At 41.0% G+C, this 72,089-nt stretch overlaps 3 protein-coding genes and 1 long non-coding RNA gene across 4 annotated transcripts; 3 read left to right on the top strand and 1 right to left on the bottom strand.

The window, feature by feature from the left end:
* The first annotated feature begins 19,959 nt into the window (after positions 1 to 19,959).
* On the top strand, positions 19,960 to 31,558 carry spp2 (secreted phosphoprotein 2). The gene is made up of 6 exons (XM_043693092.1): positions 19,960 to 20,516; positions 20,715 to 20,818; positions 24,786 to 24,914; positions 27,617 to 27,898; positions 30,086 to 30,130; positions 30,261 to 31,558. The coding sequence occupies exons 1-6, from the start codon at positions 20,465 to 20,467 to the stop codon at positions 30,288 to 30,290; spliced, it is 642 nt and encodes a 213-aa protein (XP_043549027.1). The 5' UTR covers positions 19,960 to 20,464; the 3' UTR covers positions 30,291 to 31,558.
* LOC122551348 lies at positions 31,202 to 33,416 on the bottom strand. The gene is made up of 2 exons (XR_006312078.1): positions 32,260 to 33,416; positions 31,202 to 32,111 (listed from the first exon to the last, which is right to left on the bottom strand). It is a non-coding gene; the product is annotated as an uncharacterized LOC122551348 (long non-coding RNA).
* An 11,472-nt stretch (positions 33,417 to 44,888) lies between these two features.
* Positions 44,889 to 47,879, top strand: LOC122551985 (secreted phosphoprotein 24-like). Its single transcript, XM_043694548.1, has 7 exons — positions 44,889 to 45,028; positions 45,174 to 45,277; positions 45,462 to 45,590; positions 45,929 to 46,060; positions 46,565 to 46,604; positions 47,459 to 47,503; positions 47,626 to 47,879. The coding sequence occupies exons 1-7, from the start codon at positions 44,977 to 44,979 to the stop codon at positions 47,637 to 47,639; spliced, it is 516 nt and encodes a 171-aa protein (XP_043550483.1). The 5' UTR covers positions 44,889 to 44,976; the 3' UTR covers positions 47,640 to 47,879.
* Positions 47,880 to 60,352: 12,473 nt separating this feature from the next.
* Positions 60,353 to 65,353, top strand: LOC122551984 (secreted phosphoprotein 24-like). Its single transcript, XM_043694547.1, has 11 exons — positions 60,353 to 60,473; positions 60,620 to 60,723; positions 61,159 to 61,287; positions 61,394 to 61,525; positions 61,638 to 61,682; positions 62,485 to 62,529; positions 62,897 to 62,941; positions 63,626 to 63,670; positions 64,615 to 64,659; positions 64,934 to 64,978; positions 65,101 to 65,353. The coding sequence occupies exons 1-11, from the start codon at positions 60,422 to 60,424 to the stop codon at positions 65,125 to 65,127; spliced, it is 714 nt and encodes a 237-aa protein (XP_043550482.1). The 5' UTR covers positions 60,353 to 60,421; the 3' UTR covers positions 65,128 to 65,353.
* The last annotated feature ends 6,736 nt before the right edge of the window (positions 65,354 to 72,089 follow it).

Genomic DNA, 72,089 nt, shown 5'->3' with positions numbered 1-72,089 from the left:
AGACAACCCTTGTGAAACAAGCCGACAACATTGCTGTGGTTTCCAAAATCTGACCACATTTGGTCTGAATGGAAAACAGAATGAATAGTATTGCAACAGAATTACAATTGCCACTTCCACCAGTACCTGCAATTAGGTTTCACAGGCTGCATTGTCCACATGAGCTCATAGGAAAGCCCAAACCAACAATGTGGAGCTCCAATCAACTTCAGATTCAAATAAACAATAAATGTACAAGTAATGATTGGATCAATGTCTGTGGAAAATGATGACTGAACATTACAGAAATCAAAATGATGTATTGATTTGTTCTTCAGGATATGCAGTCAAAGGAATTTAACATTCCTTTCTGATGGATTAACCGTGACCTTATCGCTAACTCTCACCACTGAGACACTATGTTGTGAGTTTACATCCTGGCGCAATGCAGGAAACCCTGGGAAGAACCTAACCATTTTGTGGCTAAGTGTAAGTCAAGCAACATTTGGTGAAGTGATTCTCACCACAACGCCGAGCAAGTTTTTTCATTGTATTTTACCAAAGTTGCCACTTTAATTGCCGTTTGAGCCTTTACGGCGAGGGCCACGCCCTATTTCAGCCCCATCTTGATATCACACCGTTCCTGGAGCACCTCGCCATTCACTGGGGATTATGGCACCCGGAGCCATGTTGAAAAGGCCATTGACGAGCACTGACAGACTGGAGCTTCTTTGCACAGATCCTGACATTTGTCCCAGGAATGGCAGACAGGAACAATTCCTCAGCAGGGTCCTGGAGGTCCTGCTGGTGCGAAGGTGGGATTTTTCCCCTCCCCCAGGCCCAGCAGTGGAGGCAATGACACCAGACCAGGTCCTGTCCAGATCTGGTCCTGGGCCGCTGCCCATGTTAAAGCAGTTTCCACCATCTGAAGGAATGCCCAGCACTGCAGGAAGAAAGTTGGTGCCCTTCTCCACCCTCCAGGGTAAGTGCCATCACTGCTCACTGATACCTCAATTTCACTTCATCTCTGCTCGTGCACCCACCTTCCACAAAGGCACATGCTCTGCCACTCTCACTAATGCATGTGACATCTTCCACGTTGGCTGCCACCCTTTCCAAATTGTAACACCGCTAATCTTACACACCCTCTGAACTAACTGCTCACTCACATGGAAAACTTTCCCACCCACACCAACAGCAATAGCTGTGCCACCCACTCTCATCTTCCTCCTCTGCATCTCTCTAACTCTAGGTGCAAAATAGCCCACGGTAGAGTAGAAAGTGTCAAGATAGGTTGTGTGTTGTCTGCCATTTGGTTCCTTACTTGTCTAAAGCAGGGGATCCTGCCTCTGACCACACTGAGCAAAGACTGCATTGGACTGAGGCCTGCTGCCAACAAGGGTGGGCTGCCTGACTATGTGCCTGTGCTAAATGGCATGGCAAGACAGTATTGATAGGAGATAGTGAGGACTGCAGATACTGGAGAAGTCAGAGTCCATGAAGTGTGGTGCTGGAAAAAGCACAGTGGGTCAGACAACATTTGAGGAGCTAGAGAGTGGATGTTTTGGGCTTAACTCTTCATCAGGACTCTTGATACAAGCCTGGTTACTCTAATTGTAGGTGTTAAACTATAAAAATGTAAGGCAATACAAGGCAGGGATGTTTCAAACATTCAAGCGGGCCATTGATGACACTGTCATATGTGGCATCTTGCTGTATACAAATGTTGTGCTTCTTTCTTTACATCACTCGGGACACTTCTCAAAGCATCTCCTGGCTACAAAGCACTTTAAGAAATCCTGAATGCCTAAAAGGTGCAAAATAAATATTTTATTGCTTTAATGTTGATCAACAGCCAGTGCTGAGAAACAACATCTAAGGTAAACATGGATAAGACTGAAATGCTGACAATGTAGCAGGATGATACACCAACTAGTTTATCAGTGGACTGACATAACTCCTTTAACAGAGCTCACTGTTGTAGGAGAAAGTGAGGACCGCAGAGACTGGAGATCAGAGTTGACGGTAAGGTGCTGGAAAAACACAGCAGGTCAGGCAGCATCTGAGGAGCAGGAGAGTCAACATTTCAGGCATAAGCCCTTCAGCAGGAATCTGATGTTGCCTGACCTGCTATCCGTTTCCAGCACTACACACTAGAATTTATTGTTGTGTCCTGTTTCACAAGAAATCACATATTTGACAAAACTCTGCAGGTGAAATTCACCAAGGCCTCTTGTAAACCCACAAACATCACCAGCTAGGAAGATAGGGGCACTATCTTGCATGGGAACACCATCACTTGCAAGTTCTTCTCCAGGTCACTGTGAAGATTGACACAAAGTATTTATTAAGTTCTTCACCTATTTCCTTATCTCCCAACATGAGCCTTCCTACATCAATTTGGAGCGACCCAATTTCTACTTTGCCTCTCATTTGTTTCTTATATATTGAAAGAAACTTTTACTATCATTTCTAATAGGTGGCACGGTGGCACAGTGGTTAGCACTGCTGCCTCACAACGCCAGAGACCTAGGTTCAATTCCTGCCTCAGGTGACTGACTGTGTGGAGTTTGCACATTCTCCCCGTGTCTGCGTGGGTTTCCTCCAGGTGCTCCGGTTTCCTCCCACAGTCCAAAGATGTGCAGGTCAGGTGAATTGGCCATGCTAATTTGCCCATAGTGTTAGGTGAAGGGGTAAATTTAGGGGGGTGGACTTGTTGGGCTGAAGGGCCTGTTTCCACACTGTAAGTAATCTAATCTAATATTACTGGCTGGTTTCCTCCCACAGTCCAAAGATGTGCAGGTCAGGTGAATTGGCCATGCTAATTTGCCCATAGTGTTAGGTGAAGGGGTAAATGAAGGGGGGTGGACTTGTTGGGCTGAAGGGCCTGTTTCCACACTGTAAGTAATCTAATCTAATAGTACTGGCTAGCTTACCTTCATATTTGATCCTTATTTCTCTCTTTGTTATCCTGTTTGTTTTTGTAGTCTTCCCAATCTTCTGATTTTCCAGTGCTCTGGGCCACTTTATAGGTTCTCTCTTTTTCTTTGATACATTTCCTGACTTCCTTTATCAGCCATGGCTGTCTACTCCCCCTGGATAATCTTTCCTTTCTTTGGGATGAACCTCTGTACTGTGTCCTCAATTACACCCAGAAACTCCTGCCATGATTGCTCTACAGTCTTCCCACGAGGCTCTGCTTCCAGTCAGTTTTCGTCAGTTCCTCTCTCATGCCCTTGTAATTACATTTATTTAACTGTAACACCATTACATCCATTTTGCCTTCTCTCTTTCAAACTGCAGTCTGAACTCTACCATATTATGAACACTACCTCCAAAGTGTTCTCTTACTTTAAGATCTTTTATAAAGTCTGGCTCATTACATGGCACTAAGTCCAGAATAGCCTGCTGCCTTGTGGGCTCCATCACAAGCTGTTCCCAAAAGCCATCCTGAATTCCCTTTCTTTGGATCCACCGGCAACATTATTCACCCAATCCATTGAAGTCCCCCATGATCACTGTGACTTTGCCTTTCTGACATGCCCTATTTATTTCCTGGTACATCTTGTGCCCCTGGTCCTGACCATTGCTGGGAGGTCTGTATATAACTCACATTATGGTTTTTTTGCCTTTGTGGTTCCTCAACTCCATCCATACAGACTCCACATCATCTGACCCTATATCATTCAGTGCCATAGATTTAATTTCATTTTTTAATTTCGTTAAGGTTAACTTTCTGCCAGATTACCGAACCTGGAAACTCACCTAGACTTGGGCTTTCACTCTGAGCTCCCTCTGAACATTTTGTTTTCATTTCCCAGGGATGGTGTTTGGGCCTTTCAGAGGAACTCCAAGCCTCTTCGAGACTGTTCATTGCTGGCCATAGAGCTTACAACCCCCACCATGAGAAAGGTGGCAGGTTTGGTATCCGGTGAGTTTGAAATACAGTTCCCATTTCTTGTTTTTAATTCCCCTCCATCCCACCTCGCAAGAAATGGGAGTCTATATTAAGGTTGAAATGAAAATGATTCTAGGATTCAAAACAGCTATTATTGTGAGAAATAGCGCCTGACATTGCATTAATTTTAGAATTGTGCAGTACAGAAGGTCCTATCGAATCTGTACTCCAAAGCTCCATGTACCAACAGTTGGCCCATGGCCATGAATGTCATGATATTTTAAGTGTTCATTCAAGCATTTTTTACAGGTTGGGAGGTTACGCTCCTTATCTACCCTTCCAGGCAGTGCTTTCCAGATTCCTTACACCCTCTGGGTGAGAAAGTCTTTCTTCACACCCCTCTCCCTGACTTAGGTGGCTCACTCTACCTCAGTACCATAGCCAGTTTACCTTTCATCTCTCTATCTCTCTCTTTTCCTTTTGTGAATCCTGTTGTTAAAGCTGCGAGCTTATTTCAATTTATGCAGATCCTTGACAAGTAACAATTGTACAATATCAGTTTCAGTGTCTGTAGCTCAGCTAAAATGACACCATCATCCCTGCCCTCTGGTATTTTTAAAATAAGTTGTCACTGACTGCATTCCAGTATTTTTAATTCATCTCAGTCCAAACCGCACAGCCGCATCCCATGAGCAGCAGTTCCCTCGAAACTAGTTAAACAACATCTGTAATAACAAAAAGAATTTCTAACCATCCATGGTCCTGCAAACATCCAATCATGCACAAAATTAGATATTTATTCAGGGGACCTTCTTGATAAATGTTAATTGTCAGAATATTGTTGGAAGACTCAATCCCACTACAAGATGGGGTTGGAATAACATCTATTCTTTGCACTGCCCTATTGACATTGTGCTGCCTGTTTGGCTACCACAGGAAGGAGCCTGGTTCCATCAATGCAGGTGGTGTGTGGCTCCTGGAATTACACCAGGGATGTACGTTTGAATTTGCAGCCATGACTCATTTATCCTTCCCAGCTGAAGGCACTTATTAGCTTGCAATGAGGTGAGGACATCCTCCGCAGAAGTCTATATCAATGTGCCCTGTGTATTGGGTCTACTTTGTGCCTCTCTCATTCTCCAGCTGCAGGTTTTAACTCCAAAAAAGAAGCAGCAGGGTGGAGCAGGGGAGACGGGTGCACAGAGGAGGGACACAGGAGAGGGCTTAAGGGAGGATACAGGAAAGGAACACAAGAGAAGAGGACAAGAAAGGGTGGCAGAGAAGGAACAGATATGAGGGGTGCAGGGACAGTGGCACAGAGGGCACAATGGAGGTGAGGGGAAAGGTACAATGGAGGGGCTTCAGGAGAGGTTACAAAGGAGGGGCAGAGTGGAGAGGTACACTTCATAAAATGCCTATACTTGTTGCGCTGAATGTTTGCCTGAACAACACTTGGAGAATTAAAACAATTGTCGACAAAATATATAGCCTTTGAAGTGAGAGGCACAGTGTGCAAGAACATGCTTGACAAAACTACAACTCCTCATTTCGCTTCGGACAGTGTTTTTGATAAAATGGCCCAACTCCACATTCTACCCTGAGCTCACAATGCCCCTCATTTTATGTCCATTCACTCTGAATTGGCCAATGCTCCCATTGCAGGCAATGGATTTGGAACAAGCAGGCACCACTTGGTGACTTCAAAGGTGACACAATCACGTTTCAATTTTCAGACTGACAATGCTGAGTTAAGACACAAGTACAGTTTCTCGCCATTTTAATCTTTCATTTAAGGAACTCTTGGATATGATTATGTCACTGAAGGTTATAAAATCTTGCTTTTATAACCGAGCCTTATAACTATTATTGGAACAATTAGTGGACAAGTGATGAGTGTGTTACTGTCTTATTATCTGTTGCTATTTTCAAACTGACCCTTTCGAAAAGAATGATGCTCCAATGATGCTGTCAGAAAATTCCAGTATTTGACCATGAGGCATTGGAGTAACTCTGGTAGATATCCAGGTCAGATAGTATTTGACTGTCAGAGGAACTTCGGAGGTTTCTTCAGAACAATGCTTTTGCTTCTTGGTGCCAGAATTTGGATGAGATGGTGACAGTAGGCACTACAACAACAATGGGTTAATGAGAGAGGATGGTAGTGTTAATATCTGTGTAATCACATTGTTAACCTTGTTAATATCTTTGTTTATGTTAAGAAGAACCAGATGGTACTATTAATTGTCTGAGCCCAAAAAAGATGGAGAGAGACCAAGAAAGAGAGAGCATTGGAAATACTTAGGAGTAGAACATGCTGTAAGACTGAGTCGTCAATAAACTCTATCCCCAAAGGAATATGCTTCTTTGGTTTTTGTGTTTCACTGACTGGCTTGGATTTATATTGGCTGGTAGGAAAGATGCCAATCAAGTGCTATTTTATAACTTTTTTGGAAGGATATATATTTGCCTATGTTGCTCCATTTGTTGGACAACAGGTAATCCAGCGCACTAATGAAGTATTTGAATTGGTGAACAAAGAATTTTAGAACGATAAATTGGAAATAACAACTGATTTTGCTGGAAATTCTCTTCAGGTCTGGCAGCATCTGTGGAGACAGAAACAGAGTTACCATTTTGAGTCAATTAACTTCTTTTAAGATTAGATTAGATTAGATTAGATTACTTAGAATTGAACCTAGGTCTCTGGCACTGTGAGGCAGCAGTGCTAACCACTGTGCCACCGTGCCGTTCCAAAAAGTTTAAGTTAAATGTAAGTTCAAAAATTGAGAAAGGATTTGGTTTTCCCTTGATGTGAAATGGTCACTGTCACTCTATTTTGATAAGTTCAGTTTTACACTCTTGTTAACTTAACCAGGTTTGGCACAAATGTACTGTTGTCAATTTTCAATCTGTACACAGAACAAATGTTCAGAGAATTCAATGTACCTCCAACTGTAAGAATTCTAGTCAGAAACAGAACAAACTTGCAGAGATAACACAGCACTACTGGTAGTATCCGAAAAGGCCCACAGAATTATTGTAGGTCAAGTAAAATCATCACATTTAGAATATCGATTTGAGCATAAACACCAAAGGGGCAAAACAACTATAGTTAGAAAGAATACATTAGGAAAAAACTAAGTGAAGTTAGAAGTGGATGGTGTGCACCTGCAACTGGTAGGTAAGTTTTTCAGTTATGAAAAACGTTAACAGAAGATGCCATATGTGATCCAGAAGTTAGAAGGTTAGAGATGGGCAGGAGTAATTTTGTGAAGATGAAAGATGTAATAATAACAAGAAAACACCAGCTTGTAACAAGGAAATGCTCATGAGGGACTACATTCTATCCACTTCCCTGCAACCCTTACTCACATGCTCAAGAAGTAAATATGAATAAAGGTGTTGCAATGTGGGTGCTAAGCGGCATGCCAAACATTGCACACACAGACCATAAAGTACTATAAATTCTGAGAGCAAAAAGAACTCTTAAAAAGTGACATCTAGAAAAGAAAATGTCAATCTTTCAGCCATTTGATCAGAGCTCAAAAGACACAGAGATAATAGAAGGTAAAGTGAAGGACATCAGAAAGAGGGGTTCACTTTGGCACAGATGGATAATGGATGTCTGAGTGCAGTTACAGATAAGCTTCAGTAAGTATGTGAATATGGCAGATGAACTGTGACAACACAGCAGGCACGAGTAGATGGAAGCAGCAGCAGCTAAACAAATGCAAATTTAACTATTGCACCTGTTGCTCCACAAACATATTTTGAAGGCAAGGTTAACATTTGGTTTGATGTGGACTGCAATGGAAAAAATGCCAGCTTTTCAATAGGTTTCCAGGAAAGGATTCATCATCCCCTGTTACATTTTTTTTCAATGAATTACTTTCAGTGGAAATTTGCTGTAGGCGTCATCCAAAATAACACTATTTTCCATTCAAACTAGCAACCTGCACAGCCAATGGTAAGTCACAAGCAACTTACAGAAAGCTATATTTAAATAAAACGTTCTTGTGGTTTGTGCCTACTGTATCTGAATAAACCTGCTAGGAAATGAAAACATGATGGGCAAACCATTGGTAGTCTCCTCCTTAGTAAGTGTGCAGATGTTATTAGTGCACATCTCTGCAAATTAGTATCTATAGTAAAGCCACAATGGCTTGGTGCTGTTGATACTTGTTGAGCCTGTATTAACCATGTTTAGACTATTTCCATTAATGAGAGGTACCTCATCACCCGTGCTGCAGTTTCACAGAGAACAGTCCCAAATGGAGTGAGAAAATTCACTTCTTTTTAAACTTTATGCATTTTAACATGCCTAAAAATTGAACAGAGAATGGAATCTAAGGAGTTCCATGGTTTCCTGCCAAAATTTCTCACTGAGATTTCAAAGTATCCATGTTTGTACAAAGGTGTTTAATTCAGTGCAAGTGGACTGGCTGTTCAAATCCAACATGTCAGCCGCCACATGGAGGTGAATTCACTTGGATTTGATTGAACAGACTATATCAGTCAGATCTTGTGTTGATAAAATTGAACCGCATGTATATATTTCCACATTGACTTTGCTTTACTCAGGATTTATTTTGGTCTTTCAAGATTAGGTGAAATATTTACAGTGAACACTGACAATTGGACAAATGCAAGTTTTGTCTTCCTTGGTTCTGGAAGTAGACTCACTGTGACCTGAAATGGGTCTTTGTGAACATATCTAAATCTGGGTGTAGGCATTACAGTAAACTTCACAGCACGTAAACTGCTCAGACATGTTAAAATAATAACTTAGAAAGGAGAAGAGAATTTTATCTGTAGGTTTAGAATTGTTTTCATTGGAAAGAGAACCATGAGAGGTCTGGGCGGATTAGATAAGGAAAAAGTTATGACAGGATCAAGATCAAGAAAACAACAGATTTCTGGTCATTGGCAAAAGGAACAGTGACAACACGAGGAAAAACTTCATTCCCCGGAGCGTGGTTAGGATCTTGAATGCACTGCCAGAGAATGCGGGAGAAGCAGGTTCAATTGAGGCATTCAAAAGGGAATTAAACAGTTTTCTGAAAAGGAAGGATGTATACAGTCATAGGGAAATGTTAAGGAGTGGCACCAGATCAATTGCTCATTTGTGAGCCTGTGGCAGTATGATGGGCAGAATGACCTCTTTTGAACTCTATCAATTCTGTGATGCTGAGATCTTTGGCTTCAAAGTAATATTTTCATCTGTGTCTATTTAATTCATAAACCATGGTTGGCAAAACACCTTTCACCGGGACCCAACTAGCTGACATTTATTGATTTAGCAGAGCAGTAAAACAGCTAAAAGAACAGAAAATATCAAATTGCACAAAAACCTCCAGTTTTCAATTACTGAACTGACATAGTGTTTGGAAACAAAACAAATTAGAATGAGTTCAGGGCTTTAGCTGATTTTTTAAAAAATTGAGAACATCTCAACAACAGTGGAAGAAATTCGTAACATCGAAGTGGATAGTAACCTAATGGGGAAGGCCCAACTGCACATTATTTGCTTTGCCCGGAGTTTGCCGTCTTAAAATCAATGACATTGGAGAAAGAACATCTACGACACTTGTCACTTCTCCAAATCTTGTAAACATCTTTCAGCTAATTAAATACATTTGAAGTGTAGCTACTGTTATCTTGCTAGGACCTCACCAGCACCTGAAACCTACCCTCCGTGCCACTCAGTCTCCCGACTTGGAAGTGTATTATCATTCCTTCACTGTTACTGGGTCAAATTCCTGGAACTTCTTCATTGATACCATTGTGTGTGTGACCAGCTGTATCGACTGCGGTGGTCCAAGAAGGCAGCTCATCACCACCTTCTCAAGAGCAATCAGGGAGGGGAAATAAATGAAGGGCCTCGCCAGTGATGCCCAGATCTTGTGAATCAATAAAATCAACTACATACAGCAAGATCCCACAAACAGAATTATGGGCATCTGTTATTTGTGGTATTGATAGACTTTGACTTGGCACAGGGATTACCACACGTGCTCCTCTCCAAAATGGAGACAGTGAGATGCTTCATATTCAGGTGGGAGGGCAAAATTGAGTGAAACACTCCCTTGGAATGTAAGTCTGAATAATGATTAGGTGAAATTTATAAGAGGTGTGGAACCCAGTCCAGCAGGTTACCGCCCAGGTGTTGGAAATGGAAGTTGCCACCACCACTTTCTGTAAGAAAATCTCGATCCAAAATGTCACCAATCTCAACCTTGGGCATGGATAATACCAGAGATCCTAAGTGGGTTCTCTCAATCTCCCGATATATGTGTAATAGGATTCAGAGGCACCACCAGCAGTGTGGCATAAGTAACCCTTTTTGAATAAAGTAATTGTAGGGAATCTTTGTTTACAATTTTTCCTGTTTAATTTTTATGGGCTGTACATTATCTCAGACATCTCATAGCTTGCACAGACAGTTAATGAAATGGACATGTGTATTACCAAGTATCACGAGTGGCACAAACTTCATTCCCAGCACAGACCCTCCCTGGACTGGAGTACAATCAGATCAGATTTAGAATAGCCCCATATAGATGGGGGTTTTGTGAAAAGATGTCTGAAATAGAATCAATCAAAAGGAACAGATGGGAGCAACACCATTTTGTTTTTTTTAATCATAGGGTGAATTAATGAGGAAGCTATGCGACAGTACATGAAATACATATGACAGACTCAGATCATTCAGGGTAGCCAATCCATGCTGGTGTTTACTCTCCATTCAAGCCTACTCCTATCTTTCCTCATCTATATCATTATACCCTCTGTTAATTCTCCCTCAGGCTTGCCTAGTTTCCCCTTAAATTGTCCTATACTGCGTGCCCCAAAATTTCCCTGTGGTAGCAATGTCATATTCTCTTCGGTAAAGAGGTATTTTCTGTAATCCCAAATGGATTTCATGGTGATTATTTATATTGATGGTCTCCAATTATGCTTTTCCACACAGGAAGAAATATTCTCTGCCTATCCACCCTGTATACACCTTTGATAATTTTAAAGACTTCTATTAGGTCTCCCACTCAGCCCTTCATTTTTATCAAAAGAGAAAAGACCCGCCCTGTTCATCCTCCCCAGATGATAAATAGAAATATAGAAAATAGGAGCAGGAATTGGTCATTCAGTCTTTCAAGGCAAAAGTTAGGACTGCAGATGCTGGAGATTAGAGTCGAGAGTGTAGTACAACAGGTTAGACAACATCCGAGGAGCAGGACAGTCAATGTTTCGGGCAAAAGCCCTTCATCAGGAATCATTCAGTCCTTCAAACCATTTAATATGATAGTCCAACTTAATGTCCTGCTCCTGCTTTTTCCCCATACCCTCTGATACCATTAGCTCTAAGAACTAAATCTAATTTCTTCGTAGATTTTTAAAAATTAACCAGGAGAAATCAAAGGCCTCAAAGCTCAAAACCCACAGCCATATCCAGCTTATGTATTTCCTTAAAAAGGTTTTTTCAAATTCACTTCCAAATATTCCAAAGATCAGCAAGCACATTTTGAAAAGCAATATTGCCAATAATCTACACACAGTTGGTTCACATATTGCAATTCAATGAACAGTCCATCAATTGTAGGCACGGTGGCTCAGTGGTTAGCACTGCTGCCTCACAGCACCAGGTCCCAGATTCAATTCTAGCCTTGGGTGACTGTCTGTGTGGAGTTTGCATATTCTCCCCGTGTCTGCGTGGGTTTCCTCCGGGTGCTCCGGTTTCCTCCCACAATTCAAAGATGTGCAGATCAGGTAAACTGGCCATGCTAAATTGTCCACTAGTGTTAGTGTGAGGAGGGAAATGGTTCTGGGTGGGATACTCTTCGGAGGGTCGGTGTGGACTGGTTGGGCTGAAGGGCCTGTTTCCACACTGTAAGGAATCTAATCTAAAAAATAATTTGAATGCTGTTGGTTGAGGGATGAAAGTTAGCTGGGTGCTGGGGGTTTTCTAATTATGCCCTTTTCAAAAAAAGAAATTACTAAATTATTATGTATTGGCAAAGACTGGTGCAGAGGGCAAAGAGTCAATGGAAGCATTAGAAAGGTAACATAACTGAAGCTTATGGCCTAAGGGCAATTAATTGAAGAATTTTGGGGGAAATTAATTGAGGAATGTGTTTTGGGATAATTAATCGAGAAGACTTTTTTTGTATAATCAATCAAAGAAAGTGAGTTCAGAATATTTAATTGAAGTGTTTGCAGTAATTAATTGAGGAATGTGGGTTTAGAATAATTAATTAGAAGTATGTTTTGGGATAGTTAATTGAGGAAACTGACTTTTAGGGCAGCTAAATTTAGTGAGTTTTATGGTGATTGATCTAGAAGTGTGTTTTGAGGCAATTAATCGAGGAGAGTGTGTATGGGGTAAGTAATCAAGGCAAGTGCATTTAGGATTTATATAGATTTGGTGGTACCAGGATTACGCAGTTTGTAGTTTGTGAAATATTCTTAGGCTGTCCAGCCAACAGAGTAGAGTATCTACGAGATGGAGAGAAACCAGGCTACATGGGTAACAGAGGAAATTGAAGGTGGGGTCTTGGAACACCGCCCACATTATTCATTTGAAAAGTGGAAAGTTCTCTAAGCTGTCAACCTTGTGCAGTACTGAAGGAATGCTTTTTGTTTTGGAAATTCAGTATTGAGGGGCGTGCTGTGGATGGGTTAGTTCTAAGGTAGCACAATACTGCGAGAGGGCCAGTGCTAAGGAAGAGCTGCAATGCAGAAGGGTTAGTACTGAGGGAATGCTGCAGTGTCAGATGGTAAGTACTGAGGCTGTACAGTGGAAAGGGTCAGTACTAATTGAGTTGTACTATGAGACAGCAGTACTGATCGAGCACTGTATTGTAGGAGGGTCATTAATAAAGTGAAAGCTGCACTGTCAGAGGGTCAGTACTGAGGAATGTACATAGTTGGTGGATCAGTACTGAAGGAGCACTGTTCAGTCAGAGGGTCATTACTGAGGGAGTGCTGCACTGCAGAAAGATCAGTTCTGATTTGGCCCTATTAGGGGACCACTACTAAGAAGGTGATTAACTGTTGGAGCATCAGTACTCAGGCAGCCCTGCACTATTGGAGGGCGGGTATTGAAGGGTGTGAGTAAATACTGAGGGAGTACTGCACTATAGAAGGGCCAGTACTAATGGACCACTGCACTGTCAATGGTCAATGCTAATGGAGCCTGCACTGTCAGATGGTAAGAACTGAGGAATGTTGCATAGTGGTAGATCAGATTTGAGGGAGCACTGCACTGAGAGGAGAGGGGTTCAGTACAAAGGCAGTGCTATCAAAGGGTCAGTAATGTTGGAGCATAGCACTGTCAAAGCGTCTTTACTAGGGAAATAATATACTGTGGGACAGTCAGTTCTAAGTAAGATCTGAACTGATATAGGTTCATTAGTGAGGAATGTGTAATGAGGGAGTGCCGTACTTTGGAGGGTTGGTACTCTGGTAATGCTGTCACAAAGTAAATACTGAGAGCGTGATGCCCTTTTGGAGAGTCATTAAGCAAGGGAGCACTGCACTGTTACAGGGTCAGTACCGAGGGAACATTTTACTGTCAGCCGTCAGAACCAAGAGAATGCATTATGGTGGGGGTGTCAGGTTTAAGGGAGGATGCATTGTCAGAATCTCAGTAGTGCGCAATGCTGTGAGGTTGGAGGGAATGTACTGAGGATGTGTTTACTGTTGGAGGGTTAATATTACAGACGGTCAGTACTAAGGCAGTGCTACACTGTCAGAGGTGAATTACTGAGGGAGCACTGTGCTGTCAGAGGATCAGTACTGAGGCAGTGCTTCACTGTAGACAGGTCAGTACTCAGGAGTTGCTGAATTTTCAGGGTGTCAGTACTGATGGTGTGCTGCACACTTGGAGGGCAGGTACTGAGGAAATGTGAGTGCCTGCCAAGTGGGTAGATCCCAAGGTACCAGTTAAATATGGGGTCAGCTGCGTGTGATGGCAGTGTTCCAAGTTGTTAAGTTACTGGATGCCATGTAAATATGATTGTGGCTCAGCACTGAGAGAGTGTCACGCTGCTGGAGGGTCACTACTTGTGGAGAACTATGTCACTGGGGTTGCATACTACAAATCAAGCCCCACTATTCTCAACACAGTCACAAAAGTTGAAGGCTTTTAAACGTACACAAAATTTCTCAATTTACCTGTCCTTTAGTTGACAGAAAGCATGGTGAGAGCATGGTGAGAGCATGGTGAAAGCATGGTGAGAGCATGGTGAAAGCATGGTGAAAGCATGGTGAAAGCATGGTGAGAGCATGGCTACACTAAGCAAAAATTACTATTTTTTACAAGCAAATAGCTTCTAAATACAGATGAACAATTATGAACTGTTGACTTGTATCCCCTGCTAGTTAAAACTTTAAACTGCTTATAAAACCTGTGGAGACAAAAATGCAGACAGCAAGGCATTAAAAAAGGGTGTAACAGGTAGAAGGAAAGGGTTTGTTGAAGTAATCCTTTTGCTGATCAGAATGTTGCTTCTCCATCTCCCTTCCCCAGATACTTTCAATTGTTTGCAAGATGCACAGGGTGACTGCTCCACATTTATAAAGGTCTTAACTTATTCATTAAAAGTCACAGCTTGTAAAAATTGATGGGCTGAAATAATTGGCTGTCTTCAGATGCTTTCCACGTAGAGATGGCGCCCAGAGAGAGTGAAAGAGAGACAAAAAAGGAATAGGAAAACAGAGATTTCTGATGAGAAACAGAAAGAGGGAGATAATACCTAGAGTGTTCACATTCTGAAATTAAGTTCCAGACAGCACTTTAGTGTTCGCCAAAGCAGTTACCCAGTTTGTGTTTAGTCTCAGAGTCGAGGAGACCGCATTGCGAGCAGGGAATACAGTAGACTAGAATGAGTGGAGTGTAGCTAATCATAAAAATGACCTTGAGTTTCCAGTTTCCTGCCAGTAAGATACACCATCGTGTTTCAGTGGCAACATTTCTGTGTCAGGCCTGCAGTAGTGCTCCAGCAAGATTCAACGCAAGCTGAAGGAATGCCATCTCATCTTAGAACAGAGAACCTGACAGCGCAGTACAGGCCCTTCGGCCCATCTAACCTACACTATTCCATTTCTTCTGCCTGTTCATCTTACATCCTTGGGGTCTCAACATTGAAACTGTACAATGTTAGAAAATGAATATCCTCTCCATTTTTTTTTAATTCTCACACTCTTGGAGCACCGTCTCTATTCTCTTAATCCCCGAACCGACCTCATGATCAGCATAAATTGCACTCTTCCCGGTCTTCAGTTCTGACGAAGAATCGCCGCATTTGAGGCGCTAACACCGTTTCCTCCCTCCGGATGCTGCCGGACCTGCTGTGTTTTTCATGCGCGCTCTCTCTCTCTCTCTCTCCAATTTCCAGCATCTGCAGTTCTTCGTGGTTATTTCAATCCGCGATTGTGGAATCTTGCTGTGCATAATTTGGCTGTTGCATTGTCTCCATTTCAGAATCACTTCCAGAGGGCTGGAAGGCGCTTTGGAAAGTCCTGTGGTGGTGAAAATGTGCAAACAGAAATCCCAAACTCCCCTCTTTCTCGTGCCAGTTATAACAATTTTAATTTCACCTCCACTTGGATGCCGATCAGCAGCTTTTAACGGACGGAGTTTCTCTGGCAGGTGCCTTACCCTTAGACCCTCAAAGCTGCAGGTTTCTCGTCCCCTAGTGGCTGAGAGGGGAGCAGTGAGCTGAAGGAAATCGCTTGGAACCAAATTAGTGCCTGAAATGTGGTTTATATTTTAATTCTGTTATGTTCTGGTAAAATTTATTGCCCCTTCATTTTTTTTTGTCCTTTTTCTCAGCCAGCTCGGGTTCCAGTTAAATAAGGAGGGATATGTGCACGCCTGCATTAAAACCAGAAGTGAGCAGCTTTGTATTTTGCAATCTCTAACATTTTAGCATCCCACCAGCCAAAACCTACCAGATTTTAGGAGTTAAGTGTCCCCTTTCTGTATCCAGAATGGATCTTTCATTTGTTGTCCCATTAACATGTACCTTCCCACAGGGATTAGTCCGTTTCTCCGAGTAAAAAACAGCAGATCAAACCGCGCTTGTGATATTAAGGCCAGAAATCAACACAGAATCCCCAGTGGTGCAGGAGAGTGGGGGAATCTCATACCGTGGCCCCTTGAGGGGCTGTGTACTGAGATTGATATAACCAGAAGCCAACTGAACAGAGTTCAGTTAAATAGTTACATAGGAGTACGTCTTCAAATTTGCCACTATCAATTGATTTTTCTGAGTATTACAGATAAGGGAAACCTTCAATTTCCCTGGCAAATCCATTACAGCCTGCTGTGATGGGGAATTCCATACCCTCCCAATACACTGTTTCAGTGAGTGTCGCTGCAACAGGGATTATCTGGCTATCAAATGTTTCAACAGTTAGGAGATAAGCTCCCAGTCTGATGCCTCTCTGTTATCTATGCAGTGCAATCAAATGCTGCCCGGAAGGTTATGTTCCTGTGAAATGGGAGGGTGGAAAACTGTCTCCTGTCCCATTTACCAACCACTTACACAATGTGAGGAGAGATAAACATTCTAACAATATTTCCTTAGCTTTTCATTTTTGCATTACTCAGTATGAGTCTATTTCAGAAGATTAGAGAAATGGCCCAGAGCCAGTGCATACCTTATAGTGTGTGTGTTTTCTTTTAGGATGGCTCTATAATAAACAGACACTAGGTACAGTGCTGGAGTGCGAATCAATAGAGAAACTGTACTTTTGCTGGAGCTAATGACAGATAGAAGTCATTATGTCTCAAACTGACTGGATTTTCTTTCTCATGTCCCTTTGTCTCTCTGCATTTTAATTAAATTACATTGGGTCTCCTCCCAATCCCTAAACTGTCACCATTTCAATCCCCAAACTCCCAGCACTCCTGCTTTCCACCAACTACATTGAAAACTGCTAGGCTTTTCTATGCTTAAGCCTCCAGCACCAAGGGTTGGGATTGTCCCATCCTCTGCATGATGTGGGCCATGACAACAAAGTTGGGGAATAGCATGAAATGTCCACCAAGAGCTTCTCAATGTCAAGAGCGATATATCCCCACCTATAGCTGAATAGAAACATGGGATTCCCTCAAAGTGAGAGATGAGGATTTTATTTGTGTACATTAGCATGCATTCCCATCTCATATTTACCTAATCTCACCTCATGAAGATTCAATTTCCTATTCTCACGCCCGCTGGATAGAGACTAAAGAGTGGCAATTTCCAATAAGAAAATCAGAGGAATTACCTGGTGAGTCCCACTCCTGCTTGCTCCTCTGACCTTCATCATGGACCCCAGGCAGCGATATGGCAGGCAATCTTCATGGACAGTGACTGCACAGGACCCCATCCCCATTCCATGAAGCTTGGCATCTGACAAATACCAGTCTCACGACACTATCATGCCACATCTCTAACCCATTTGTGGTATAGTTCTGCATTTTAATTCTCCACTTTGGAGTGCACTGGAACCTTTCATTGCACTGTTGCCCTAAGGACACTTACACACAGGTCAGGCACCCAGTTCATGGATAAGATGAGGATGCACTTCAGGGCTGCTCTCTCACTGTCTTAGCGCTCACTCTCTCTCTCACAACCTCAGTGTATCCCAAAGCACTTTATGGCCAGGAAAGCCTTTTAAAGTGCAGTCACTGTTGTATGAAGTGTGGCAATATGTTTGTGTGCAGTAAGATTACAGGGACAATGTGATAATGGCCAAATAATCTGATTTATTGATGTTGACTGAGTAATGAATATTAGTCAAGATACCAACAAGAACTCTCCAAGAACTCTTCAAAATAACACAATAGACTATTCTTCGTCCACCAAAAAGAACAAAACTGGGCCACAATTTAACATTTTATTCAAAATACAGAAATTATGGGACTGGGGTGTACAGAGTTAAAAATCACACAACACCAGGTTATAGTCCAACAGGTTTATTTAGAAGGACTCCATAACCACCTGATGAAGGAGCAGCATTTCAAAAGCGAGTACTCACACCAATAGAATTGCTTCTCCAATGGTACAATTTTCACTCAGTGCCATCCATCCGATAATGCAGCACTCTTTTCAGTATTGATAGTGCAGCACTCTTCGGTACAGAAATTCTAACAGTGCAGCACTCCCTCAGTATTAAACCTCCAATGTAGCATTGTATCAGTTCTTACTCTCCAATACTATAGCTCTCTCTTAGTATTGATCATAAAATAGTGTAGCATTCCTCGGTACTGACCATCCAACAATGCAGTACTCACTCAGTGCTGACTGACCAACAGTGTAGCCATTGCCTCAGTAGTGACCTACTGACAATGCAGAGCTCCCTTAGTACTGACACTCTGAAAATGCAGTGCTCCCTCAGTATTGACCTTACAATAGTGCTGGTCTCCCTCAGTGCCAGCTATCCAAGGTGCAATGCTCCCTCTGCACTCATGATTTGGAGATGCCAGTGTTGGACTGGGATGTACAAAGTTAAAAGTCACACAACTCCAGGTTATAATCCAAAAGGTTTAATTAGAAGCACTAGCTTTCGGAGCATTGCTCCTTCATTGTTTTGTTTCTTGTTTGATATCTTTGATATCTTGTTGCTAAATGTCCAAAAGTAAATGTTGGAAAATTAAAAGTCCAGTGGGAGAAGGGAACAAAATAGGAGTGGTGAACAGACTGAAAGCTTGACTTCTGTACTCTTGGATACTATGATTCAAGTTACATCTGCTTCTAGGATTGTTCTTGTAGTCAAGCATTGTTAATTACATATACTTTGTAACCATTCCCCATTTGCCCACTTGCCAATGTTTGTAATGTTTTTTTTTCATAGTATAATTATTCCTTTGTTGACTAACGTTCTTTGGCCTGGAGGTATGTGACCTCAAACTTCGTATGAGATTTCTATCATGCATGATCCTTGGCTGACTTTTCTCAGAGTTCTGAATGGCTATCACAATTACCCACAAGATTGTAACAGTAAGTTACATTCTATCTTTGGCACAGTTCCCTACAGGACTCCTCAGAAAGGGGAATTAGAAAGCAAGTCGACACAGGAGAATTAGAGGGGCTGCCCAACAAAGATGTTTTTAAGGTGTGTAGAATACATGTTACATGATGGAATCAGGGGAGAGTCCAGGAAATCAATGTCCCAGTTGCATTTCTCCATATTTTCCACAGCTCAGTGGTCTAAGTTCAGGTTAATGTTAGGATGCTGACTCCCCCTGCAGTTAGATTCATTTACAATCAATCCAGAATCTGGTACGGATAACACTGAAGGAGGGGATTCAGCCCATCAAGTCCATTCCCCATATCCCTGAATGTGTTTCTCCTTCAAGTCTTTATCTCATTCCGTATTGAAGATGACAAATGAATCTGTGTCCATTGCCCTGTGAGGCATGCATTCCAATTTCTAACAATTCATTGGATTAAAATTAATTTTTCTTCATGTTGCTCGTCATTCTTTGGCTGATAACTTTCAACTGATATCTCTGGATAATGAACTTCCAGCCAATGGAAGCAATTTGTTTGCATATCCTTTTCACAAATCCTCCATCATTTTAAACACCTTGATCAAATCACCTTTCAGGCTTCTTTCCTCTCCGGAAAGCAAGGCCAGATTCTCCAGTCTGTCCACATAACCATAATTTCCCTGTTACCTTTCCAGTAAACATCTGGCTTTACACTTTAAGTGTTCACTTGGGTTCATCCAGGCCACTGAATAAGAGATCTAAATTAGTTTAATCTGGAATTGGTAGATACATGAATGCAGCAGCAATTTAACCATGCTGCCCTCTTGAAGATAGCCTTGTATCTGGCGAGAGACTGGTCAGCAGATGGAGTTGCTCTGCATCACAGCCCTGTTTTTTAGTGGAATAACAGCCATTTCACCTAAAATCTAGACAACACGAAGTCATAGGCATTCCTATTATCCTCACAAGCCAAGAGTGGAAATTGGGAAATGGAGACACAACGTAAAAGGATCTTGGGATGATTCATAACAGAAATAATGCGTTTCTTCCAAAACCAGCTGGATTATTTAAAAGGTCTGAGCTCCTGCCCAAAACCTTTCCACTATTCACATCACTCACTAAATGAGATCATGTGGCAGGCGAGAGCAGTAGAGTTGGAGGAAAGTATTTAACTCCAGGAGATATTGTGACTGGGAAGCGAAAATCAAATGCAAAGAGTCCCCTTTTTTTTTCCAACTGAAAAGGCAACTTGAACGAAGAAACTAAAATCATTTAAAGCCTGAATTAGAACGAAACGTGATTGAAGTTCATACTCCTGTTACTCCCACGTTTGGCGAGGCAATTCTCTGGACTGAAAGTTTAGCAACTGAATGTTCCATTCTTAGAACTGCACATCTGGCTATAATGGAAGAAACCTTAATCATATTACAGCCACTTGTCAGCAGCTTCCCCTGCCCAGGACCAAACTGAGTAAATATGAGTCAGTGTTTGATTGTGGTGGAGGCACAGGATATAAAGACTGAACGCAGCAGGGAAAGGGCAGAGCAAGAGAGAGAAGCAGCTCCTTTACTCTGAGAAAGCAGCCAGCTGATCACACAAGAGGCAGAATGAAAGCCTTCCTCCTCACCATTGCTGCAGTGCAGATTCTCCACTGCTCAGGTAGGTCCCAGAGAGAGAGTGGCTCCTCATCAAGCAACGAGTTATTGCCAATGAGGTTCACTCCCTCAGATATCACCGAGGTTGGAAAATAATTCGCTGAAGAGTTCAAAACGTGGCACTTCAGCTATTAATGACTTGCTTAGTCGAAAACTGAGCAGCAACAGGATATTTTACACAATTTTCTTTTCTCCTTCACAGGAGTACCAAACCCTGAGGACGCTCTGCGGGCAGCTGTTATGAAGCTGAATGAAATAAGTGAAATCAGTCATCTTTGCCGTAGCATCAGCAGCACAGTGACAGATGTAAGTGTGTGCTGGTCTCAGTCTGTTCCACTCTGTAAACTCGACAGGAATATTACTGAGTGCAGTTCCATCCGGATTATTAAACAAATGCAGACTGTTACATGACACTTAGACTGATGGCGATCGCAGTTCGGGGGTTTATATCGTAATTCAAAATTCAATTTTGAAATCGAAGTCGGGAAATGAGATTAACCCTTGCGAGTGAGACTGAAATTGCTCGCAAGCTGTATGTTTGAGAGATCATCACTGGTTTCTAGCTTTTACTTTTTAACATTCTGCAAATAAATAGGGATTAGAGGTTGGAGTTTTAAATCCCTCTGATTGATGGATCCCTGAAATCTAGTTGATCACACCCGGATCCCACACTGTTACTCTACTTCCTGAGGCTCGTGCTCGAAGCTGAGGGAAGCTCCTCAGGTAGGAGGTTCATTAATGCAAAGTTTCTCGAACGAATGGACTCCCTGGGCAGATTATAACACCCCGCTGCTATTCAAGTCATCTTTCCCTGGGCATTTCAGAGTCTCCATTGGAATATTGTGGCACACTGTCCTCAGCAGGCCACCGCCTCCTGAGAAGAGCACACACACATATATCCCAACTCAAAGACAACAATGTCCATTCCATTACACCCAATCCCTGCCCTATCACATCCAACCCTCTTCCATCACACTCAACCTACACCCCCATTATACCCAGTCCCCACTCCGTCACCGTCCACTCATACAACCAACCAACTACAACTGCCGAACACACACACCCCTCACCAATTGCAACCTCTTAATTACAATCTGCATTATCACTATTCACTGCATCCCTATTAATCTCTTCGTGACCATGGAGCAAACTGTTTTCTGACTGAGGTGACCTTTGGAAGGTCTAATGCAGGTGAGGTGGGGGCAGAGTATTCAGTTTGAAGATGGAATGGGTACCCCAACCAGAGGAGTCCATTGGTCACTCCTCCTAACCAGCAATGTGATGCAGCAAGCAGCTGAGGTACCACAAAGAGCCTGTTCAGCCCTAAGATTATGATATGATATTTAGATATGTTGAGATATTTAGGACAGATAATTAAATCTTTGGTCACAATGGCATATTTTAAGACAGCACCTTAAACATAAAAACAATGGCGTATAGGGGCAGGAATTGGCCATTTAACCCTTCGAGCCTGCTTCACCATTCAATATAATTATAGTTGACCACCCAAATCAGTACCCTGTTCCCTTTTGCTCTCCAAACATATTGAGCTCTTTATCACTAAGGACTGCATCGATTTTCTTCTTAATGCATTCAATAATTTGGCCTCAACCACTTGACAGAGAAAGGCTCACCATTCACCAATGAAGATATTTCTCATCCTTGCAGTCCCAAATGACCTATTAATATCCTTAGACTGTGACCCCTGGTTCTGGACACCCTGGTCATCATGTGCATCCTTTCTGTGTTTGTCTGTCTCGTCCTGTCAGAATTGCACAGGTTTTTATGAGATTCCCTCTCATGCTTCTGAAGTATAGTTCATATAGGCCTAACCAATCCCAGTCTCTCTTCATACATTCCATCCCAAGAATCAGTCTGGTAAATTTTTGTTGCACTTCTTCTATAGCCAGGACATCCTCCTTCAGATAAAGAGATCAAAACTGCATACAACGTTCCAGATGTAGTCTCACAAGGCCCTGCGCAATTGCAGCAAATCATCCTTGCCTCTGTACTTAAATCCTCTGTGTATGAAAGTCAACTTTGCCTTCTCCATCGCCTGCTGCACCCACATGCTTCTTTCAGCAACAAGTTCACAAGGACACCCAGATCTCACTGTATGTCCCCCTTTCCAAATCGTCCTAAGAAAGGGAAGAGAGATAAAGAGGTAGAGAGGATTAAGAGAATTCCAGAATTTAGGACTCAGGAAGCTTAAGGGGCTGCTGCAAATGTTGAAGATTTATAATTGTGGGAGTTGATGAAAACAGAATTAGATATCACGGAGGGTTACAGGGTTGGAAGAGATTGCAGAGATAGGGACCTGGAGGGATTTGTAAACAAGGATGACAATTAAAAACTTACTTCACTAATGTAGGTCAGTAAGCACAGAATGATGGGTGAATGCACCAGAGGTGGTAGAATTTGAGATGAACGCAAAGTTTATAGTGTGCGGCTGCTAGGACACAGCATTAGAAATAGCCAAGCCTAGAGATAACAAAGGCATGAATGAAGACTCAGCATGGCAAACATGACATGCACATATTGTAATATTATTAAGACCCCAATGAGAATTCAAGCAGAAGGATACTGTTCTGCATTGTACACCACCTCCCAACATTCATAAGGACATAATAAACTGAAGCAGAAGTGGGCTATTCAGTCTGTCAAGCCTGCTGCACAATTCTAGATCATGGCTGATCAACTTCAACACTATTTTCATGCACTACCCACATAGTCTTTGATATTTTTACTTTGTTGAAATTTATTGGTCTAGGCCTCGAGCATATTGAACAGCTGAGGTGCCACAATCCTCTTGGGCAGAGAATTCTGGAAATTCACCACTCTCTGGATGCAAAAATTCTTCCTCATGATCAGCTAATTTGTCACAGTTCAGTTCTCAGTATGTATAGCTTTAACAGATTTTTAATAATGTACACTATGTGTCAGTCATATTGTACTTCAGTGACCCAAGGGCAGTAGAGCTGGGAATCTGTCCAAATGACTCCTGGCCAGAGAGATGAGCTGGGTGAGGATCCTCTGTTGTTGCCTGCCATGATAGTTTTTTGAGGGCACCAACACTCACCATGAATCACCTGAAGGAAATCCATCAACAAGGCCCTGACGTAACCATTCATCTGATGGAGAGCCGGGTATTCAGGGAGCAGGAAACCTCCTGTGTTGCAGGAATGACATAGGAGGCTAGGAGCTGGAGTAGGCCGTTCAGCCCCTTGAGTCTGCTTCCCCAGTCTGAATCATGGCTGATCATCTACTTCACACACATACTTTTGCACGATCCTTGGAGCCCTTGTTACCCAAAAATTATTCTAAATTCTAGAGAATTCAGGCCCTGTCTCTTCAATCTATCCTCAAAGGAGAATCCACCATACCAGGCATCAGTCTGCAGATCATCCACTGCACTGCCTCAATGGTAAGAGTCTAGATTAGAGTGGTGCTGGAAAAGCACAGCACAGCAGTTCAGGCGCATCCGAGGAGCAGTAAAATCATGGTGAGAGTGTACTTCCTTGGTTAAGGGGCCCAGAATTGTACACAATACTGCTGGTTCAGTCTTACCAGTCTTCTGTACAACTGAAGCAATTGCAATAAAGGCTAACACACTGCATGCTCTCTCAACTGCTTGCTGCACATGCATGTCAGCTTTCAGTGACTTACGAACAAGTCACCTTAGCACATCAACATTGCCCAATTTCTCACCATTTAAGAAATACGCTGAGTCTCCCTCCCACCTATAAAAGTGGATAGCCTCACACTCATCCACATTACATTCCATCTGCTATATATTCCAACTCAGTCTGCTTGAAGCCTCTTTGAATCCTCCATAAATCTCACATTCCCATACCCTGTAATAATCTGCAAACTTGGAAATAGTACAATTGGTTCCCACATCTAAATCATTGATACAAATTGATGAAAAGTTGATAGGATCTGAGCACTGATCCTTGTGGCATCTTATTTGTCACAGCCTGCCAACCTGAGGATAATCCATTTATCCTTGCTGTCTGCCTGTTAACCAATCCTCAGTCCGTGCTGTTATATTGCCCCATTCCATGCATTTTGATTTTGTTTATTAATCTCATGTGTGTGACTTTTTCCAAAGTCTTCCAGAAATTTAATTATGCCAGATCCACTTGTTCCCTTTATTGACATTATCAGTATTTATCTGTATAAGTATATATTTATACCATTAACTGATCAATCTCAGAGCATAATCAATTACATTTCTTGAGGGCATGTAACTAACATCTATTCCTTCATCTAGCTTTCTCCCACAGGAAAGTTCTCCTACAATGTGGACTTAGCATTTTCCGTGAAAGAAACCGTCTGCTCCAAAAATTCTGGGCTGGAGTTTGATGATTCTAGCTGCAGTTTCCGGCCCACAAAGATTGCTGTAAGTACTGAGCTCATGACAGACAAACATTTCTGCCTTCATTTCTTCACTGCCCCTGTTAACGTGAGTGGATTGCTGTGAAATATACACCAAACGATGACAAACACTTTGTTTGTGAGTGCAAGCCTCATTTACCAGACGTTTATTTTTTAAACCAGGGGGTCATATGGGTTCACTTTCCAAGATCAGCAGCATATTTTCTTCATTATAGAGTGAATAAATGGTCTCATTCAGTAGAGCCTTGTCACACCAAAGTCAGGGCTGTTATATAGTGTTCAGCTCCGTGTGAAGTTGCGTTGGCTGTTCTGAGCACTGTGACCAAGATGTATTCAAAGTTTGAAATGGTTATCTGTTGCCTCCTACAGAGGACTTCTATTTCTCTAAAGTGTGTGGGTTACAGTGAATGAGGGGAGGCAACTGCAAACAAACTTATCCTCATTGGGTGTGCTGGCGAGGCAGAAGAATGTTCCTTTCAGAAATAACGCCATTTACTGTTGATGGTGTATTTCAATGCTCAGAGTTAACAGGAGTTGTACTTTGTGAATTCTTTGAGTTGTTAAGCATGTGGGACAATTCTTATGAATTTGAATCTATTCTAGTTCTCATATTTGGGCTTTGTCTGCACATTACTGGAAATTATGGCTCATTATTCTATTTCACGACAAGGTTAAACATCCATGCAATTATTGCAGTTTCAACACCAAGAGGCCACATTAGGTAGCATCATGGGTGCCATGAATCTATGTTTTGTGCTCACTGATGTAGTTTTCATGGGAAAATCTCCAATTTTGTTCTAATGTCAATATTTTTACTCCTTTTTCTGGCACTGTAAAAATAGAACGCATCACTGAAGAGCACTGGAGGACTGATCCAGTTAACTCTTTCCTGGCTCTCATTTATGTCAGTGATGTTGTTGGGGCTTAGACCCACTCTGGGACTCTTGATAATTGCTGACACCAATGAACCAATAGCCAGAAGACAGCAGAGAAGCCAACAGAGCTCTGCAAGACCAGGAGAGAATGACAGTTCATGTTGAGGAGTCAAATGTTATGTATGGAATGTCAGAGCACCCTCACCCTCACACCTCTATGTGTACACTGGAAGGCACCAATTTTCAATTTTTATTCCAACAATTTCTGAGTGGAACTGAAATGAGTGGAGGAACAACACAAGGCAGGGAACCTCCCTGTCCTCCTTTCCCAGTATCTCCTCTCCAAGTTATTCATCTACTGATGTCCATCATTTGCTAATGATCACTGGAAGCAAGGGAAATATTTTTAAGGGCAAATTGTCAATTGAGGCCCTGGCGTGTTAGAGACAAACTTTGAGGAACAGCAAAGCAGCAGCAGAATCACACTGCGCAACAAATCTCCAAAGTCTGGTGTTGCAGGTTTGGTAATCCTGATCTCTCCCCTCCCAAAAGACAGTCTGGTCAATGCACAGCAGGATGATATCAGTAGCTTGGAGGCCAGATATTTGCCCAGGGTCAGGGGATACATCTTTGTGCTAACAGGGAGTCTCAGGTCAGCATGAAAACAGAGAGTGGAATTAAATGCTATGGAAGCATGGGGGTGGGGAGGGGATTGTGGGGTGGGATGGGGTGTGGTGGGGCAGTATGATGATAAAGTGGTCAGCACTGCTGCCTCACAGCACCAGGAAGCCAGCTTCAATTCCACCATTGGGTGACTGCGTGGAGTTTGCATATTTTTCCCTTGTTCTGTCCGAGTTTCCTCTGAGTGCTCCGGCCCAAAGACGTGCAGGTTAGGTGAATTGGCCATGTTAAATTGCCCCACAGTGTCCAGAGGTGTGCTGGTTGATGGGTTGTCTATGGAAAATGTTGGGATAAGGGGAGAAGGTGGGATGCTGTCTGGATGGTCAGTTTCAAATTCTCTCTGTACCATTGGGGTTCTATGATTTGAGGCTGAGGGATGGGTGGCATCATTTAATCATGTACAAATGTGCGCAGTGGAAAGCCTGTCAACTTCCCAACTTTCCCCAGGAAGATTCGGAATAGTCAACTGAAACCTCATGAGAGGCATCCCCTTGCAGGTATGGCAAAATGTTGTGGGCAGGCCACCCTGGTAGACCTGCCCTCCAGCTAGAGTCAGAGACTATCTTCAGCTCAGGCACCCTGTGATCTATGGTGGCAAGTACCAACTCCATAGGAGGACTCCCCACTGCCCTCCAAACTTAGCACCCCACTGTGGCACATCTGACCAACTCAAGTTCTCCAGCCAGTGGACAGGCTTAACACTGTGACTAATGAATCTAACCCAAACATGCTGAGAGCAACGGGAGAAGAGAAGACCCATTCTGTCAATCCTAATCGTGAAGCTTCACAAAGTGCTAGATAGCAATTCCCTGACACAGCCTGAAAATTATGCTAACTGGAAAAGGTATGAACTGGAGTAAAACTCAGGGCACTTAAGAAGAGGGAAATCTCAAACATCATTTTTTGTACCTTCCCATTGGCTTTCTCCACCGAGGTTTGCTCCTGACACCTGCAATTTGATTTCACAACAATGTCTCAGAAATCCAAGAGAAAGTCACTGTCATTTTGCAAAGTACCGGTCCAAATAAAGGACCATTGGCTCAGAATCTGTTTCTCAAGGTCGTATCGGTGCAGCAGCAGATATGAAGTTTCAGGAATTGGAAACCACACACAGCAGTGCTCACCCCTAATGTGGCTTTTGTTTCTGCAGGAGACAGCTACATGCAGGAGTCGTGTTAAATACTTAGCTGATGAGGTACTCGATGTTGATGTTGAATGTCATGGGTTCAAAAGGGCCAGGGGTAACAGAGACTCACCGGAGAGGCTGAGGAGTGAAAGTGATATATACAGAGGTAACAGAGAGCATAGTGACATTTCTCAAGGAGGGAAACCTCACAGCAAACCCACGAAAGGCAGAAAAGGCCACAGAAAACCATCAGCAAGAGTCAGTCATAATGGAGGATCATCGGAATTAACTAACAGCAGTGAAGAGGTAAGCTGTCAATCTTCAGAAGTTTTTTTATTTAATCACGTGATCTTGGTCTGTTGTTCTCCCACCACCATAAGTACAACAAAAATGAAGGGCATTACATTGCAGAACAAATAAAAGTGGTGCCCAGATCCAAAATGTAATCCTCCCACCCCTCCATTCCATAATATTTTCTGATATTGTGTTCTGTGAAGCTTTATCAAAGACTTTCCCAAAATCTGTACATACTCCATAGTCCAATTCCCCCATCTAACACACATGTTAGATTTTCAAAGAATTCTATGCAGTTAACCAAGCACAGCTGATACTATTGATATCCCTGTTTACTATTCCTAACTCTTTCCCTTTGTTTAAGCAGATGATAATTTCATGATGAGTGCAAAGTGTTTTTTTAAATTTAAATGTTGGCGTGATTTGGTGCATTTGCTGTGTGGTCTATTTTCCAGTTCCTGTGCAATTGTTAAATGGAACTCACAATTGCTACGTGTTAGTTTACAGTGTGAGCAATGGATTGAATTGGGGAGAAATTACGCTCAGAAACCTGTAGTGGTGAGCAGACTGCCTGCCCCTAACAGCTGATATTCATGGGGAAGCCTCAGTGTCCCAGTCATGAGCCGAAATATAACATGCATTTCAGACACCTCCGTCCCTTTTTTCATTTGCCACTGCAATTTAGAAATACCAACAGATTATATCGTTCTTTCACATTCTGCATGTATTGGTAATAGGCTCAGATTAATCAATCAGAGGATCTTAAAGATTTGCTGCAGACATACTGGCAACATGATAAAATCACCATATGATGATTTCTGCCAGACTAGGATGAACATAAATTATCTTCCTGGCCAAAAAATGCTGCGTACCAACTATTCATAAGGCAAAACCTCCTCCCCTGAATTTCCTCTTCTTCCCTTTCAGTCTGATCTTACAGCTCAGCTGCATAGAGGATCATCTATTTCACCCTCATTCCTCCCCACCCACCCCCATAACTCTCAAGCCCTTAGCTGGTGCTGCCTAGGTGCTGGCTCAGTATCCAAAGTTGTCTATTCTCTACAGATATGGCACAACTCTCAAAATGACATGGGCCTCACAGCAAGGATTACAGTTTAGTCTGCACCACCTTTTATCTGTCCACTCGAAATACAAGTTGGTCCCAATATGTTTGTTGCTCAACGCTAAAGCAAAAGCAACCATAGTAGGAGGCTAAAGCAAATGAACCCATATAACAACAGCCTATATCGAAGCAGGGAAGATAGAAGGAGCATTTTTAGAAAAGGAGTTCCAGAACATATGACCTTCACAGATGAAGGAACTGCTGAAACTAAGTAGTGACCAAAATAAGGAAAATGTAAGAAGTCAAAATTGGAGAACAGATATCTCAGAGAGTTGTGAAGATGGTAGAGTTTATAGAGGAAGGGAGGGAGGGGTTGACGCCATCATCATTAAGAATTTGCACAATGTTCCACCACCACAAATTCAAAGTCAATGTTTCAGGGGAGCAAAGCTAAACTGGAAGATTCCCCGATAGAAATGACTTGCTACATCATTCTGAATAGATGACTATTACAAATACGGTGTTCCCACTGTCATCTCTAGGACTTGTGACAGTTAAAAAACATGCTTGCAGAGAACTGGCCTTTTGAAACACTAAGCCATCGCAGGCCATATCATTCCAGTTCATTGATCTGGCAAATACACTATATGCTAGCGTTCTAATCATGTTGTAATCACCTCAAGCGCTACAAACCTCCAAGATATCTGTTGTGCATTCCCAGTTTTAATCACTTGAGCATTTGCAGCTGTCCTTTCAGTTGCCTTGGCCTTAAGCTTTTGAATTCCTTCCCTAACCCTCTCGATTTGTTGACCTAATTTTTATCCTTTAATCCTTAAAATGTACCTCTTTAACCCAACTTCTGGTCACTTACCTTACTATTTCCTAAGGTATCTTGGTGTCATACTTTGTTGTACCGTGAATGAACTTTGGGACTTTCATTACATTAGTGTAGTAGAAATACAACTGTTGTGTTCTATACAACCATTCACCTAGACACTGAGTTACAATCACATATCTGTAACAGAGGAAATTTACTCTCATTCTACGTTAAGTTATTTGTATCTTTTGTTTGGAAATCATTTTAAAGTTTGAGAAAAGTGATTCCCTGTGCTAAATATCTTAATATTTCAATGCAGCTGAAAATGTCATCAAGGGAATCATGGATGGAGGAATCTCTAAATGTGAGTATAAGCTCAGACTTTGGATCAGAGAATTATCTCTCAATAATGACTATCAACAACAATAAAACTTTAACTTGGACCGAACTCAGTCCATCTGAAAATGAACATTTCTTCATTCTGTTAATTCCAGGAATATGACGATTCAAGATCTCGACACTAATCCAAGATGAATCGATTGAAATGCTTGGTGTGAACACAAGACAACCTCATTCCGATTAAAGAAGATGTTATCATATATTGTTCATATATAAGGAAAAACATGTTATGACAACAAAAGTTTTCTGTACTTTGTGTATGTCCTCATCTATGTATTGTCTTTCATGTTAATGCTCATATGATGAGCAGCAAGGTAAATGTTCCCTGGCAGTCTTCAAACTGATGTTACTTTTAACTTCACTACTAAAATAGGAATTCTAGTGCAAAGAGTGAGCAACCTGCCTGCCACACTTAATGCCTGATTCCCTCAGTCTAGGACTTTAGCTACAAAAGAACAGGAGTGGGGAGAAAGACAGTTGAAATGGAAACTTCAAACTTTATTTCCCCAGTATGGAAATTTGAAAATCCCTGCTCTTTTACCAATGTCTTGGTGGAAGTGAATTGTGAGATTAGGGCCCTTGTACCATGGGTGGAAGTTGAACAAGGATTTTGGTTGTACCTTGTCTTATTGGAAGCATTCCTCCTGAAATTGGTATTACGTGCCAGTCAAGCCTGCTGTGCAAATTGTCTCAGTCTCCAGATTTATAGAAAGGGAATGTATCAGAACAGAAAATACATAGAAGGTCTGGAAATGCATGAAAAGTGAAAAGGCAATAGTTTTCTGCCTAAGTGGTCATTAGGAGTTTCTATAGGCAAGCAGCTCAGAAAAGAACATACAAAAGAACAAGAACCCTCTTTTTCAATGAGTATCATTTGAGAGCTAATGTGGCATTACCAAAAAGTTCACAAAATGGTCCTTGCTGTGGAAAGTCCAGTCACTGTAGCCTCAACACAGCAGCCATTGGAAGCAAAGGTTCAGTGAAAAAATGTGGAAGGAATGGGTGGTGATCGTTGTTCTATGCCCTGTTATTTGTATATGCTGCTCTTCGGTTGTCTTCTTCAGATGCTTATTTAGGATTGGACCCCTCTATTCTATCCCCACAGGAGGTGAGACTTCAGATGATTTGCTTCTCCACATCAGCTGTGCACACTGTCCCACTATCAACTGGCCCAGTGCAGTGTGAGTGTGTGACCGAGAGTTAGCCAATTACTACCACCCATCATTTAGGGAAAAATAATGCATTGAGACTCGTTAAATAACTGCTAAGGAGAGTTCTTCCCGTTTGGCACTTATTGAATTGTTCTGATCACATCTATGTTTTTTTTGTAAGCAATTCTACACTGTTTAATTGAAAGTTGATCAATAAATTGATGACTTTATTGCTCACCTAATACACGGCCCAGTTTCTGTTAATGAATGTCATCTCAGATCACATCAGTGACATTAGTTTTTCTGTAGCCATTTTCTCTTATTGTGAACCAGAATCATATAATCAATCACTATTGGCATTTATTAATTTTGCTTTAACCATGTCCTTGTTCATTGCTCAATATGACTAGCTGGACTGAATCCATGTGACCAAGCCTCTGAGTCATTAATTAGTGGTATCAAGTATTCCCTCAATTACTTCTGGGATACACCAAGGACCTAAATGAACCTGTGAGTAATTCCAAAGATATCAAGCACTTAAACCAACATCTCCAAACCTCACCTTCCCAATCCAGATGCAAAATCCCATACCTCGATGCCTTCTGGTGATGGATAGTGGCATGGGATGGAATAGAGGGTAAGGTTGAGGGATGTGTGGGATGGTTTCATGGCATTGGCATGGCATTGTAAACAGCAGCAGGCCAAGGAAAGACTCCTGACAGAAATTATTGTCCTAGTTAAAGTGATTCCAAGATGAGGAATAAGAGCCTCTTATCTAGTCCAAGGGATGGTGGCCTGTTGGGAGGAAAATTTGATAAGTGATAATATGGACAGATAGGTTTGTAAAGAATAACTTTGATAATTTGAATCTTTCTGACATCAATATTAAAAGAAGTCTGCCAGGTTTAGATTTGAAAGAATGTTTAAATTTGGAATTCCTCACCTTGATTGAATTCTTGGCACCAGGGGTTGATACGGAATCTTAGCTTACCTTCATTGAATTTGCAATACCCTCATTTATTTTTGAGTTTTTTTCAATGTGGCACCTTTCGTCTTGAACAAAGGGAGAGGAATTTGGCAATGTGTGGGCCATATACCTCCAACGGCCGTGAGCTGCCTATGGAATGATAAATGTGATGATATGATAAAAAGATCTATTGTACTATAGCTTAACAAACAGCAAGGATTCCCTGACCTCTTAGTTGATTTTCTCAATTCCAAATATTTTTAGCCAATATTACCAGCAACTCTTATTTTCGTGCGTCACAGCGATTGCATAACTGTGTTCATGACATGAGATACTGTACCAGGTTGTTTAAGCAGAATCTATGCTTTTGTGGGGTTTTCAATCACAGCTATCGTGTTCCAACAGGCTGATAATAGCAAGCCATACCTATCCATCATTTACATTCATAGATAAACAAAACAATTTGTCTCTGGCTATGAACCCAGCTTGCAGTAACTTGCTCTGTCCTATTTACAGACAGCTTTCATTCTGCTTTCACTTGTTCCGATGTTGGAAATGTCAAATACATAAACAGCCTTGCAGACTGAGAAGTGAAGCCAGTTTATGGACTGGGATTTAACATTGAGGTGGTTACCCTATTTGTTAGCTGAGCAGTCGGGGGGTGGGTGGGGTGGTGGAATCCTGCCTTCACCAGCTCTGGGAATCATGTGGAAGGCAGTGGAGTTCCATTAATGCTGATGAATCAATAATTCAAAGGCTAGGCTTCATGTTTTGCGGGGAATGGGTTAATTCCACAATGCTAGCTGATGGAATTTAAATTCTATGAATAAAATCTGGATTTGAAAAGTTGTTGATGGTCATAATGACACATTTGGTTTACCAATATCCTTCAGGGAGGGAAATGTACCGTTTTATCTTACCTCACTTGCATGTCACTCCAGACCCACAGCAAAGTACATGACTCTTTATAGACCTGCAAAATGGCCCAGAAAGCCACTCATTTGTATCAAATTATGACAGAAAAATCAAAACTAAATGGACTGCAACAGTTCAACAAAGTGTCTTACCACCGCTTTTTCAAGGACAATTAAAGGGTGACATCAATATCCCATGCAAAAATAATAAAATGTTATTCTCTGAAAATTATTCAATGATTATGTGGAAATTTGTCAGACATGTTGAGTAATTATTTTGTCTCAGCAGGAAAGGAGGATAGATTGCTGGAAGTCCTGAAGAAATTAATGGTAGGTCAGAAATAGGAAGTGAATAAATAAAAGTAAGCAAAACCTCAGCAATGAGGAAATTGATAGAATTAAAGAGTAACAAATATTCAGGTCCTGACTGTTTCCATTCGAGGGTGTTAAAGGAGGTGGGGGAGCACATTGTAGATGCTCTAACTACAATCTTTCAGAATTCCCGAAATACAAGAGTCATCCCTTTGGATTGGAAAATTGTTCATATCTCTGCACCTTTTAAGAAGGGTAAAGGAGGGAAACCAGTGAATTACAAGCCAGTTAGCCTAACATTCATGGTGGGGAATTTGTTGGAGTCTATAATTAAGGTTGGGGTATCTAACACCTTAAAAATGTTCAGTTAATCATGGAGAACCAGCATGGATTCATGACAGATAGGTCATGCCTGACAAATCATAAAGACGTTTTTGAAGAAGTGACTAAGGTAATGGACAGGGACATGTCTGTGGACTTCCAGAAGGCATCTGATAAAGTCCCATACAAGTGACTGCTAGCTAAGGTAGAAGCCCACAGAATTGAGGGCAAGCTACTGACATGACTGGGAAACTGGTTGAGTGCAAAAGTGGGTGGACTCCTAATACAAACGTAAGAGCAGGAGGAGACTATCTGCCAGGATCATCCCTGCTCTTGGCCTGCAGTCGGTCTGGGGTTGATGAAGCCTTTGTCCAGAGCATCATCTGTGCTGTGACTCATGACTGGGGCTTGATCTGGAGGTCCTGCGAAGTGACAGGGATAGATGGAAATTGCACCATGTTAGGGTGGGAGTTGAGAGAGGTAGTTGGGGATGGCACATGTGGGAGAGCTTTTCTCAGCAATTACTTGGGAAAACAGCTTCTCTGCTGATCCAGACAAGCAGGAGCACAACCTCTGACAGCACAACACTAAACCTTGTGTCCACCTAGTGTTGCTCTGTGACATCCTGAGGGCAACCAACAAAGGCTTTACTTTGGATAGCTCCAGGCTTTCCAATGAGTGAAGAGCTGTTTATGAGGGTTCTGTGAATATCCACCTCAGAAAACTGTGAAGGAGTTGCCCTGGAAATTGAAGATTCCACTGGGCAACTCGTTGACACCTGGAACCTTTGGCTGTCTTCGTATAAAGTGGAGAATTCTGAGGGGTTCCAATGAAATTAAGCAAGTTAGCTACTCAGGGAAAGTTACTTACTCCAAACTAACTATTCAACTGACCATATATTTAATTCACATAAACCCCAATTACACCATCCCAGATAACGTACAGCACTCAAATGTGACTACCCTTCAGCCATGTTGGACCAGGCACCACTTCCCGCATTCTGGAACTGTCCCCCACCTTCACCACCTGAGAGATGCCTGGGCCCTTCACTCCTTCACCACCCTATCCCCTGACACCTTTGCAGCTGACGCGCCACTTACCTGGCATCCCATCTCCCTACCCTCTTGGCACCCTAACCTCACACTTATCTGATGTAGTTACCAGCTGACAGCAACAATCAAAGTGGCTATCTATGACTCTAAAGCTTTCAGTTCCAGAATACGACAGCGGACGTGATAAGAGAATGGGTGTGCGTGGTTTGCCTTTCTCTGACAACTCTGCACTATGAGAGGAACAAAAACAGAAGTTGCTGGAAAAGCTCAACAGGTCTGGCAGCATCTGTGAAGAAAGGTCCGAGTTAACATTTCAGGTCCGGTGACCTTTCCTCAAAAACCTTTTCCAGCAACTTTTGTTTTCATTCCTCATTTACAGCATCCACAGTTCTTTTGGTTTTATTCTGCAATCTGAGAGAACTGTCAAAATGGAAGCATGACTCCATATTTCTGAAAGATCTCTCATCAAAATCTCCTGTCAGAAATTCAGAACTCTCTCCTTCGATAAAAATGAAGTGAGATTGCTTGGAAAATTGAGCTTGCAGTCTCTGGCTCCTGACAGTCTTAAGTAATTATACCTAACTAATCAATGTAGTTTGTACCTATGGTGGTCATGTGATAAACTACATTGTTATCAAAGACAAATGCCTCTTCTTGTTAAGATTCACCAGGACAGCACCTGAACCACCCAGATCTCAATATGGGAAGGTCTCTAAGATACATAATACATACTTTAACTCCCAAATTGAAAATCCTGGCCATAATTTCAGTAATAGGAAATGTCACAAAACTGGTCAATATGATTACAAGGAAGGAATCCAATACACAACATTTTATTTTGTTAAAAATTTAAAAACTTGGTAATTGGCAAATGAACTTCAGTATGTTTGAGTGTGAGGTATCACATTTTGAAAAAAAAAAATGAGCAGGTCAAGTGCTCCTCGGAAAATTGCAGCTTGTGAATCAGTTGGGGGTGCGGTTGTGCTGATGGTAGTTTGATGGGTTTCTGGATAGATGCAACAATCACTAAAAAAGGATGATGAAAGTTGATAAGGACACAAAAAGATGCAAATAAAGCACTGGGCTCATTGTTTGGAGCAATAGAATTGTGTAACAGTGAAGTTACGTTAAACGTGTATCAGTAGTAGTGAGAACATACCTGGTGCAATGTGCATAGTTCTGATGTCCATATTACAAAAACAATGTCAAATCACGTAGAAGTCTGGAAAATTATTCACCAGATTGAATACAGAGTAATCGAATCACGCCAGCCAGATATCCGAAGTTAATCTAGTTTCATTTGCCAGCATTTGGCCATATCTCTCAAAATCTTTCCTATTCATGTACCCATCTAGATATTCCTTAAACATTGCAATTGTACCAGCCTCAAACACTTCCTCTGTCAGCTCACTCCATACATTCACCACCCTCTGCATGAAAATGTTGCCCCTTAGCTCCCTTTTAAATCTTTCCCCTCTCACCCTATGTCCTCTAGTTTTGGACTCCCCTACCCTGGGGAAAAGACCTTGGCTATTCACCCTATCCATGCCCCTTCTGAGTTTATAAACTTCTATAAGGTCACCGCCTCAGCCTCCGACAATCTAGGGAAGATAGCTTCAGCCTATTTAGCCACTCCATATTGCTCAAACATCCAACCCTGCAGAATGTAATTATACCAGAACTGAATGGTTAAACCTATTAGGAAATACTGAAAAGACTGGAAACCAACTGAAAGCGGAGAACCTTAAAATCATGAAAATGTTTGGAGAAGATATTTCCTCTTGTGGGTGAGAACAAAACTATAGATCATAAGTATAAGATAGGCGATAATAAATCTGTTAGGAAGAAACACTATTACCCAGAACATAATAAGTACATGTAACCAGCTACCACAAGAAGTACTTAGGGTGAATTCCATAATTATGTACAAGAAGAAACCACATAAGTACATGCGGGGAACTAAATGACAGGATATGCTGATGTGAAGAGAGACATATGGACCAATAGGGCAGAGTGGTCTGTTTCTACTGTAAGTAGTTTGAAACTCTTTGTTAACCACTAGGGGGAAGTGATGTCCTTGTTAATTACCACTAGACTGTTAATCCAGAGACTGTGTAGTAGTCAGATTAGGAATAGGTAGTATAGCTCATTGAAGCAGTTTTTCAATAATGTAGACGTAGGATTAGAGCCTGATTTATCTCTGAATGCCAGGTATTGTAGAATTTTATCTTAATATGTTAAAAACTTAATTATAAATAAATTCCAAGCCTGAACATAGTTCTTGATCTTGCTTTCTCCACAACCCATCTGTACTGAACCCAAATTTATTGATGTGGAATAAAACCACACTATAAAACATGGTGCAGTGATTCCCTTGTTTGGACAATTATGGCAGCTGTGAAGATTGAAGCAAACCTGATGCCATTCAGAGAAGGGAAAAAGGGTGGCATGGTGGCTCAGTGGTTAGCACTGCTGCCTCACAGTGCCAGGGACCCGGGTTCCATTCCCACCTCAGGCGACTGTCTGTCTGGAGTTTGCACATTCTCCCCGTGTCTGCGCAGGTTTCCTCTGGGTGCTCTGGTTTCCTCCCACAATCCAAAGATGTGCAGGTTAGGTGAATTAGCTGTGCTAAATTGCCCATAGTGTTAGGTATTTTAGTCAGAGGTAAATGTAGGGGAATATGTCTGGGTGGCTTGCTCTTCGGAGAGTTGGTGTGGACTTGTTAGGCCGAAGGGGCTGCTTCCATATTGTAGGAAATCTAATCTAAACTCAATGATAACTGTGTTTTTAAAAAGTCATTAGTGCAGCTTTAAGACCAGCGAGCAACTTGAAAATCAACAGAGTAGAGCAGCTGCTGTGATGGAACACTCTGTAAGAGAAATCCCGTGCAGGCAAATTACTTACAATGGTAAGTCTGAATACTAGCCTTTTTTATAGCCAGTAATAGGTGAAACAAACTGTTTAGAAGCAGTGACAGCAGTACAAAATTTGACTAGAAATTAAGTTGATAACTCTGGACTGAATACCCACTGAAAGAGCAAAGAACAGCAAATGCTGGAGATCTGAACCAAACCAAACCAGAATTGTTGAATAAACCTAGCAGGTTTGATAGCATCTATGATGAGACCAGAGTTAACATTTCACATGCTGTGACCCTTCTGCAAAACCTTTATCACTTTAAAAGATCTCTGCTACAAATGCAAATTTTATTCTGCAACTAAGAAGTTTTGGCAACCTTATACAGCAAATTGAAATATAGAAAAAGAGTACTAAACATAGTGTTGAAATCAGTGCAAACGTATTTCCAAAGCAGAAAAAAAAACTGTTTAAAATTATATCAAGGCATCTTTTATATAGTCAAAAATCACTGAGTCTTTATTGATTGAAACCATTTTGAGAAAGTTTCTACCCATAGATCTTTTGGAAATTCTTCACCATCTTGGAAAAGGAATATTTTCATTCATTTCTCTGAAGACATCATATTGATACAAAAGCCATAAATGAAAACTGTACTTTACATTGAAACAGAATTTCAAACAACAGAAACTTTAACAATTTTCAGTTTTAGTACTGCATTGACAATATTTATAAAGATTCAACAACAACTTCAATCTGCTAATTTACATGACAACAAAAATGAGTATTATACAAGCTCATAATAATCCAAAAATCATCGTTCCATCAATAAAATAATCAGCAATTTCAAATTCACCTGTACCAATCTTTATAACATTAAAAAAATCAAGCTCTCAGATCTATTTCATAGATCCATGCATTGACAAATGTGGAAAGCCTATTTCCTAAACTTTTGGATGATATTGAATCAATTTAGCACACAGCATGACTAAATAGGAAAAGCATCAGATCATGTGTCACAGAAACAACAGATTGATGACAAATGAATTACTTTTGACATCCTTTTGACAGGTTTTGGTCAATATTTCATTTAAAGAACAAATAAGATACTGCTGAGATCATGCTTCAATAGCAGGTAACAATAGCCAGGAGAGTCTGTAGATAACTTCATAATGATGTGTATATATTAGTGAATAATGCAACATAGAAACTTACAGCAAGAGCCTTTCTGTGGCAGAATCATCATTGTTCTCTCAGATAAATCAGTCATTGAACTTCTTCAATCAAAAGAGGGTCTAACTCCAGAAAAAACAATCCAAACTGCAATGGACGCAGAGTCTAGAAAAACGTTCAAGCAAAATTATACATTACAAGTTCCATTTAGCACAAAACATTCATGTAATACAACATAGTGTGTTGGCTATTCAAGTACAATAGAACATTCAGCCAGAGGAGAATACATTTCCACAAAATCCTAAGCAATCGACTGCTACAACGTCTTACCACAGCTTTAGTTCCAAAACTTCACATCAATGAGAAAAATATGCAGCCGTACACTAGCAATATACCCGTTATAGGAAAAGAGGTTACTTCTTAAAGATGTGCTACATTATGAAGAACATAGCAAGCATCAAATCAATTAGTTCCCAGGTCAACATGTACATTCATGTCTAGGAACAGAAGCTCGAAGAACACATCAGCACTGGAAGGAGACAGCTTTTTTTTAATGCGACAAACAACTACCTATGAACAAACAATATCACTCTTTTCTTGGAGGGCAAAGTTTCTTTCAGTGTACGCCCTGGATTTAGGTTAAATTTGCCACTGTCATAATAGGTCATAGAGTTGCTCTCTCATTAGAGAGAGATGACTCCTGGTGATTTAACCTGAGAGTCGCCATTCTTCAGGCAAGGGGAGAGGTTGAAGATGAGACTCCTGCAAGGTATCATCAGCCAGTGCTGGAATGGAAGCCAGACTGTTGGCTTTACTTCACATTGCAAACCAACCATCCAGCCAACTGAGCTAACTCATCCTGTTTAAGAGAAAGTGGCACTATTAAAATTCATGTTCTTTGATTTTTGTTTAATTGAAAATCTTTTGTTCAAACCATGAGCATTGTGGTTCATTATTTTCATAACGACCTGAGTTTTCAGATTCTGAAAAAGAACTGAAGACATTGCTGTCCTCTACCAAGATCATGCAAGACTGTTTTGCAGAAGAGCACGGAAACTGTCCGAGTGTCTAGACCTCAGTCCATATCACAAAAATTGCTAATGATCTAGTATAATTACACTGCTGTTTGTAGGAGTTTGCTATGAGCAAATTTTGTGCATGTTTCCTACAACAGAGACTACATTTTGAAAGAAGTATTTTGTCGAAACTTTGTGAAAAATCCGATGCATATATAACCTTTTTCTTTCTTTGAATTGTCAGTTTTAACTTGGGTTGAAGCCCCATTTAAACAAGTGCATTCCAATCATCATCTACTCACTGAGGAAACATCTGATGTTTGATCACTGATCGTCTTTAACTGACCCAAATTAAGAAGGAAGCCAACCTTTACGTAGCCCTTTCACAACCTCGGGTTGTCACAAAGCCAATTGCAATTTTTTTTTGAAGTGGGGTCATTGTTGATATGTAGGGAAGCATGCTAGCCAATATACACACAGCATGATCCCACAAACAGCACTGACTAGATGACCACAAAATCAATTATCTTGGCTGATGGATAAATATTGACCAGCAATGCATGTTTATCCTCTCCCAAGTCTTTTGCAGCTGCCCCTCCCCTCACAAAACCTGCCAATGGGCCCACCTCCTGAAGCCCGGAAGCAGGAAACCTCAACCACAACGTTCTCCACTGTCAACAAATCCCTGGTCCAAAACAAGCTCCTGATGTTATTTCTACACATGTGGAACTGAATAGCCTCTGCTGTCATGGATAGATTGCTGTGATCTCTCAATAGCTTCTTTTAAGGTTCTGCTTTGTTGCGTTAAGCCAGTTGGAGCTGGTTGGGATCAGATTCATGAAAATGAAGGGCAGACTCATCCCCACCCTGACAGTTCGACTAACACACCAGAGCAGCTAGGGTTGCAATGGAACAGGATGTAGAACTGGACTGAGAACATCATCAATACAGCCAGAGTCTGAAGCACATTGACTACCCTTGACAGAACCTCACGTACATGCACAAAAGTTCAGAAAAAGTTACAATCCACAGTAACCTCCTCGGTAAAATGAACATGACCTCATGGAAATCACAGGCCAAGACCCTAAGAACCTCTGCCCTTCATGCACATCGTCACGTACCCATCTGCAGAATTCTGGGTCATAGAATGCTCACACAAACTTTTCAGTATGCAGCTCAACTCAAAAAAGAGCATCATCATAGGTATTCTTGAAACTACCTCCTCCTTGCTCCCCAGACCAGGGTAAACATCTCCACACCCACTCATGTCAGCAGGGCACTTATAACAGGCAAGCAACTGGAGAAGGTTTACTGAAACCCATGTTTCCCCTTATTCAATGCCCTCCTGAATCCACCAGTAGTACACCTTCCCTCACACCATTCCATATGGCTCAACCCACCCCTCCAAGCTGAGATTTTGTAGCATGACTGGAAGGGGATAGCACATTCTCATCAGAGACTACACCACCCGAGTTGATCTCCCACTGCAAGAGTAGGTCCTTTTAACTCATATAAGGACTGTTCAAGGCCTCTGTGCAGCCATTCAACACCATGGGATTTACCAAGACCATCCAGGCTGCTGTGGTGCAGTTTACCCATTTACTCACATTGTGGAAGAACATCTACTGACTAAACCTGAAGGGAAGCTAAAAAAAATGTTTGGCACAGCAATTATGTGCTGCATGGATAGATCGACAGACAGATTGATCTAATATAAGAATAGAGTAACAGAGGAAAAGGAGTGATAAGTTCCAGTCTATTGTTTCCATTTGGTTATATAATGTGGACATTGGGGACAGTGCCATCATTTATTGCCCATTCATAATTGCCCTGGAGAAGGTGGCAGTGGTGTCCTTTCTTGAGCTACAACAGTCATTGTAGTCTAGGTAGACCAATGGGGCTGGTGGCAGAGGGGTTCCAGGATTTTGTACCCACAACAGTCATAACATTGTTCCAAGTCAGGATGGTGTGTGGCTTAGAGGGGATTTTGGAGGTGGTGGTGTTCCCATGTATGTGTTGTCCTTGTCATTCAAGGTGGTAGTGGCTATGGCGTTGGAAGGTGCTGTCAGAAGAGCCTGAGAGAATTACTCCAGTCCATCTTGTAGATGATGAACATAGCTGTTACTGTGTAACCGTGGTGAAGGAAGTGAATTTTGATTTTGGTGAATGGGGTGCTAATCAACTGGACTGATTTGTCCTGGGTGGTGTCAATTCCTTTTGAATGTTGCTGGAGCTGCATTCATTAAAGCAAGTGGGTAATGTTTCATCACATTCCGAACTCACATTTTGTAGATTGTAGAATATCATTGGGAAGCCGGGAGGTGAGTTACTCGCTACAGAATTACCAGCCTCTGATCTGTTCACAGTAATCACAGTATTTATATGGCTATTTCAGTTTACTTCTGGACAATGGAAACCCCCAGGAAATTGACAGTGGCAATTCAGCTATAGTAATGCCACTGAACATCAAGGGAAATGGTTAGTTTCTCCCTTGTTGAACTTGTCATGAATGCTGCTTGCCAATTTTCAGACCAATGGATGTCCAGTTCTTACTGCCAATGGGTACACAATATCTGAGGAGTCACGAATGGTGCTGAACATTGTGCAATCATCAACGAACATACACACCTCTGACCTTATGATGGAAGGAAGGTCATTGATGAAGCAGCTGAAAATGGATGGGCTGTGGATACTACTCTGAGGAACTTCTGAATAGATGCCCTGGAGCAGAGATGACTGACTCTAGATTAGAGTGGTGCTGGAAAAGCACATCAGTTCAGGCAGTATCCGAGGAGCAAGAAAATCGACGTTTCAGGTAAAAGCCATTCATCGGGAATAGAGGCAGAGAGCCTTCAGGGTGGAGAGATCCACTCTGCAGGCACTTTGCCTCTATTCCTGATGAAGGGCTTTTGCCCGAAACATCGATTTTTCCTGCTCCTCGGATGCTGCCTGAACTGCTGTGCTTTTCCAGCAACACTCTCATCTAGAATCTGGTTTCCAGCATTTGCAGTCCTTGTTTTTACCTGGCAAAGATGACTGACATCCAGCAACCACAGTCATCTTCCTTTGTGCCATGTCTGCCAGTTAAGAGTTTACCAACTATTCCCATTGGCTCCTCCGGCTGCTTGATGCCACTCTTTCAACAGGAACATGTTGGTGTTTGCACCGCGCTTGAATCTTTATTCACTTCCATCTCTGTCAGCATATCCTTCTATTTTAGCTTTTGAAATCAAACCAAGCATTCAAATTGTCTCTAGCTTCCGTAAGAGAAGCTTACAGGGCTTGAAGCTGACAGAACTGCATTTCTACTTGAAGCAGGATACCTGTCAATCAAAGGAAAGGAAACCAGGGGCCTAATGATGATCAGTAACCGCTCCACAACAGTACTCTACTCTACCAGGTGAGCTATCAGGAAATGGGCAAGGATTTCCATATATGTGTAAAATCAAGGCTTTTTCTTTTTAACAAGTAGTTTAAATCACAGCACAAAATATGACAGCAATGGAAAATATGCTATTTCCTTGCATTTTTAATGCATTATAGCTGATATTTGTAAAATTCCTGTAATCCCTGACAATAATTGCACAAGGCAGGTCAACTAAAGGAAGAACTTACTTTTGCAGGAGAAATCCTTATGATGGATTTTTGCACTAAAAGCATTTATATTACATTGCACCGTTTAATTGTGACATTCCAACGTATCCAACCATTTAATACTTATCCGGCTGAATGTTTTTGAGTCACCATTAGGCTTTCACCTTTGGTCACAAACTCATGAAGGAACACCATGTTTTCAGGGCTTTCAATATCTATGACAGTATTTGATAATTATTTGTCAAATGGAACTAAAAGTTTCCTGTGGCCCTCACAGGAAGAGACTGCGTGCCTTTTATTTTACATTCGAGGGTGTCCCAACCGACCAAAAGGCCACAGTGTGGAGTCAAGAAAACTATTCTTCCACCAAAAAAGCCTAAACTTAGTATTTCACAACATGATTACCATCTACATTTGGAGATGACAATCTGTTTCTCGATTTCCAGGTAGTGTGTGACCTCTTTATTCCTTTGAACAAAATGTAAAATTCCGCATAGAAACCAATCTTTAAAAATATTTATAAAATTAACAAACTGATCTATGGGAACCTATCATTCTCTGTGACATTGGTGAGGAAATTGTCCTGATTACTATCATACACTGTCAGGACATCAAAGCATTAGAATTCCATCTTCCTGAAGTAGCTGGGTGAGTCTTCTGCATGCAATTTCAGCCTAAGTGAGTGCCATCTATTGCAAGATACAGCGTTACAAGCTATTTACCGACTACAATTTTCATTAACATAAAATGAAAATCAGTCTCTGTAGATCTCTGTTCACTACAGGGAAGGGAGTGTGAATTTCTACAAATTTGTCTTTTTTGTTTGATTCCCAGGATTTGGGCATTACTGGAAAGATCAACATTTCGAATTACCTTGAGAGGATAGCAGTGAGTTGCATTCATGCCCTTTCAATGGGAAGTAAAGTGCCAATCACATTGCTGTGGGTCAGAAGTCACATGTAGGTCAGAGAACTAGATCTCTATCTCAAAAGAACTTGAGTGAACCTGAAGGATTTGTAGACAATATAATTGTTTCAATACATATACCAATGAATCAAACATAAAAGTTCCCAGATGCTATAGTGAGATTTGATCTCTTGAACTAGGACTATTCGACAAAATGCTTAGATTATTATTTCAGGAATATAACTTTATAACCATTTGTCACATCTTCTCACTGTGACAAGGACAGGAGCCTTGAAAAATTTCTGAACTAACCCATTGCCAGCAAACCTAAACACGGTGACGATACTGGGAGGAAGCTCTGCCCATGTTACAGCCACTTGGCAGCAGCTTCCCCTGCCCAGGACCAAACTGAGTAAATATGAGTCAGTGTTTGATTGTGGTGGAGGCACAGGATATAAAGACTGAACGCAGCAAGGAAAGGGCAGAGCAAGAGAGAGAAGCAGCTCCTTTACTCTGAGAAAGCAGCCAGCTGATCACACAAGAGGCAGAATGAAAGCCTTCCTCCTCACCATTGCTGCAGTGCAGATTGTCCACTGCTCAGGTAGGTCCCAGAGAGAGTGACTCTTCATCAAGCAACGAGTTATTGCCATTGAGGTTCACTCCCTCAGATATCACCGAGGTGGAAAAATAATTTGTTGAACAATTATGGAATGTTTTGTACAACTTATCCTTTTCTCTATCGACAGGAATACCAAGGCCTAAGGATGCTTTGAGAGTGTCTGTTATAAAACTGAACCAAATCACCGAGACCAGCAATCTGTGTGGGATAACCAGGAGAAGGGTGAAGGATGTAAGTGTGGCCTGGTCTCAATCTTTTTCACTCTCTAAACTCTACAAGAATATTAGAGTGTAGTTCCACACAGCTTATTAAACAGAAGCAGAATGTTATATTACATTTAAGCTGTGGGTGAATCAGCTCAGAGTAAGAGCACCAGACACAGTCAGACACTCATGAACTGTTTTCCTCTCATTAGATTTACCGCACAGGGAAATTGTCATACAATGTGGATTTAACATTCTCTGTGAAAGAAACCGTCTGCTCCAAGAATTCTGGACTGGAATTTGATGATCCCAGCTGCTATTTCCGCACCAAAAAGCCTGCAGTAAGTTCTCAATTACATTGTCACATCCAAACCATCATGTTAATATCACAGAAAGGATCTTATGTCATAGGAAGGACGATGTGGCCTGAATTAGAGATCATGTTTATCGATATATCATATAGAAAGAGTGATGCATATTGATAGAAAAGACTGTATGACTTGGTTTATGTCATAGAGAGGGCTATTTTTACTGACTACATGGTAGAAAGCGTTGTGCATTCTAGTTGAGATACAATAAAAAGTAGAATGTGTAATGAATTATGTTATGAAAACTCCCTCAGTGATTGCCAAAGCTATTGTGATCAATAACTTTAATACTCTCCCATTGCATTTGACAGACGAAAGGATTTTGCAAGAGCCATGTTGAATATTTTGCGGATGAGGTTGTTGACGTTGACGTGGAGTGTCGGGGGTTGAAGACGTTTGACAGCAGAAGTGGATCCTTCGAGTCCAGTGAAAACAGTATCGAGGTAACCTCACCATTAAACTCACCAGGGCAATGGGATCTCTGACTTTGCATTTTATCCCAGACTCAGATTTGTCCGACTCAAAGTTGTATTTCAAATCTTCAAACTCTTCCTTCGGCGATCCCTTGTTGCAGTGGAACAAAGATCAGAGCCGCTCCTGGCTATAAGTCTGCGCAGAAATATTATTACTGCTTGTTGCTCTTCAAGGAAATAATTAGTCTTTATTATCTAAGGTTAACATAACACTGTCCATTTTATTACATTAATACTTTGACCAATGACCATACTGTACCAGGACTGCACTCATGTTTGTTCCACCATGAACTGTCCATATATCTGGTGAAGCTTTCGCCATTCCACACTGAAACATTGCACCGCATCACAGAAAGCTAACAATTTAAAATCTCATTATTTAATCTTTTTTTGGGTTATTGATTTAGTGGTGATGCTAAAACTAGTGCTTCATCAAATCTACTCCAGGACTAAAACATTTCTATTTAAATTCAGGTGAAAGCCAGAAAAACCTCTCGTCCAAAAGTCTACAAACGTAAGTACATATCTGGATTTTCACCAGAACATTATTGTCGACAATAAATTGGATTTCTCTGTTTAGTGTGGAGCCTGTCACAGTACTGTGTGGTGTTTTTATTGAATTTAGTATCACCCAGATTCAGTAGGGGGAAGGAAGACAAACACATGAATCTTGCTGAATCTTCTCCAGTGCTAGTCAAAGGATTTTGAGAGAAGCCTAAGTAGAGATGCTTATGCTTTCTCGTGAATATCATTTCACACTAGAACAATGTAATGGAATCAACTTTTAGATGTTCAAGATTTATCAGATATTTATTGCAGTGCAAAGTTAAAACAATGCAGATTCTGAAAGTAAGTGCTGGCAAATCCCAGCAGCTCTGGCAGGGGCTGTGGCGAAAGAAATAGAAATGCTATGTTAAGTCCAGCATGGCTTTTGAAGAAGAGTCATACTATCCTTGAAGCGTTAAATCTGTTTCTTTTTCCAAAGATGCTGCCAGACCTGCTGAGGTTCTCCAGCACTTCCTGTTTTTCAATAGTTCCTGTGTTCTTGAGAGTATGCAGCAAATGTAAACTGATCAACAATCTAATTCCCCATTAGTGTATCCACCAATACCACAGTACCACTGTTCCAAAACTGGATTGATTATCACTGCGCTGGAGAGTGAGAGATACTTGATGAGGAGTTGTCCACTCCAGTACTGAGTGTCTGAATTCCAACTTCAAAATTGAAGGAGCTAACATTGCATCGTCATTTTAAACGTCACAATATAGAATTATGTTATTCAGAGAAGGGTCTAATAGATTAGAAAAATAACAAAATGATTCATTGATTCCTGGCATTAAATCAATAATCTGATTTTTTTAATACAGGTGTCAAGCAAATCAAAAGACTGGTCACTGCGGGAGGTTTCAAACGTGAGTATAAAACTGCGATTTTCTACCAAAGAATTGTCTCTCGTTCATGATCATCTATAACAATAAAACATTGAACACAGTCTATCGGAATATGATCGTTGTCTTCATTCTGCTCATTCCAGGAATGCTGTGGTGATTCAGGATCTCGACACTAACCAGCAAGGAAACTTCTGTAAAGCCAAGCTTGGTGTTAACACAAGACCTCACTCCAATTAAACAAGATGTTATCAATTGTACTTTACTTGTTCATATATAAACCTGGACTTCCTGATTGTATATTTCACTGTAATTGGAAGATTCTATAGTTTGTAAATGTTTGACCTTTTGGTGTGTATTGTCTTGTACTCTGTGGACCATATTAAAATTTTAAAGAGAATATTTCCTGATGTTTCTCTAAAAGTTGTTTGTTATTTTGCTGTTTGGGTGGGAGTCCAGAGAGACCGTGCTGAAAACAACCTGTCACACACTGTGACCACATTCTTCACGTCAACTGCTAGCTGTTGGGGAACTGGAACTTCACAGTTTTAAATCCCGACTTGGGAGTTGGTTAATTAACAACGTAGCAAAATCTTATTAAAGTGGAGCTATCATTCCTGGATGATGACATTAGAGTGTTTCATATACCATCTGCGGAAAATGTGCTTTTGGTGTCAATTCTTGCAGCATGTGATAGTTGTGAATTCTGAGTTATTGGAAATGAGTTAAGAAGGTGCATTTGATTTTAACAAAGCCCAGTTTGTAAGAGACACCAGTCTCAGAGTCAAAGTAATCATTTGAAAACTTTTACACCAAGCAGTAAATTCTCAGTTGGCCACAGGCCAAAAGAGAATTTCTGTCTTCAACTTGCCAACACAGTGCTGGCCCTTCAAGATCCTACATTTTTTTGGCTGTTTTCTCCTTCGTTCTCAATGCATTCCACTGGTTTGTTTTTCCCTTCAGATTAGATTAGATTACTTACAGTGTGGAAACAGACCCTTCAGCCCAACAAGTCCACACCGCCCCGCCGAAGCGCAACCCACCCATACCCCTACATTTACCCCTTACCTAACGTTACGGGCAATTTAGCATGGCCAATTCACCTGACCTGCACATCTTTGGACTGTGGGAGGAAACCGGAGCACCCGGAGGAAACCCACGCAGACACGGGGAGAACGTGCAAACTCCACACAGTCTGTCGCCAGAGGCGGGAATTGAACCCGGGTCTCTGGCGCTGCGAGGCAGCAGTGCTAACCACTGTGCCACCGTGCCGCCTTCAGGAGCAGTTTCTATTGGTGGACATGATTTCATTTATTACTCAGTTTGCATTTTCCAGAATCCACACTCTGTAAATGTGACCAGAGGGTCCAGTATGAGAAACATTAACCTACCCAGAAATTACTGCCGCACATGACTGCCAGAACTCTGGCTGATGTGCAAATTGTCTGTCGCCATTCTACATGGGAATCAGTTCATTCAGGACAGTTGTCTCTCTTGCCTTTATTTAACAAGTCTGAGATAATCTTTCAACCCCAATGCAAGTGACACCTGCCTTTGCGAGCATAAACCTCTAAGTTACTTTCTTCCATACCAGCCCAATGATCAAATATTGAGAAAATTTGACCATCGTCTCAGAGGAAAGGGCATTGACGATGTTTGAAGTTGACTATGACTAATATTGTCATCAGAAGCTACTCCTGAAACTTGAATGGGACTTGCTCCAGGTGAATTTTATATTTGAGTGCTGTATCTTGTCATTGTTCATGTAAATTTCAGTCAATTAGTACCAAGACATGTAAATAAGAGTTACAGTTCCACCTTACTGTCATTAGTAAAGTTAGCGAAGTGTCACATCTTACATGGTATATCTAGAAGAGGGGGAATGATATCTGTCAAAGCAGTACAAGCTGCTCTATTCTCTAATGTTAACGTGTGTGTTGGCATCAAGTATTAACCTGCTCTGTAGCTCAGGACAGGTTTCAGCTCAGGCTGGGCAATGCTCCAATACCCAGATGTTTTGTACATAAGCTCACACACTGATTTATTAGGAGCAAAGCATTGTTTGTAAGAATGACCCTTTAATGCTGACCACAAGGAAAATATACAGCAGAGGCCAAAGCCCTGCAAGACAATCACTTTAAGACCTGAGTTTTGCCCTGTGATGATGACAGCAAACATCAAATATAGAATATTTTTGACACCCCGAGAAACCCAACAACTGAATAGTGGCTTGCATCTCATTCTCTAGCATCTTCAACCTATCCTGAGTGACCCTTCTCCATCAGAATGAATTTGTCTTTTTATTCTTCCACATAAATCACGGTTTGATGTCAATTAGACTCTTGATGATAAAGTCATAGAGTCAGACAGCACAGAAACAGACCCTTCACTCCAACTCATCCAAGTTTTCTAAGCTAAGATAATCCCACCTGCATGTATTCTCCCTATAATGTACTAAACCTTTACTATCCATGTAGTTGTCCAACTATCTTCTAAATTTTGCAAGTGCATGTGCATCAATCACTTCCTCTGGCAGTTTATTCCACATACAAACCACCCTCTGCCTGAAAAAGTGACCCGCATGCCTCATTTAAATCTTTCTTCTGTTGCCCTAAAAATATATCCTCTAGTTTTGAACTCTCCACCCTAGAGAAAAGACCTTTGCTATTCACGTTATCTATGCCCCTCATAATTTTATAAACCTCTATAAGGTCACCCCTCAATCTCCTATGCTCCAATGTAAAATGTCCCAGCCTATCCAACCTCTCCTTATATCTCACATCCTTCATTCCCAGGAACTTCATAGTAAATCTTTTCTGCACCATCTCCAACTTAATAATATTCTTCTATAGCAGAGCTACCAGAACTGGACACAATATGCCAAAAGTGGCCTCACCAATGTCTTGTACAGCCCCAACATGACCTTTCAACTCCTATTCTCAAAGGTCTGACCAATGAAGGTAAGCATTTTCTTAACTGCCTTAAGGTCCCCTTCTTAACCACCCTGATTACTTGTGATGCAACTTTGAAAAAGCTACATACCTGAAACTTTTCCATTGGGCAACACCACCAATGAACTGCATAAGTCATGCCCTTGTTTGTTTAACTAAAGTGCAAAACCTCTCATTTATCCAAATTGAACTCCATCTGTTACTCCTCAGCCCAGTGGTCAATTGGTCAAGATCCCTTTGATATCTTAGATTATCTTCTTTATTGTCCACTATACATTACCACCAATTTTGTATCATCTGCAAACTTACTAACCATGCCTCTTAAATTTTCACCAAAATCATTTACGTAAGTGACAAACAAAAGTGGTCCCAGTACGGATCCCTGTGGAACACCGTTGGTCACAGGCTTCCAGTCTAAAAATCAAGCCTCCACTAACCCCCCTCAGTCTCCTACCTTCAGGTCAATTTTGTATCCAATTGGTAAGCTCTCCCTGAATTCCATGTGATCTAACTTTCCCTACCAGTCTATCATGTGGCACCTTTATTAAAGTCCATGTAGACAACAACTACCTCCCTGCACTCATTTATCCTTTTGGTCACATCCTCAAGAAACTCAATCAAGCTTGCGAGACATGACTTCCCATGGACAAAGCCATGCTGACTATCCCTAATTAGTCCATGTCTCTTAAAAATGCATGTAAATCCTACCTCTCAGAATCCCTCTCCAACAACTTTCCCACCACTGATGTCAGAATCACTGACCTGTAGTTCCTCGGGCTTGTCCTTTCAACCTTTCTTAAATAAAGGATCACTTTGTTACTGAATCATTGAAATTGAAATAGTTTTGCATTTCTGCCAGCGATGCTACTCCTTGATCTCCTTCAGCAGCTATGTAATAGAGCCTTCAGAAAAAGCTTCTTCACTTCACAAATATCATCCAATCCAATATGTTTCTAACTCAAGGATGATTATTCACACATCAATGCAGTACAGATAACTGACTAAGTTTTTCCAAACATGACCTTTTCCTGATTGTAAACCTTAATATGGATAAAGGAAAGAGAAAAGAGAATTGTTTTTAAGCAACTATTAATCTCTGATCTGAGTGCCCCTTTCCTTCTCTTGAGATTGAGTTAATTCATCATCAGCATGTGATGGCTTACCCTGGCGCAAGGCCATTTACTCCCACTGAGAGTAGAATCTTAGCCAATGTCAATATTAGTCACTGAGGGTTTAGTTATTGACTGTACATCTTGTGAAAGGTCCCAAAAACCTATGAGATTTTTCAGAGTCAGTCCTAGGGTTTGAGAGGATGTCCATACATTTAACAATTTGATAGCCTCATTCTCAACACTCACCTAGGCAACAATGTTCATTGTTACTCAACAGCAATTCATTCTCATTGCAAAATTTAGCAGTCTGTTATATTATTCTCTTCACTGCCTTCTCTGTTTTGGATATGTCAATAAAGATGGATCAACAATGCCTGCCTGCAGTGAGCATGTGTGACCTCCTCAGGTAATACATTGCCCTGGGGTGGCACTGTGGCTCAGTGGTTAGCACTGTCTGCGTGGAGTTTGCACATTCTCCCCATGTCTGCATGGGCTTCCTCTGGGTGCTCAAGTTTCTTCCCACAATCCAAAGGTGTGCAGGTTAAGTGGATTGGCCATGCTAAATTGGCATGGTGTCCAGCTAGGTTGGCTAGGTGGGTTAGCCATTGGAAATGCGGGGTTACATGGACAGGGTGAGGGTGCTGGGTCTGTGTGTAATGCTCTTTGGAGGGCCAGTGCAGACTTGATGGGCCAACTGATCTTTTTCCACACTGTATGCATTCTTAAATCTGTGATTATTAAACTGAATTAAATTTTATACCTTTCCCAATTTTCTATCTGCCTGGGGTTTACAGATGGGAAAATAGGAAGAGCAAGTTCAGAAAACATAGGATATGTACTTTGGAATACAGTGGAGCTCTGATATCCACCATCACCAACTCCAGTCTATTTACGTTTATTTTATTTTTAACTCTCCCATATTAATGCTCAACATAAAGGTACAGCTGAAATATAAAGCCTGTGCCAGGAGAGGTAGGTTATGTTCTCTTGTGTATAGAGGACTGAGGAGTGATCAGATTGAGGCAGTTAATGTGATAAAGAGATTTGCTTGGTTGGATACAGAGAAATTATTTTCTCTGGGCTGTGATAAAATGTAGTCAAATCATTAAATTACAGAGAACTGTTCAGGTGCAGGATCAGGAATCACTTTCTCAATAAAAAAGTTAATAAAATCCAGGAACTCTCTTCTTCAAAGTGTTCTGGTGTTGGATCAGTTATGTTTTCTGCTTTGCAGATATGTAAAAGTGGCACACTCCAGGTTATATATCTGAGCAGAATTTTATTTAATGGTCTAAAATGTCTGCTGTCATGTTTCCATCTGCTTGCCTCAGTTTAATTGGTTTTGCTTTTGATTTACCACTCCAGGCTGAATTAACCAAACACAATGAGCAGTCAACAGCTAACAGACAATTAAACACTGTAGACTGTATTGAACTTTAAGACTGAAATAGATAGAGTACAGATAAAGTTAAATTAATATATCTTGAAATGAATTGTGTTCTCAGTTGTACTCTCCTACGTTATAGGAACTTGTACAGCACAGAGTTAACTGCTGTAGCCTTACCATCATGTACAGTCCATCAATTAACACTATTTAACAGGTACCAAGAAGTCTGGCCTGAGCTTTATGTAGAGAGCAGAAACGCAATGTGTTAGCAGTAGTGGAGATACAAGTCCAAGGTGGACAACCTTTCTCTCAGAGGAACTTGAAGATACATGAGGGAACAATAGTGACCATTAGTTACGATTGAACAACCAAATGGGAAGAAAATACCTAGATGCATTCCTGAGTTGAAGATTCAACTGAAGTAAGGTAAAGTATTTGAAGACATACCAGAAGTGAGGGAAAGTGAGGCATCCTCTGAGGCGGCAGCATCTCTGGGCTGGGTCATAGACCTCTGATTCTATGAAAGGACCAATGCAAGCACTGAGATGGGCGTTGTGGAAGTGGCATCCCCACAGGTACAGAACAACCTCAGATCTCCAACTCCTCCAGGTCAGTACTTTTCCATGCCAGCACAGTGTCACAACCCACCACAATTCTTCCAAGAGCTGATGAGAACTTTATCTCTCAATGCACTATTGTAATCTTGTGAAGCCCCAGCAGACTTTCCTTCAGTCCTTGTGGCCTTCGGAGTCTATTTTTTTGTTCCACAGATCTCATTACTGAACATGCACAATCCAAACACCGTTACAGCAGCTAGTGGGTTTGGAACATTCCATTGAAGATTTATATTGTGTCACTAATTCATGCAAATTTGGATCGTTAAGTGAAAGGCCCATTAGAACGTTTGGCGGTGTAGCTTTCCTTAGAGCTTTGGAGGCTGAGGGATGACCTTATTGAGGTTTATAAAATCATGAAGGGCATGAAGAAGGTAAATAGACAAGGTCTTTTCCTTGGGGTGGGGGATTCCAGTTCAAGGTGAGAGGGGGGAAAATTTAAAAGGGACCTAAGGGGCAACTTTTTCATGCAGTGGGTGGTGTGTGTATGGAATGAGCTGCCAGAGGAAGTGGAGGAGGCTGGTACAATTAAGGCATCTGGATGGGTATATGAATAGGAAAGGTTTAGAGGGATATGGGCCAAGTGCTGGCAAACAGGACTAGATTAGGTTAGGATATCGGGTCAGCAGGGACGAGTTGGGCTGAAGGGTCTGTTTCTGTGTTGTACATCTCTATAACTCTATCACTCTAAAATCATCTCTTAAAAATAAATCATACAGATGGCCATCAGAACAATGAAGAATTAAGTAAGTTGAACAAGGAAAAGACTTGGAAGTTGCAGGATTCTTTGATCAAATCAATATTGTTGACCCTACAGGAGAAGATATTGATCTGGGCCAGACTTTTTGGTCAAAGTCAACTTAAATGTCAGGAATTTGGACACTCTACTTTTCCTCAGTCCAGAACCAATCATTATCATCCTGTCTGATAGCTCAGACTGACTTTACAGTTTACATCTCTGCCCATAAGATAGCAATATCCAGATTTAAGCTGTCACAGGGGGTGCATCACTGCTTCACCCACGAGTCTTTTGAGGCAACACAATAACAATAATTAAGTTATCAAGGAACTAATGATGTCTTACCAACTATTCAGGACAAACCCCTGTTAAGTTCATAAGCATGCATTCAGTTGAACTTTCAATAGACAATAGGTGCAGAGGTAGGCCATTCTGCCCTTTGAGCCTGCACCACCATTCAATATGATCATGGCTGATCATCCTTAATCAGTATCCTGTTCCTGCTTTATCTCCATAACCCTTGATTCCACTATCCTTGAGGGCTCTATCCAACTCTTTCTTAAATTAATCCAGAGACTGGGCCTCCACTGCCCTCTGGGACAGAGCATTCCACACAGCCACCACTCTCTGGGTGAAGAAGTTTCTCCTCATCTCTGTCCTAAATGGTCTATCCCGTATTTTTAAGCTGTGTCCTCTGGTTTTTACAGCACAACCAGCCATTCAACCCACTTAAAAGTGCACTTCATACCAATTCATTTTGTGAAGATTGATGTCAATCTTTCTGGGAACCAGAGCTCTCACTGAAAGACATTTGGACAACAATATCTTCACCACAGTTTTCTCTGCCGAATGAAGTTTCAGGCTAAGTAGATTGAATTAAGTTTATGAAGAACTCGTTCAGCTTTTCCAAGAGGAAAGTCAGCTTAATGACCCTTTGTGGAGAACAAAATAAGGCTCTTTCTTCTGCAGTGATGTTTATACAGGAGATACACTCAGTGGGAGAGGTGGGGTTGGGGAGTTGGGTAGGGGGCAGGCAGGAAAGTAGTGAGAAGCCTGATAACATGTCACTATTGGACTATATTTCATAATTTCAAGAAGCCTAATTGGACAAGTATCTTTGGCTCTGCTTGCTGTACATCAAGACCCCTCTCATACTTTTCTAGATTTGAGGGATCTGCTCCTACAGTGATACAAGTTTGTGTGACCAGCAGAATTAATGAAGAAACATGATATGCATCTATTGTCAGGAAAAAGAGGGAGAAGTGAATTTAATTTTTTTGTTCTCCTGTCCATAACAGGGGTGACTTCTAACTTTATTTCTTATTTCTTTTAACTGTTAAAAATAAGTGACTGTGTGTTTCCCCAAAACCTATTTGTGAAGTCCAATTTAAAACTAATTCACAGCAAGTCCTTTAGGGTTAAGACAAAGCAGGTTTTATTATTGAATTCCAATCTTAGGGAAATGGCTCACAACACAAATTCAGACACACAAGCATACAGGCAAGCAAGAGAGAGAAAAAAAGGCAGGGAATTACAAATGTACTTAGAAATATAAGATAATGTCATCAGTCATGTGCATTAACGTTCAGTCAGTAAATCATAGCATCCCTATAATGTTGAAGCAGGTCATTGAGTATATCAAGTCCACACTGCCCCTCTGTAGAGCATCCCACCCAGACCTACATCCCTTCCCTATAACTCTGCATTTTCCATGGCTAATATACTAAGCCTACACATCCCTGGACTCTATGGGGCAATCTTTGGACTGTGGATCGAAATCCATGCAGACACAGGGAGAACGAGCAAACTCCATACATACAGTCACCCAAGGCTGGAATTGAACCCAGGTCCCTGCCATTGTGAGACAGCAGCACTAACCACCGAATCTCCGTGCAGCCCCAAATGTTCAGTGGAGCTTTACATTTGCTCTCTGCCAGAATTCCTATTCATGGCATTTCATATACAGGTGGATTGAAGTTGAAGGTGCTACAATACAATCTCGGTGTATTGGGAAATTATTTCACTTTTCAGGCAAAGTATAGGATTCTTTCCAGGAGTAAGAGATCAAGAGAGTTTGAAACTGGGGGTAGGCTGGAGCTGTTCGGTTGTTAATCATAGGATCATACAATCCCTACAGTGTGGAAACAGACCATTCAGCCCAACAAATCCAACCAACCCTTGGAATAATAACCCACCCAGACCTCGTCCCCTATCCTATTACTCTACATTTCCCCCTGACTAATACACCTACCTATACATCCCGGAACACTATGAGCAATTAGCATAGCCAATTCACCTAACCTACACATCTTTGGATAGTGAGGAAACCGGAGCACCCAGTTAACTTAATCAATGCAGAATGCAAGCTAAAGAAATAAGTCATAGCTTATAATTAAAACTGTTCAAAACCCAGCAGTATTAGTCATGCAAGCAGGGCTCCCACTTGAGTCACTTTAGTTATTGGGATGACTTTCATGCAACTGATCAACATCTATAGTTCTGTATGTAGTAATAGATAACTGGGGCCTGGGGGGCGGGGCGGAGGTTGTTTTACGGTGGGGGAGGTCATTAGTACCATCTCAGATGTAATGAGTTTCAATAGCAGGTTGCCATAGATTTTGCAACTATGGTTCTGGTTCTGACGGTACTCTCTATACAATGCAAGGACTATGATATTCCCAGAAGGTAATGTAAGCCTTTGTCCCCTGGTTACTGATGATCAGAACTTTTCAGAAGTTGAGGCTAACTGGCTACCAGCTGTGATATTGGCACTCATTTGCTAATATTGTGTTCGGGCATAGGAACCTGTACAATGCAGAGCATGCTGCCTCACCATCACGTACATTTTATCCATAAATATTGTTTAACAGTAACCAAGATACCATCTATCAACCCCTCAGAAAACGAACAGGAAATGACATCATCACAAACCCCAGGAACGCCATCCAGGAGAAAGATATAAATAGAAAGCAGGAGACAACAGCTTCGCTTCACTTGGAGGTCGCCACTGATGATGTTACCTAGCTAGGTAATGAAAAGTCTGGATATCAAACCTACAGCTCAGCGAGCAAACCTACACCCTAAACTCAGAATTCTTCATATTAAAGATTAAACACGAATAGCAGTTGGTGCTGAGTACATTTTTGTCTAATTATGTACTAACTTCAATTAAATTAGCAACAGTTAACATTCACTAGCAAATTCGTCACTATATTAAAAAATATTTCAATCTGCCAAATTTGGTAACTTTTCCTATTTTAATAATCATTTACAGTCACATTATTAACCAATATAATGAATGATTTAGTTCAGATTTTGACACCTGTTTCCCTATGGAATTTATCTTTCCTTAATTTAATGTTAGTTTATCCCAAATGTTTCTCTATTTGCTACTGTTCCTCCCTCCTCCCCCTCCCACACAAACCCCAAGGCCTACACTCAACTCAGGAGGCAGGAAGCCTAACCACAGATATCTACACCACAGTCAATAGTCCCCAGGCCAAATCAAATCTCTCTCTGCAGCTCCTACGCGTGATGGAGCTGAATAGTTTCTGTTGTTAGGGACACATCGCAAAGAAGCCTGCTCACTCCAGCAATTTTTCTCCATAGCTCCTTCATTGAAGCAGCATAGGCTATAGATGCTCCAATGACCTAGATTCGTAAAGTGAACAAACCTTTATCAAAGTTCCCATTTGTGAACACAGTCACGCAAAATTAGGATGCAAATCACCCCCACATTGTGACCACTGGTCAAAAGCATTCTGCAATTCAAGCACCTGACCATTTGATTATATTGAACATGGGGGTGGTTTATGTTAGGGGTTTAGTGAAGATCAGCAATAATAACATTTCTAGCCTTGCCAAAGATGTCCACATCCCTTGAGGGAATAGAAAAATAGCTGCATCACTGACTGATTTAGGAAGAAGTGATTCCAACAGAACAGATTAAAGAATTAATTTCACTTGCTCCCTCTGCTTTCAACCTTCACCTGACTGGCCTTAATTATCCGCTGGCCAATCAGTGGCCGGCTGCTCCGGAGCAGTTCTGCCAAGCACAGTGGGCACCGTAGTTAAGCCAAGGAAGCAGGGGATTAGTGATCCCACCTCTACCTATAGGGGATCTTAGGGAGAGGAGAAATGTTGGACATTAATTATTGTAGTTGGGGACAGGAAATGGCATTGGAGTGGAGGGAAAACTGTTGGAGCTGATTCCAATTGTCACCAGGGATCTGGACAATGGCACGGCAAATATTTCATGTGCCTACTTTAGGGTAGCCACTAAGACCCTACCCTTTGTTTTAACAGATTGAATCTATTGAGGAACTGTAACTACTAACTTTTCTGAGGTCATGCACATAAATTTCCCAGTTATTGATTATGAATCATAGAATCCTTACAGTGCAGATAGAGGCCATTTGATTCATGAGGAGAGAGATTTAAAAACGACATAAGAGGCAAATTATTTTACACGTAGGGTGGTTCGCTTGTTAAATGGACTTACCGAGGAAGTGGTGGATATGGGTACTATTACAATGTTTAAAAGACATTTGGATAGATACATGAATAGGAAAGGCATGGACAGATATGGGCCAGGATCAGGCAGCTCTACTTTAGTTTGGGATTATGTTCAGCATAGACTAGTTGGACCAAAGGGTCTATTTCTGAGCCGTAACACTCAATGACTATGAGTCAGTACACCCAATCCGAACAGCATCCCACCAAGAACCATCCATTCCCCATAACCTCACATTTCCCATGGCTAATCATTTCTGATGAAGGGCTTTTGCCCAAAATGTCAATTTCCCTGCTCTCCAGGTACTACCTGACCTGCTGTGCTTTTCCAGCACCACACTCTCAACTCTGACCTCCAGTCCGCACACTCTCCTAATCCACACATCCTTGCAGACTATGGGCAATTTAGCATAGCCACTCCACCTACCCGTGACTGTGGGAGGAAGCTAGAGCACCCAGGGGAAACCCGCACAGACACAGGGAGAATCTGCAAATTCCGCACAGACAGTTGCCCAAGAATGGAATTGAACCTGGGTCCTTGGCACTGTGAGGCAGCAGTGCTAATCATTTTGCCAGCATGTCACACCAAAACTAGGATAGTCCAGGGCAATCCAGAGTGTTGGTAACTGATGACATTAGAATAATTCAACAATTTATATTCATGCAGTACCCATAACTTAACAAAACTTGCAGGCTGCTTCAGACCATCTTGATCAACTATCCTGTAAAGGCATCCAAGTGGCCAAAAGCATGTTCAAAGACATGGAGTTGACATAGAATCTTAAAGGCTGAAAGTGAGACAGAGGGAGGGAATCTTAGAGCTTATTTTCCAGGCAGATAACATCACTATATTAAATGGTGCAGCAATTTAAACCTGGCAGGCTCAAGAGGCCAAGAGAAAAGAATTGCGGAAATCTGGAGGCTGAAGAGAGCAGAGAGATAGGGAAAGCTGAAACCAAGCAAGGATTTGAAAATATGGATAGTAATTTGAAAATTATGCGTTGCTTAACTGAAAGCCAAAGTAAGGAAGTAAAAGAGAGGGTGAACGGAACTTGACATGTGTTAGGTACTAGGCAGGAAAATTCAGAATGATTTCGGGTTTGGGAAAAAAGAAGTGAGATGTCAGTGAAGAGAATGTTTGAATAATGATGTCCAGAGGTAACAAATGCACAATTCAGGTTTTAGGAGCGGATGAGGTAATGCGTGGGTAAAATTGGGCAATGTTACAGAGATGGAAATAGGCAATTTTAGTAATGGCACAGATATATAATCGGAAGCTCAGCTCTATGAGCAATTCACATTGGATTGAAGGTGCCTTTGTACACTTAGAGATGACCAGTTCCTGTGCTCTGTCATTTGATTATTCCACATTCTGAGGAGGAACCTCTGATCTCACTAAATCTAAACATGATGACGTTACTGGGAGGAAGCTCTGTCCATATTTGAACCTCTTGGCAACAGCTTCCCCTGTCCAGAACCACCAAAACTGAGTAAATATGAGTCAGTGTTTGAATGTGGTAGGGGTGCAGGATATAAAAACTGAATGCAGCAAGGAAAGGGCAGAGCAAGAGAGAGAAGCAGCTCCTTTACTCTGAGAAAGCAGCCAGCTGATCACACAAGAGGCAGAATGAAAGCCTTCCTCCTCACCATTGCTGCAGTGCAGATTGTCCACTGCTCAGGTAGGTCCCAGAGAGAGAGCGGCTCCTCATCAAGCAACGAGTTATTGCCAATGAGGTTCACTCACTCAGATATCACCGAGGTGGAAAATAATTCGCTGAAGAGTTCTGTAATGTTTTGTACAACTTATCCTTTTCTCTATCGACAGGAATACCGAGCCCTAAGGATGCTTTGAGAGCGTCTGTTATAAAATTGAACCAAATCACCGAGACCAGCAATCTGTGTGGGATAACCAGGAGAAGGGTGAAGGATGTAAGTGTGGCCTGGCCTCAGTCTGTTTCACACTCTAAACTCTACAAGAATATTACTGAGTGCAGTTTAGTACTGATTATTAAACAGGAGCAGAATGTAATATTACACTTAGGCTGGTGAATCAGTTTGGAGGTTGGGAGAGATGATACTGTGCAGACATTTGAAAGTAGATAGTAATTTTACACTCAAGGTGCTGCTTAGCTAGTACTTAATGTAAGACAATGAGCATTGGGATAAATTGAACTGGATTTCAGTTAGGTACTGGCACCAGAATTCTGATTGACCTCAATTTTAGGAATGGAAGATGTGGGAGGTCAGCTAAGAGAATAATAGTATAGTGAGGTCGAGTCATAACGAATGCGTGAAACAGGTTTTTAGGCAGGGTTGAATGACATTAGATGCAGTCAGATAATGACAAACTGATTCCCTCATTAGATTCATCGCACTGGAAAACTGTCGTACAATGTGGATTTAACATTCTCTGCGAAAGAAACTGTCTGCTCCAAGAATTCTGGACTAGAGTTTGATGATGCCAGCTGTTACTTCCGCCCCAGAAACACCGCGGTAAGTTTGAAAATCACATTATCACACCCAAACCAGCAAGTGTACTGAGGGGGAGTTGCATCATAGGATTTACTGAGTGTAATTTTAATCAATTCTGCTTTGACAGGAGAAAGGTTTGTGCAAAAGCCGTGTTGAATATTTTGCTGATGAGGTCGTCGATGTTGTTGTGGAGTGTCGAGGCTTGAAGACTGTTGACAGCAACAGCGACGTTTCAGAGTCAAGTGAAAACAGCTATGAGGTAATCTCATAAATATACCTATCCACTTCTTGAGATTTTTAATACTGCAGATAACTTACATTTCTCATTGGTTTGCTGTGCTAAATAGAGAAATATTCACTTTTCATCACAGGTCAAAACTAAGTCAAGGGAGATGTTAAACGAGGAATCATTTAATGTGAGTATAAACTAGAAATCTGTCAGATTATTTACTTATTGATCAGAAATATTCATAAAAATGCTTCAACTCCAGGTTCTAAATGTGTCAGAGTGGAATATCAGACAGCAAATTGTTTTAGTCTGAGATACTAAGGCAGGGGAGTCAGTCTGATGCAAAAACGCAAATACAGAGAAAGTTTGTTCTTCCCTGAAGACAAAATTAACTGAAATCCATAGGGATGGACAGGCACAAGCAATGACATTAGAAGAGCAGTGTCTCTTACAATTTTACCAATGCTAAACACTAATTATTTGTCATTCCTAGATGGATCTGCAGATTTTTTACAATGAATCTCAATCAATAGGAGACTCAGAGCCTCCATTCATTTATCCATCAGTCCCACAGATTGTGTTGATTATTACTATATTTTAGATGTTCAATAAGGATTCCTCCACTCCACCCATAGCTCTAGCAGATCATAGGCTGCTCCTTTGTTCGCGAGAGACACAACTGGTGGTGGTTTTAATCTGAGGGTCACCACACCTCAGATAAGGGGAGAGTTTGAGAAGGAGAGTCGTTTGCAGCAACCTTAGCCAGTGCAGGAATTGAGCCGACGTTGTTGGTGTTACTTACCAGCTGTCCAGCCAACTAAGCTAACTGCCTTTCACAAGGGTAAAGCACTGAGCCATTGACTGTCAACTTGGAAACGCAAAGTGTAGTCACTTCCACATTTGGAACCTGTAGACATTGAATGATTTTGTTTTGAGTTGACTCCACATTTCAAAATGCTAAACATTCCAATCTGATTATTTTAATCCAGGAGGAAAGCAAGTTAACTGAATCATCACTGGAGGAATCTCCTGATGTAATTATAATCTAATTTTTTTTGTCAGATAACTATCAACAAATGTAAACTGTCGAAAATTGGATTCAACTGCATCAGAATAGAGTCTGAGACAGTAGTTGTATTTCGTTTAGTTAAATGCATGTCTATGACCTATAAATTTAAGCATAAATAAACCCTAATTTATGGTTTATTAATCACTGAAATCATTGGCTTAAAATAATTTCTGTTATAATATTATAATAAAATATAATTGCATTTTATGTGATATTGTAGTAGTAATTTAAAATTTAATTCGCTTAACTATAATTCAGTAACACAAAATATGTTACAAAATATTAAACTAATTCCCTGCAATAACCTGATGAATCTGAATATTTTATTCCAGGCAAATGGCAAGTCAACAGAAACATCCCTTGAGGATGCTCCCAATGTGAGTATTTATTATTTTATATTAATCTCGCTAGCTTTTCATGGACCATGCTCATTAACTGAGGGTTGTGTACGATGGTTAGTGCCATAGGGCAGCATGAGGGGCATGGTTCCAAAAATTATCTTAATTGGCGCAAGGATTGAGCTTATCCTGTTGGCATTGCTCCGCATCAAACTCTCACCACCTAACAAATGAGCTAACTCTCACAACATCCGATAGTTATCAACTTCAGTTGTTGGATTGATGTTAAGTGGATGGTGTTGATTTCTAACATTGAGAAGTTTCCAATAACTGGAGGGATGAAAATGATGGTTTCATGAGGACAACATTGCTGTCATTCTCCACATCCAATTGAATATAAATTATCTAGCAGTGTTGACAAAATACATAGTCATCAATGGAGAATGTCAGCTCCCATTTGTCTGTCCATCGACCCCATAGTCCCACTTTGTGTTTGTCTGTGTGTTGTTTGTCGTTGGGGCAGAAGGGTCTGGGGCGCACAGGAAATGTTTGGCAAGGATTTCTCTGCTCCAGCACTGAATCACTGAATCCAGACTCTGAACATAAAAGAGCTGTCACTTTCTGATTTATAATCTGATATAATTTAACTATTCTGTTTAGAGATAATTTTAAAAATCGAGATTATTTGCAAAATGCTAAGTTTTCTACCATATCTTAATTCAGGTGAACAGCAAGTCAACAGAAACCTCACTGGAGGATTCTCTAAATGTGAGTATCATCTGAGATCTTCTGTCATTTAATGATTTATCCAAAAAAAGTGTACTTGGAATTAACTGCATCGCAATAAAGTCAGCTCAGAGCTTTTAGTAAATTAAATGGATGACTAGAGAATAGAAGGTGCAAGAGTTAATATTTCTTCATTTTGGCTTAATAATCAATGAAAGCTTTGGTTTAAAAGCCATACAGTGAGATCGTCAACATACAGTTCTGGTTACCATACATCAAGGTGAATGTGTATGTATTTGAGAGAGTGTGGAAGAGTTTTCCAATAATGTTTTCATGGAGGAGAAACTTCAGTTATGAAAATAGATTGGAGAAGTTCATAGAATCATGGGATTGTAGAAATTGAGTCTGTTTCCCTTGGAAAGGAGAAGACTATAAAATGAAATTTGATAGAAGGTTTCAAAATCAAAACAGGTTAGGACCAACTAGATGGAAAGAAACTGTTCCCTGGTCATAAATGCATCAAGAATGAGAGAACAGAGATATCAGGTAATTTGAAAAAGATGCAAATACGATATAAGATAAAAAAGGTTTTCACACAACGAGTAGTTGTGGTCTCGAACACACTGCATGGAAATGTGATGCAGACAGGTTCAATTGAAACAAATAGAAATATATTTAGTATTATGGGAAAAGACAGGAACATGACACTAAGTCACAACGCTCACTCAGACAGCTGATTCAGACACAATGGGCCAAATTGCCTAATTCTGCACTATAATGAAGCCGTGATGAAGATAATTCCAATATTCAATGTTAATTACAAAACAACTCATGAATTCCTTATGTAAACATAGTAATCTGAATATTTTAACACAGGTGTAAAACCTTATTTACAATTTGATATAATTTAAACTGCTGTTTTAGAGCTGAATCTAAAAATGAAGATTATTTAGAAAGTACTAAATACATAAATCTGCATATTCCAGGTGAGAGGCAAATCAACAGAAACATCAATGGAGGATTCTCTAGATGTGAGTATAGTCTGACAATATATGTTGTTTATATTATCAACACAAATAAGCTGTTGAAATTTGGATTCAATTGCATTGTACTAAAGCGTGGAACAGCTCTGTATTTTTAAATAATGCATGCGTCAACCTTGTAAATTTAAACCAATAACATTTCCTCACTAATGGCTTAATAATCAGAGGAACCTTTGGTCCAAAGACAATTTCAATGCTCAATAACAGAAGAAAGATATGATTCCCTTTAATAAGCAGACGAATCTTAATTTGTTTTTAACAGTGGAACAGCAAGTCAACAGAAACATTGCTTGATGTGTCATCAAACGTAAGTATAAACCAGACCTTTGTGTCAGAGAATTGTCTCTCGATCATGATCATAACACACTAAACTCATACTGAACTCAATTCATCTGAAAATGACCATGACCATGATTGTGTTCATTCCAGGAACAAAATGATGATTCAAGATCCTAACCAGGAAAGCAACTTCTGAAAAGCTGAGCTTGATTTGAACACAAGAAGACCTCATTCATATTACAGAAAATGTTATCAATTGTACTTTATTTGTTCATTAATAGGAGTGAAGGGACCTGGGGTTCCTATCTGTAAATTTTACTGTAACTGGGAGATAATTTGTAAATGTTCTGTCCTTTAGTATATGTTGTTATCTTGTATTCTGTGGATCACATTAAAAATATAAAGCAGACATTTCCTGGTGTTTATCATTTCACTGATTAGATTGGAGTTCAGACAGGCGCAGCGATTAAACCAACTTGTCACACACTGTGACCAACTTCCTCAGTTGACTGGTGGGGCTGGTGGAGGATTGGAGATTCACAGCTAGAATTGGATGAGTGAGGGTGGATGTGTGGGTTTATAGGAAGACTGTTTATTTCATTCTGCGGACTTCCAAACTACCAGGTTGCTTTGTCCTTAAATCTGTGCCTGCAGATCCTTTTAGGAAGATACATACAGTGAATATTGCAGGATCTTATCTAGTTGGATGCATGCTTTAAATTTTAGCAGGAAATGCTTTGCATAATTGATCCCACTGTCTTAACTTCCAGAAGCATTTATTGGGAAGGAAGAAGAGAATAATATGTTAGAAACATCCAGAATCGACTCTCCCTGCTCTTTGTTCTGGAGCTGATTCAAGATGTTCACAGTGCAACAATGGTTGTGAAATTCAAAAACTCACTTTCACTTTACACTTCACTGTTGGTAGAAACACTATTATCGATCTAATACCTACTTCAGAGTCATGGAGCATGGTGAAAAATGTTGGGAGCTAATTAAGTGTTAATTCCAGGGGATTTAGCATTTCACAAAGATAAATAAAACTAGTAAGGAGGAGCAGGCTAATAATAAAACCACGAAGATGTGAGAGAGCAAGAGCGTTGGCTGAGCAGATCAGGAAAGGAACCAGTATGGGTGGAGACAAGAAATATGAGTCAGAAAACACTCATTGGATTGTTTAAAGGTCCCTAGCAGTGGCTATATAGTTGGACAGTATCTTGATCAGAAAATAAGAAAAGCTTATAATAAAAAGAAATGATACTGTAATGGAGATCTTTAAACTCCATCTAGATTATACAAGTCAAATTGACACAAACAGGTTTCAGGATGAGTTACTGAATGCATTTGAACTCATTTCCTCAAAGGCCAGGTTAGCGGACCAACCTAGAAAAAGATTATTATAAAGCTTGTGCAATGCAAGACTGTTAATGGATGATGGGAGTCAAGATTAGAGTGGTGCTGGAAAAGCACAGCAGGTCAGGCAGCATTCGAGGTGCAGGAAAATCAATGTTTTGGGCAGGAGCCCTTAATCAGTTAATGAATGATCACTTACTAAAAGATTGTCTAGAGATGAATGATCATGGATACATTCTTTTTATTACAAGTGGAAGTGACATACATAAGTCTGTATAAAACTAAAGTATTAAACTTAAACTAATTACATACGTGTGAGGAGCATGTTGTTCATGCTAGATGGGAAAATTTGATAAAAAGCATGACAGTCCATAACAAGTATTTCAAACTATTTCAAAATTAGAGTCATACAGCATTGAAAAAGATACTTGGTCCAACCAGTCCATTTCCCCAAACCAAACTAGTTCCATTTGCCTGTGTTTGGCCATACCCCTCAAAATGTTTCCCATCCAAATGTCTTTTAAATATTGTAACTGTACCTGCATCCACCTACTTCCTCTGTAGGTTCGTTCCACATGCAAACCTCTCTCTGTGTAAAACAGTTACTCCTCATGTCCTTTTTAAATCTTTCTCCTCTCACCTTAAAAGTGTGCACCCTAGTTTTGAACTCCCCCACTCTGGGGAAAACACCTTTGCTTTCACATTATCTATGTCCCGCATGATTTTATAAACATCTATAAGTTCACCCCTCAACTTCCTACACTCCAGTGGAAAAATGTCCTAGTCTATTCAGCCTTTCTTCATAACTCAAACATTACCATTTCTGGCAACATTCTTGTAAATCCTTTCTGAACCCCCTCCAAATATCTGTTTCATTGAGTTACAAAAACGTTGTGAGAAAATGGGTTGGTCTTATGCAAACTAAAAGCCTAATAATAGCATTACATAAGTTGCATTTAATGTTTGAGGGATAGTACTAAGACAGGGGATTAGGAGAATTTTAGAAAGCAGCAGAAAGTGGCCAAAATTGATAAAGATATCAAACATAGAATGTATTATACAAGCGTATACCTGTTAAGAACATAGAGCAGATTGTCAGAATTATCTATGAAATTGAAGAGAATATCTATGGTAAATGTTAGCCCTTCAAAAGCAAAGCCTGGAGAAATTGTCACAAGATGAAAGTAAAGGCAGAGGAATTCAACAAATATTTTCAGAATAAAAGACAAAAACAAAACAGAAATAGCAGAGCATTAAATATTGAATCAGAATGAGTTGGGGAATGTACTTACAACGTTTTCAATTTTTCTCAAAATGTTTGAATATTCACGCTTGATCATTTGGTCACAAATCTGACCAAAGTAAGAAGAGAGAGAAAAAACAGGGATCTACAGGTCACTTAGCTTAACATCATTGGGAAAATGCTGTAATCCATTCTAAGCAAAGTGTTCATAGAATGATTATAAATCATTGCATGGTTTGATGAGAGAGAAATATTGTTTGATTAATTTATTAGATTTTTAGGAAGATATACATTGGAGGGATGCTGGAGGAAAAAACAGTAGCAGCCACACATTCAAATGTTCAAAATGTGTTTGATAAGGTGCCACATAAAAGGATGTTAAGCAAAAATGGTCGCCTACTTGGTTGGGGATGAAAAGATCAGCAGAGACAGAAGATTAGTAGGATGAGATATGGATTACATGGAGTGAATTGGAGCTCTTACTGTCTGAGTTGGGTAAAGAGCTGGAGGAAGGAGGGAAACAGACGAGTTTTGCTGTTCCATTTAATTTAGTGGGAAGCTATACTTAACATAAATTAGATTACATGAACCACTGGACACCTTTCCAAAGTGGGAAAACCTGACAGGGTTTCAGTGATGTGGGGTGTGACAGCACTATGTCAGATTTAACTTGTATCATTATTTGTATCATTAAACCAGTGTGTGTCCAAATGCAGCAAGACGTACACAATATCCAGGCTTGGGCTTCAAGGTTGCAAATGCCATTCATATAATGCAATATCCACACAAGTACCAGGGAAGGACCATCTTCAACAAAAGATTTCGTTAGTCCCACAACACCAAGTTTTTCAGTAGCGCTGCAAATCGTTTCTCTTCAGATAATTGTCTAATTCTCTTTGAAAGTCTTGATCAAATCTGAATCCAACACTGTCACAGCAGATTTGAAATCCAAACCGTTTTATATACAAATAAATTATTCTTCCTGTAACCTTTGGCTCTGTTCCCAATTGCCTAAATTTAGTGCCTGCTGAAGAGATCAGAGGGCAGACATTAAACTGATATGGTGGTTTGACCGCCCACTCCGATAGTATGAATCTATCAACCTGTCAAGGTGCTGGCTCTTTGTAACACTCTGCCAGTAGTCACTATCCTGTCCAATGGATTAAATGGGTCCTATGGTAAAGATGGGGACTGAGTTGGCTCAAACAATGAGATGAGATGGCATGGGCTGCAACTGATTAGGTCTTTCATTTTATTGAAGAGGTACAACTGATGCTTCCTAGTTACTCTCTAATGGTCAGTCAAGATTAGATCTGCAAGACAACATTAAAAATTAGCAGCGAGTGGAGTTTCCAATGTGGTTCTCCTCTAATATCCACAGTCGGACAGATCAATGGTCATAATTACCTCGTATAGTCCCATCCACCTGGGTGCAAACACTGGCATATCTTGTGCGACCCTTCCATACTGGATACCACAGCTTATTCTGTTCCTGCCTCTCTCTCCCTGTCAAGTAATCTCCTGTTTCAGGTTATGCAGATGCTTGCACAAGGCATTTAACACTTCCACTTGCTGTTCCTATTTTCTCGCTACCCGAAACAACATCCCCTGACTATCTCGCCATTTCTTCTCTTCTTCCATGAGCCTCTGAGAATCTACCATCTTTCCTTTTTCCAACCCAGTTGCTGCTGCTGTCACCAATTGTCTGGGACCTGTTGAGGCTATCTACCTAGCTGGCTCAACTGCTCAGCAGCAACTTAATTGGGTGAATTTTGTTCCTTTCTGCTGAGCTTTAACCTTCATCACTGCTGCCCAAATGGTAATCTCATAGCTTCACTCATTCCTCAAGTATCAATTCATGTTGCATGTATAGTCTCCCAATGTAACATATCTCCTTCAACCGTATGCTACTATAAAGCCTTAATGGTGAACGTAAGGCTTGTATAAATGTTAGCTTGTTCGGTACGGTAATAATATGTGGGTTAACCTGTACCCAACATTTGAATTTGTTTTAAAGGTTCTATTTTCTCCTCTGAATCTTGCCTGAAGATGTGCGTGGTCATTATCGACTTGAATTGCCCACCTGCAGATTATATCGCTTGATAGTATTCTCTTACAGAAATCATTACCAATTCTTAATTAGCACTCAAACACAAATACTTTAATAACAAACCACGTGAACTTAAAAGATCCTACAGTTCTCCTTTTATATGTACACATCTTGTGCATCCTTCTTATTAAGCATTTTCCTCATTTAGCCTTTGATTGTCCCAACCCAAATTTCTTTATACTTTAATTTTTACACCCTCTGATCAGCATCACTTTGATTGTTGAAAAGTTAGATTCTGTATGGGTTATGTGTCAGCATCTTGATCATTTAATTATGTTTTCTTACTCTTCAAGCCACAATAGCCATTTTGTCAAGTAGGTACTAATTTTTTTTTTCAGATTAGATTTTCTACAGCATGGAAACAGGCTCTTCGGCCCAGCAAGTCCACACCGACCCTCTGAAGAGTAGCCCACCCAAACCCATTCCCCCCTGACTAACACCATGGGCAATTTAGCATGACCAATTCATCTGGCTTGCACATCTTTGTGACTCTGGGAGGAAACCCAAGCAGACACAGGGAGAATGTGCAAACTCCACACAGACAGTCATCTGAGGCTGGAATTGAACCTGGGACCCTGGTGCTGTGAGGTAGCAGTGCTAACTGCTGTGCCACCGTGTCACTCATGGGTGGAGACCATTTCTTCAGTGCATTTTCACCATGCATTCCCTTATGTTGTTACTTCTGATGTGAGGTATCACACTACTGACTACAATATCCCAGATCAGATCATACATTCTTGACTTTTAGGTGATGTTACCAAAAGGTCAAAAGTCGGTGGGGGTAAGGCATGAGCATTCTTACCATTTGGTCCTGATTGGTAGCCAAATCAGTTGTTTAGAAAATGTTCATGAGCAAGGGCATACATATCTCTAAGAAAAAGCAGTCAGTAATCAGTTTTATATTGTTACAGGCCAGACCAAACCCCCTCAAACATATTAAGAAGGTAGGCTAGACCCTGATTTTTCTTATTTTAAAGTGTAAGGCATTGCGTTCCAGATGCAATTTGTTTGGTCAAGTTACTCAACACAGTATCATCACCATATACACTTGCCTTTCACTTGATATATCCCACTTAACTATACCTAAGGTAAGTTAGCTTTCTACTGTGGGAAGCGAACCAGCAGAACCTCACACAGACATGCAGAGAATGTGCACACTCCACAGCAGTAAGTCATTTAAGGCTGAAATCGAACATGGGTACCTGATGAGGCAGTAGTGCCACCCAAGTAGACCCTAGTCAGCTAGTGTTCTCCACTGTTACAGTGCAGCTTCTCCCCATGCCAACTTTTGATGGACAGCAGGCTGTGAAACAAATTCCCTCCTCAGATACTAACATCATGTGCATTGCGTAGGACAATGAACAGGCGTGACAGAAAGCAAGTCAAGCCTGCACTTTCAACTGACACCCATTCAAAAGAGAAGCAAGAGGGCACCATGATCGTGAGGCTATAATAAGTGAAATGAGGCCCTGTCCAAACAGGAAGAACACCATTCCGAGAAACATGAGTGCCTTGATTCCACTGAATACAGAGGAAACTATAATAACACAACCATTAAGGATGGGGACAAAGCATCCAAACATCTCGAGGGATGAATTGAGATTAGACCCTCCTCAAAATGGCAAAAAGGAACTTTGATTCGGAGAGACAAGTGAAGCCAGCCTGCAGACTATCCTATTAAAGAGACCTTATGAGGGGAATGTGTGTAAATAGTAAAGGTTGCATTTATGGGCAATGCCATCATTTAGTGGAGAACTGAATAAGTATTTGCAGAAGCAGAGTATTGTAGCTTTGCATCACTGTAAAGCCTCTGAGCTGTAGCTGCCTGTCATAAAGATGGTACTGCCCTTACCATTACAGGGCAGCAGAAACAACCTCCCACATTCCCCACAGAAACACAGTGCAGTTCCTCAAGAATGAGTGAGTGGTGGAGCTTCCTACTGTTGCAGAGTATCACAATGTCACACTGGCAAAGAACAGGACAAGAACAAAGACAAATGTGGAACAAGCAGGTGAAAGAAAATTAAAGGACTGTGAGAGGTGCAAACTACAAGCTATAAAGACGGTAAGACATTGGTAATAATGGGATATATTTCACGGCATATGATACAAATAATCTGCCTGACCAATCTGTCATAACTGCTCTTTCAACGCCACACACCAGGTCAAATGGGATTTTACTTTAACTTTCTGCCGTTTATGTTTCCCTGCCTCAAGGTTACTTCATTCACAGCCATTCTTCCACTTCATATTCCACTCTAACGAAATTACGTGCTGACATTCGACCCAATACTTTAGAGGTGAAGACACTGAGTAAATTCAGTGAGTTGGCTTGTCAAGGGGTGACCTTATAGAGGTTTACAAAATTGTGAGGGGCATGGATAGGATAAAGAGACAAAGTCTTTTCCCTGGGGTCGGGGAGTCCAGAACTAG

This window comes from Chiloscyllium plagiosum, chromosome 7, assembly GCF_004010195.1.
Source record: "Chiloscyllium plagiosum isolate BGI_BamShark_2017 chromosome 7, ASM401019v2, whole genome shotgun sequence".
Lineage (NCBI taxonomy): Eukaryota > Metazoa > Chordata > Chondrichthyes > Orectolobiformes > Hemiscylliidae > Chiloscyllium > Chiloscyllium plagiosum.
The sequence above is the reverse complement of the archived record's forward strand: the minus strand, read 5'-3'. Positions and strand labels throughout refer to the sequence as shown.

Coding starts and splice junctions, on each gene's coding strand:
- spp2 (XM_043693092.1), top strand. CDS start 20,465: ATGAAAGCCTTCCTCCTCACCATTGCTGCAGTGCAGATTCTCCACTGC. Junction 20,819..24,785: donor TCAGCAGCACAGTGACAGAT/GTAAGTGTGTGC, acceptor TCCTTCATCTAG/CTTTCTCCCACAGGAAAGTT. Junction 27,899..30,085: donor TAACTAACAGCAGTGAAGAG/GTAAGCTGTCAA, acceptor ATTTCAATGCAG/CTGAAAATGTCATCAAGGGA.
- LOC122551985 (XM_043694548.1), top strand. CDS start 44,977: ATGAAAGCCTTCCTCCTCACCATTGCTGCAGTGCAGATTGTCCACTGC. Junction 45,029..45,173: donor GCAGATTGTCCACTGCTCAG/GTAGGTCCCAGA, acceptor CTCTATCGACAG/GAATACCAAGGCCTAAGGAT. Junction 46,605..47,458: donor TCGTCCAAAAGTCTACAAAC/GTAAGTACATAT, acceptor TTTTTAATACAG/GTGTCAAGCAAATCAAAAGA.
- LOC122551984 (XM_043694547.1), top strand. CDS start 60,422: ATGAAAGCCTTCCTCCTCACCATTGCTGCAGTGCAGATTGTCCACTGC. Junction 60,724..61,158: donor CCAGGAGAAGGGTGAAGGAT/GTAAGTGTGGCC, acceptor TTCCCTCATTAG/ATTCATCGCACTGGAAAACT. Junction 62,530..62,896: donor CACTGGAGGAATCTCCTGAT/GTAATTATAATC, acceptor ATTTTATTCCAG/GCAAATGGCAAGTCAACAGA.